At 52.9% G+C, this 71,191-nt stretch overlaps 1 protein-coding gene across 1 annotated transcript; it reads right to left on the minus strand.

Annotated features, from left to right (window-relative positions):
* Positions 1 to 14,684: 14,684 nt before the first annotated feature.
* WSCD1 (WSC domain containing 1) lies at positions 14,685 to 50,462 on the minus strand. Its single transcript, XM_032498464.1, is given in 10 exon segments — positions 14,685 to 15,773; positions 17,140 to 17,340; positions 19,910 to 20,074; positions 21,041 to 21,200; positions 31,200 to 31,321; positions 34,333 to 34,517; positions 34,868 to 34,982; positions 41,133 to 41,166; positions 41,168 to 41,838; positions 49,931 to 50,462. Coding segments are annotated over 9 exon segments (1,731 nt in total). The 5' UTR covers positions 41,564 to 41,838; positions 49,931 to 50,462; the 3' UTR covers positions 14,685 to 15,420.
* Between the last annotated feature and the right edge of the window lie 20,729 nt (positions 50,463 to 71,191).

Raw genomic sequence — 71,191 nt, forward strand, 5'->3', positions numbered from 1 at the left:
AAAATTTATTACAAAGTGATGAAGAGTTAAAACCAAAAATTCAGGCTACCACGAAGGAAGCCACAGGGGTAAAGAGGAGAGAACAGATAAATAAGAAGATAAGCAGGAAAAATAAACAGAAGTTGGGAGCAGATGGGCTGTAAGTGGAGAGAGAAGGGGAGAAATCTATGATCCTTCTAGGTTACCAAGTCCAGATTTTAGTCCCATGAAACAATGAAAACTACTACCAGAGACTGGGCATTCCCAAGCTCAGGACACTTCCTGAGGCATCTTAAAGATCTTCCAATGTAAAAATGTCACAGTAGCCCATAACTTACTCTGTTAAAAAGCAATAATATGTTCTTGTCTAAGAGTTATTCGGTCTCTTGATGGGAGTAGAGACCTCAAAGCAAACTGGAAGTAAGATGGCGGACAGCTAACTGGTACCAGCTCTGTGACTCCTGCCCCACACCAGCTGGCCCCTCCCCACCCTACTACCACCTGGCCCCTGCTCCTCGGGCCCCAGTTTTCTGATGCGAGTCTCATAGGTTCATCAGTGATTTTCTCCATGTGAAATCCAAGGCACTCTTGCCAGCTCTCCTCTTATTTTAATTCTCAACACCGTGAAACACTGTCAACCACCCCCTTCCTGAAATTTCTATTCCTTGGGATTCTGCTTTGTGATTCTCCTTGGCGTAGCCCTCCTACCTCCCTGAACATTTCTTCTCAGTGTCTTTTCCTGGCTCATTCGTGTTTTCAAGGAGGGAAGTGTTGGCGGAGGAGAGAAGAAAGAAGTATTTGGCAGTCAATGGTCCAAAACTCTTTTGCCTTGGAAACAGCTAGAGCCTTGTGCTGACAACGCCTGCTGTGATACGGAATTGGATGGACGGTGAGCTCATCTGGGGCCCACTGCTTCATTTGAACAGTGACCCCTCCCTCCTCCTCCCAACTCCTATAATAAATGCAGACATGAGCTCAGTCAGTTTTGGCCGCCTCAACATTTCTGCCTCCCTTCTGAGTTTCTGGGGTTAGGTAGGCCTTGTAGCTAAACCGTCTGAGTCTCCCCACATAGCCTAGCGGGGTCTGGCAAGTAGTAAATGCGCTCTTACTGATCGTACCAAGTTAATATTTACCACAGAGGCAGAGGGGAAGGGGCACAGCCTTGAGTTAAAAATAGGCTTCTATTGCCAAAAAAACCAGTCCCTGTACCCTGAAGAGCGGATCCAGACTCGGAGACAGAGTTTTGGGATCAGAAAAAAAGAGCAGCTCTATTGGTTTGGCAGGCAGAGGGGAGTCACAGCAGACTAAAGCCTCGGAGACTGTTCACCCCCCCTTGGGATTGGGGTCTTGAGGTTTTATAGAAAAACTAGATGGAACAGAAAGGAACGATTTGTGGGCACTTCATCTCGATAGGCTCCCTCTGGCGTCAGGGAAAACTCCTGAGGGTCAGCCCATTCTTCTGAGGTTATCAACCTGAGACTTTCTTCCAGGAACACAGCTTCTGGGTTAAAGGATAAGTTATTCTGGGTAAAGTTTGGGGGCTATTTCAGCAAAGCAGTTGAGCAAGTGAAGCAAGGAAAGAGAAAAACAAGATGTGTCAGAAGAATCAGCAAACAGCAGCGAACAAACAGCCTTAGCATCGGGGAAGCCATTTTGTTAGCTGGGTTTCTACTCGTGCACCTCTACTTCACAACAACCTTCTGCCTAACTTTCCACTGCGTCTCTCCTCCCTGCCCCTGTCTGCACTCCCACTAAAACTGCACCCTTATTAGGCTGTCTGAGCCTTAGCTCCATGACTTAGCTCTTCAGGATGGCCGTGCCCCTCCCCACCCTCTCCCACCTATTCATCACTCACACGTCAGCTCAAAGGCCACTTCCTCCAGGAAGCCTTCACTGATTTTTCAGCAGGAAGCGACTCTTTTGCCTCTGAGCTCCAGTAGCCTTCTTTCTGCACCTCTTTTGGAGCTCTTTTCTTTTTTTTCCCACTGTCCAAATGGGTAACTGTTAACTTCTGTCTGCTGCTAATGTATTTCCTTCCTTGATCGCCAGCTCCTTGTCATGGGGAATTTGTTTCAAGTTTTGCTTTTCCCCTGGTATTTAGCTAATGATATGAAGAGAGTAGGTCCTCAAAACATCGTTCAATAATAAACACGTGGGGGCGGGAGTGGCCATTGAGTGAGAAATCTGATATATTCTTGAAAACTCCTAGCTCAAGCTTGTCATTTTGGAAGAGAGAAGACTAAAATCAGTTTTTATTGAAGCTGTCGCCTCTTTGCAGAATTATCTTGTGGTCTCTTTCATTGGGCCAATTACGTTTATGAAGATGAATTACGACAGACGAGATCCCACTTGCCCGGATTACTGTGTGCTAACTATGTAATTAGCGGCTGGCGTCTAGGAGGGGAGTTTGTTGGATACTTCCATCAGGAAAAAAAAAACAAGCACATTATGATCCATAAAAAACAATGAGCAGTGATAATTTCATTTTTATTGGTCATTTAAAACATTCACTGATAATTCACCCCATGTTTAATAGGCATCTTTTTGGTTCCTTCGAAATATATACATAAAATTGTCACTCCTCTAAAAAAAAAAAAAACCCTCTTACATAACCATTTCACTTCCTTCCATCAGGAAACCTTAATGAAAGACTTTCAAAGACGGAAAGTGTGGAGTGCAGCGAGGGCTTCAAACCGGCGGTACAAGTCGTCCTGAATCAGCGGGTCTGTCCTGAGACTCCAGCCTGGGCCAAGCCCCAGACTAACAACAGCATTCTCCTCGACGCAAGGGAGTTTTCATGCTTGGGAGGGTTCATCCACTGTTCTGCATTTGAATTAGTACTGGATGAGCCCTTGTGACTTGTATCTCTTTCTTTCTATAATCGAGAGGGGTTTCTGGGTCCTTCCAGGAGACCTAGACTCCAGGGCTAGGCCCAAGGTAGGCGTGCAACAGGTGTTGTGTTAATATTAACTACATGAATGAACGCCCTTAGGCTGGCTTGCTGCCTGGCTGAAGGCTATTTGGATGGACAGATGGATGGATGGATGGATGGGTGGATTCTGTTGAATCGGGTGGGACTCCCCATAAGCCCTTCCTTGCAGAGACTGCGTATCCCACTCCCCCTGGCTCCTGGCTCTTACGGAAAGAGGACCAGATTCTTGAGCTCCTAGGAGGCAAGTTCTAGCCTCTGGACCCACCTCTCGAGTTCAGAAAGGATAATGCTTTCATGGGTTTCCAAAACGACCTTAGGAAATGACTTCCACCTTCCTAAGTGGAAATTCAGTCCTCCACAGGAAATGTGTTTTCTTTTCCTTCTTGTTCCTTTTGGCCGTGCAACTTCGTTTTCTGGCCCCTGTCAGATCGCACCCTTGGCCTCTAAGTTCCCTTTTCTGTCGTGGGCCAGGCCGGAGAACCATCCGGGATGAAAATGGAGTGTGAAAAGCCTACTGGAGGCCTCTCAGAAGTAGGAGCCCAGCTCAGCAGCCTTCAGGACATGCTGGTTTCTTTCCAGAAACAAGATCCACTGATTGACTTGCGCTTTGAAGTGCTGGGGGCCTGACAAACCTCCTCAGCGTATGTGTATGTGTGTGCGTGTGTGTGTGTGCGCGCGCACGTGTGACTGAATGTCTGTATGCTCCCGTGTCTCCAGAATTCTCCCTGTGTGGGGCAAGCGGGGAGAAGGGAGGGTGGGGAATGCTCCAAGGCTTGCCCGCCGCCTTCTGAGCATCAGGCAGGGCTGGGTGGCTGCCAGCAGGCAGCTGGGCCAGGCCACAGTCTGAGTGCTCCTGGCTGAACCCCAGGTGACTGTGGCCCATCCCTGAACTAAGCTTGTCTGCCGGATGCTCACCCAGCACCCACGGCTTTTCAGGGACCAACACACAGGTCATTCTTCCTACCTTCCTGCACCAGGGACCTCCATCTGCAGGCACCTGTGGCTCCCCACAAGCAAAGCCCCAGCTGCATCCTGGCGTCCGCTCTGCCGTACGGCCCTCCATCTGCCCTTCCTCTCATTCCCTGCATCCCACTCGGCTCTCTTGGGCTCTGCAAACATTTCCTGCCTGTACTGCTCTCTGACATTATGTAGCAGCCTTGGAACTAGTGCTTGTAGCTGGAGGATCATGAGAGGAGCTGTGAATGAGCCAGAGGTACCCACCCCTGCTGGCCTCAGGACAACTCTAAGCTCCTGTCCTCCTGGGCTCATCAGAGCACTGTCCTGGAACCCAAATAATGAGACATTCTTCTCTTTTCACTTAGGACTGTATTTGGAATGACATTCATTGGTGTGGCTTCTATAGTAAGTGTGTCAATGGAATTTTCCCAAGTGGCAGGGGGACCACCGTTGCGTGATGGAAAAAAATACTTATGATCACTGCGTTGATTCTAGGAAATGCCTTGCTTTCATCAATGGAGTGGATAATTTTTCTATATTTGTGTGATTTTTCCCCCTCATTACTCATTGGCTCATCGATGAGTTTGATTATTCATTCAACAAACATTTCATGAGCACCTAATGAAGCCAACGGATCAGAGTAATTAGCTTGGGAACTGGGCACCCTAGATTCAAATCCCAGCTCCCTCAATTCCTTATCTGTTAAATGGAGTAAATATAGTATCTGTGTCATGAGACTGTTCTGAGGGATTCAGTAAAATCATGTTTTACATCCTCCATAAATGTTAGCTACTATTACTGTCATTGATGTTGTCATTGTTACTTTTAGCCAAGTGTCAAGTGGGATGCTGGAGAAACAGATAAATAGCATGGCCCCTGCCCTAATAAAGCTCACAGTCCAGCAGCAAAGGCAGAGATGAAAAGCACCAATGACGCTTAGTGGCAGAAGGATGGATGTGGACCCTGGGGATTCTGGAGGAGAGACCTATTGACTCTGCCTGGGGGAGCAGATGGAAGGCTCCTTGGAGGAGGCAGGTCCATTCAAATTGGGCCTTGACAGGTATTTAAGAGGCTAATAGTCAGAGAGGGGAAAGAATGGCATTCCAGGGAAATGGGAGACCAGGATCGTGGGCAAAGGACAGCTAACCATCTTGAGTGGCTGAGCATCAACTGAAGATGACAGCAGTGAAGAGGATGGTTATACGGTCAGATTACAGAGGGCCTTGAATGCCAGGCCAAGGCGGGGCATTTGGGTTTTATTCTACCGGCCGCAGGAAATGATTTCAGGATCTTAAGCAAGGGAACAATGGGTTCTGATCGTTGCCAAGGGTACAACTTGCCATTATAAAAATAAATACGTTCACCCGAGACTCTGAGAAAATTGGCAGGAATAGGCAGCCAGATTTTCAGTGCTTTGCCTGTGTGAGTCTGCTTCCTGCCGCAGGCAAAGGGGCCAAGAAGAATGATGTCACGGGGGCTGTGGGATGCCGCATGTCCAAAGCAGGCAGCCAAATTGCACCTACCAGGGACCATGAAGCGGGGGAGGTAAGAAGAAAGCATTTAGCCCGACACCTAGCTTCCTCAAGTCCCCACGGTCCCCGTGGGCTCCTAGAGATCTGGGGAAATTAGAGATGAGACACGGAAGCACGGAAGGACCAAAACCAAAGCAAATTCGAGTCTGAATCCTCGTTCTACCACTTAACTAGCAGTGGGAACATGGAAACCAACTGCTGAAATTTTCTGAGGTTCAGTTTCCTCATCTGTAGAATGGGAATAAAGGTGACTATTTCACAGGATCATGGTGAGGATTCAGGGGGAGAATATGTGGGAAGTTTTAACGCCAGGTATGCAGGACTTGCTTTTCAAATGGTAGTTGTTAAAAGGGGCCTTGAGGACTTTGAACAAACTAGCAGACCTCCCCCCCCACCTCCCACCACCCCTTCCTCTGCCAGATCTTCCCAGTTAGACTCTGCGAGGCTGCAAAGTGCCCCAAGACTGGCTAGAGAGAAACAGGAACGAAAAGCACAGCTCCCCTGCCTTGGAGGGTTTATCGTCAGAGAAAACAATAGCATATCATGCATTTTTCACCACTTTTCTCCTAAGAGGGTAAAACACGCATCATATACCTTTTATTCCCCCCCAGGACCTTTCATGTTTTAGCCGTAAATGGTAAAACACATCAATGAGTTTCTCCATGAATATTTATCGAAATTGCACTTTGAATGCAAAGCCATTTGGAAAGTGAAACTCCAAGGAAAATGCATTTTGTGCAGCCATTGATCTTAAAATATTTACTATGAATATGCTCAGCCTGGAAATATTACAGATTGCTTTTTATTATTTGCTCTGGATGAAATCGCAGGGATTTGGCCCAGGTGGTTTTTACAAGCTGCACAGTCTTGGCAAGATGATCTTCTGGCCTGCATTCAGCTTGCGCTCTGTCTTTCTAGTCCTTGATTTGTCGGTTTCCAGAACCGTCCCAGAGATGTCTCTGGGATTTACAAATGGTGAGTGAAAGGGAATGAGAGGCACACCTGGAGCAGGTGAGCTTTGAAAGCAGATAATTAGAGAATCATGGACACTTGAGCTGGAAGGAGCATAGAGGTCACCTTGTCCAAAGCCCTCACTTATATGTGACGGTGCCCTCAAAGATTGGATGCCATTTCTCAGCCCACCAATTGGACTGGCAAAAAATGGAAAAGAGTGATCCTTCCCAAGGTCTGTGAAGATGCAGGAAAATAAGCATTTTCTGCATTGCTGGTGGAAATGTGAATTGTTACAGATTTTTTTTTGAGAGCAGGCCACCAATGTTGATTAAAATGATAACCACACTCACCCTGTGAATCAGCAATTTTACTTTTGGGAACCTGGCCTATAGCTCTAAAAGTGCCCGTATATAAGCGCGTAAGTAGGGGATGCTATTTGCAGCATCGTTTGCAGTGGCCCCGACTAGAAATAGCCTGGATATCCATCCAAAGGGAAATGTGTGCGTCGTGTTCCCTGAGTCTGTAGACTGGTGGTCTCTGAGTATTTCTGATTGCTCGTTTAACGACAGCATGCACCTCCAATAAAAATATGGATATTTATTTGCATGTATGAATATCTTAAGTGTAGGATAAACAAATACAAAACGAATTTTGAACAGATGAGATAAAATTAGAGATTAAAACCTTCAATATTTTTTCCTTGTGCCAGTGAGGCATATGCACCCTGTTTTAGAGATCTTTACTAGAGAATATTATGCAAAAATATGATAAAGGAATTAAACTGAATTTGGGGGAGCCATCACCTGTTTTTGCAAAAGTGTGATCATACAACGCAGATTGCTCTGCATTTTTATCTTCCACTGAATGATGCACTATATTCGTGGATATCGCTTTTTAGACAGAGACACACACACACGCACTTTTATACACTCACAGGAGTACAGAGAACAGTGTGAATGGGTTCCCACTCTTGGGACTATATCAGAGGCAGGACAGGAAAGTTGGAAAAGGAGAGAAATTGGGGGGAAAGATATAAAAGAGGCTAAAGCAAAATGGGAAAATATTCATGATAGAATGCTAAATAAAACGGTAGGTAAAATCTACGTTCTACATTAGTTCACATCGGTAAAAAGTAAATTAGCAACTGAGAAGGAACTAGGAAACAATATAAACAAATGAAAGGTTTGTTGAAGTGCACAACAGTTGTCTTGGCGTTCGGTTGTCATTTAACGTTGCTATTAACAGCTTCCATCTCGGGCTCGCTCTGGGATAGTTACTACTTGGTTCTCCTCTCGGGACAACGCCATCCTCCATTGGTCTCTCTGCAGAGACCTTGTGTGTGCTGGTGTCTGTGCTCCCTGGCCCCCATGCTCCTGTGCCTTCATTTCACACACGTAGCAGACAGGCTGGGGTGTCTCAGGACCAAATCCAAGTGACCGACAGAGATAATCCAGTCGCCCCAGCTCAGGTCAGGGGGTCCTCATGAAACTGTCCAGGAAGACAAGGTCATGAACTTAAACTCAGACGTCAGCTCCACCACCGTGCTTGAGTGGGAGAGAAAGGAACGGAGTCTTCCACAGATGAATGGATGGGTAGGAGCAGAGACAGTTCTGGAGCCCAAGTCCTGCAGATCCTGGGTCTGGTGATCTTTCCCTCCCTCGGACTTGTCTCATTCTCCATGTCCCAGGCTGGCGACCCTATGTAAGACTTGCTCAGTGATTTAGGGGGTTAGGACAGGCAAGAGGTGTCAGGGCATTTCCGTGGGAAAAAGGCAGAGTAATTCACAGAACAGAATGTGAATCTTTAAAAGAATGAGACTAAATGAGGGTGTCTCTGGGTTATTTCCATCTGTTGTTCTTCTGAAATCAAAAATCTGCCTAACACAGTTCATGCATGGAATCCACTGTCCTGTGTAGCCGTCAGATCTGAGGGTTTGCAGGCATCCTTTGCACCCAACCTTCTCTTCCTGGCCCCATGGCTTGGCCTGACCCTGAGCAGTAAAGCAAAGCTCAGGCCAGTGATGAGAGAGAGAGAGAGCAAGAGAGACAGAGGGTCCTTGGACGGGGGAGCTATGGTTGAGATAAGCTGTGCCCAGTGCTCTGAGGGGCAAGAGACCAAGCCACATCCACATCCTCAGTCAGAACTCAGTGGTGTCAGAGATGGTCCTACTGCCCTTGGCTACTGGGCCATTTGAAGGGAAAATTGAATTATAATCCTAACATCCTTTGTACATCTGGTAATTTGTCATAGCAATTAAATGCTAATAAGGCAAGGGAGATTAAATGGCTAGTTTCCTTAAAGATTACACTCCACCACCCAAGGTCAGGTGGAAATTATAAGTAATGTAGTGATGTAGTCAGATCACTCTGGCTGAATAAATGTCACGACGAAAGCAAGGAGTCGTTTCGTTGAGTTTTCTATATTTGAACATCTCATTAGAGTCTGTGTCATTCAAAGACGTATTGGGTGGCAGAAAGGTGACATTTAAGGTCTCTCATGGAAAGCCAAGCCCTTAATTATCTGGTGGAGGTTAATGTGGCTGTGGAACAGGGGACGCCTGGGCGGAACAGGGAATAATGGATTATGCGAAGAGCTGGTTTCATGGGTGAGCCCATGGATGGGCCATCCCACGAGGATGTCTGGCCAGAGTTTTCCTGCCTTGCTGGTTCCCTGCCAGTCTGAATGTGAGGACCAGGACAGTCCTCCTCAGTATCAAGAAGAGATGTCTGCAGCTGTAAGGGAGGAGACAGCAGGAAACGAGCCCTCACCCTCAACGGTGATGCAGGCAGGAGCCCAGCCAGCCTGCATGTCTGAGGAAGCATGGCTGGGGACGCTGAAGGCTGTGATGTGACTGTGCTGGGGACAGGCCCAGCAGAAGCAGAAGCAGGGTGGACTTCAGGGGGCTGACTCAATGGTAAAAGGTCCTCCACTGGAGCTGGTGGGCAGCTATGAAATGGCTCCCAAATGATCTCACCTTTTGGTATCCATGCCCCTATATCGCCCCCTCCCCTGGATGTGGGCTGAAACTACTGACTTGCCTCTAATAGATACGATACAGTCAAAGCGATGGGATGTGACTTTCAAGATTAGGTGACAAAAAACTGTGACTTCTGTCTTGTTCACACTCTCTTGATCTCTTCTCACTTTCTCCCTCTAATGAATCAAGCTGCCGGGTTGTGGGATGCCTGACAGAGAAGCTCACGTGGCATGGAACTAAGTGTGGCCTCTGGCCACCAGCCAGCCAGAAACTGAGGTCCTCAGTCCAACCAAAGCCTGCGGGGAGTGGAATCCTGCCAATGACGACGTGAGTGAGCTTGGAGGCGAGTCCCCTCCCAGCTGAACCTTCAGATGAGACTGCAGTCCAGCCCACTTCCTGGCTGTTTAAAGTTGTGGCTTTAAGCTGTGCCCAAGTTTGGGGATAATGTGTCACACGGTGATAGATAATGAATACAGTGCCCTTTAGACTCCACGAGGCTGCCAGGGTGGGGAGCTCCAGGCTCCTAGGAGGCAGACCCTCACCTAACCTAGAGAATGGGACTGGGAGACAAACTCACCTTTTCCTGCCTGAGCCAGGGTGTGGGAGCGGGTCCAGGGAGAGCATCCTCTGTCCTTTCCTCTCTCACCACCTGTCCAGACACACCCTCCCTCTTCTGTTGCTCTCAGGAGAGAATGGTGGTGTCATGGGCGTGTTCTCTGTGTTATACTTTGGGGCCTCAATAGAAAGAGGTTTTTTATTTAGAAGAACAATGTCTTGCTGAAGGTTTAATGATTAACTTTAGGGAAGTGAGCTGCAGAACTGAAGAGGCGAGAGCAGCTGCTGCTCCCCAACTGCCCCAAGGCAGACAAGAAGGGTGCCTGTTGGCAGTGGAGACCCCCATGGGGAGCAAAGATGGAAATGATGCCATTAGTCCGTCTTCCTGAACATCTCGGAAGGGCCTTTCTACACGAATCCTGCTAATCTGTCTCCTGTCCTTCTCCACAGGTCAGGAACAGAGGGCTGACTGAGAATGTGTGTCCTAGTCAGGACAAGTCTCCAGTGGAATTTGGGGGCTACCATATTTCTCCACCTTTTTTTTTTTAAACCTGTAGCACTGAATAGTTATAGCTCAACCCAGTCCCCAAGCATCTCAGTGAACAGCTGATGGAAAAATTCAACAAGTGTCTTCAGCAACTTACCCTCAGCTCACAAACAGGAAGAGCATGGTTATTTTCTTCCAGGAACATGTTGTTTTCCTGGGCAAATTTAAAAGCCAGGTGATTTGGGATTTTCACGCCTCCTTCTTCCTTCCACTAATCTTTCCTGTACCTCTTGCCTACCAGGTCCTGTGCCGGGGTTGAGGTTACAAAGACAAACACAAAATACAATACTGTTTCCGTCTCCACTGGTTGAAAAGCCAGTGGAACAAATATGTAGATACGGCTTTCCAAGGGAATGAGAAACGTTAGTAAGTCATCTATCAAGCTGAAAATAAAGAAGTATGGAAGGAATAAATAAAAATGCTTTTAAGAGGATTTTATTTTTCCTCGGGTGCTATCCATTTTGGAGAAGACCTGACAAAGCCTGGCTTCTCAAATGACCTGACTCTTGTCACTTGTAGTGGTCAGGATGGCCGGCACATGATTTAAAGGGGCAGCTGGAGCCCACAGCTACATGCACACATACACACACTGCTGGGCTCAGGTCCACCAAAGATGCTTCTCTATTAATATGTTGGAGAAGCAGGGCCTTTCTCTCGCCTAGGGTGTTTGTGACTTAGGATGAAAACTCTGGGCACTTATATTACAGCAATTATGGTCTCTCTCTAACCTCAGCCCTTTGGAACGGCCTGCTCCCTCTGAGTAGGTTTTCAAATACTGGGGATGCTTGATACATGGCCCTGAAAATTGAACTCGGGTGCCCACCCAAAAGTATTTTGGCAAAGAATCAGCAGTGAAGTGAATGGGGTCGCTTCCAAATGAGCTGAATGTGCACACTTGCCTCATTTCCAGCAAATTCTTGAAGAGTTATAGGGAGGCAGTACAGGGGCAATCAGGCGGTTTCGGGGAACAAGCCCACACTCCCGCCCCAGTTCCCCCACCCATTCTCATCGGCTGTCCTTGTAGGAAACTCGTCCCCCCACCCCCCTGACTCATTTTTCTCATTGGTAAAATACCTTTATTTTGCACTTTGGGCAAGTCAGTCTCAGAAACTAAAGTTTTTTTCCTCCCCCAAATGGATGGAAAACTAAGGCCAGAGAGGAAAAAAGCTTTGTCCAAGATCACAGCAGAGCAGGGCTGGGACCACAACCCAGCCCTTCGATCTGCAGACCCTACACCATTTCCTCTCCACTTCGACCTTGCTCAGGTCCACTCGCCCAGTACTGAGTGGTCATCGATGTGGGTTCAGAAGAATCAATTTCTCCCCGAACCTTAATGAACTCCGTTGGAGGCATAACACTTTAAACACCTCCAATGAATTTCCGGTCAAAAGAAAACAAACCTCAGCGCCAAGAGTTCTTGCAGCCGCAAGGATCAACCCCAGTGCCTCCATCTCCCCTCTTGGGGCCCCCTAAGGACTGAGCAGCTCCTGCTACTTTTAAGAGGAGGGGAAATGCATTCTGGTGTGCAAACATTATCACATATTCATGCACCGAAAATCTAATTTTAGCTGCAAGAGGCCTCATTATAAGATGCTCACATAATTAAGCAGCTTCCTTCCCAGGGTTTGGAAGCCTGTCTATTCTTCTCTCTCATTTATACATCACTGGGCCTATCAGAATGAGTTTTCATTTTTAAAAAAATTATATACTTTGGCTTTTCCAAATTGATCCACAATGGGGGTGAAATCCATGAAAACGAGATGTTTTAACACAGGTCTGGGTAACTTAACTCCACAAGCCTTGGTGTTAAAGTTGGAATCTGTAGACAGTCACGGCTTCCCTGTTCTGATCTGACTGGCTCCGGATGCGTTTGTCACACTTCTGTCCTAAACACAGAGCCTCTTATTCCTTGGCCAGCTGGGACAGTATCCTCTTTGCAGAGAAACTGAGGGCTATAGATGAGACCAAACTTGAAGAGAGACCAATGGACCTTCCCCAAAGGACAGACATAGCCCCTTCCTGTGCTTCTGAGGGGCTGACTCCCAGGGCAGGGAGGTGATGGCTGCTGAGGACCATCAGCATCCAGGGCCTTAGAGCTTCCTCCCTCACTCAGAATCTGGGAGCATCTGCCAAGGGCTGGCCACACGAGTTGACTCCACTCGATCCGGATACACCTGACCCCATCATCCCACTCACCTGCATGCCTGGCTAAGGTGCACAGTAAACTACAAGGCCATTGAGCAGGTGGCACTCCACCTGGAAAGAGAGGAGGTCTGTGTGTACCCCAGCAGCAGGGAACATACACACCAATCTACTGGGAGGAGCGGGCTGGTGCCGTTCTCCTGATCCTTGGGGTGGTGGGGGAAGCCCAGGAGGTCATACTCTGGCTGCGGTCCTGGCTGGTCCGCCAGCCACTCTTGTGGCCTCACAGCCCCCTTGGCATCTGAGCCTTCTCCTCAGAGATCTTCTGGGTGGTCAGGAGAGTGGGGGCCAGAGCCAGGGAGCCAGTCTCCAGAGGAGGCCAGCTTCCATCTTTCCCATCACTCAGAGCTGCTGTCTCCTTTGAGACTCTGCATTTGATTTGGGATGCAGGTATCCCCTGGCCCCCCTTCCAAGGCAGTGTGGAAACTCCTGGTGGGTCTCAAACGCTCTTACAACTTGGGAGGACCCGCCTCATGGGAGGGGGCCATCACAGACTTAACCGTGGAGCTATGCTACATCGATAATCGTTTATAAAGACCCCAGTGTTTCCAGCTTGGAGCTGAGTGGAGTGCAGCTCTGGGAAGATGGGAAACAGACTTGGCCTCAGTGTGGGTTTGGGGGAAACTCAGGGAGAACCTGGAGGCCACCAGAAAGAGATGCTCAAGGCCATTCACCAGTGAAATGGAAGGCTTAGGAGGCTTCCCTCTGAGGAAGGGCAGCTCTCCTGGCCCCTCCAGCCCACCTGCCCACTGGGGTGCCTCTCCCTCCCCATCACTGGCCAGGGAGCAGAGGACAAGACATCCCCACACTCGGCTCTCCCAGAACCCTCATGCAGTTTTCTCCTCTTGATGCAGCTTGACTCAGGTGGGGGGAAGTTCAGCCCAGCCAGCCCAGCCAGGGTGACCCCAGAGCTGGAGAAGTGGCAGGGGGGCTCAGGGGCTGCCCAAGTGCAAGACCACCCGCCTTCCTCCCCTTCACAGGTCAGTGCGCTCCTGGGCTCACCCCCACCCTCCAGACCTGAGCCCCCTGGTCTTCAGAGCCTCATTTCTGAGTCCAAGATGTAGTGAAGGGTGACCCAAGAAGGTGATCAGCACAGCACCCCTGCCTCTCCCAGACCGAGCACTAAGTGGCTGTAAGGACAGAGTCCCTTTCTGTGTTCCCTTTGTCCTCACCCACCCACTCCTGTGCTCCTGCTGCACAGACTCAGAGAGACACACACGCCCCACATCCATTCACCTGTTTTGCAAAACACCTGAGGGTCTTCCAAGCCTCTGAGCCTTTGCACATGCTGTTCTCCCTGCCTCAGTTACCCTTCCCCTCTGCTCTGCTGGAATCAGCTCTGCACATTCCTTAAGACCAGTTCAAAGCCACTGTGAAGCCTTCCCCGAAGACCCCAGGCTCACGGGATGACACCGTCTGAGCCCGCGCAGCACACACACGCCTCCGCTACTGGGCTTCTCACTCCCCTGTGTGACAGCCCCTCTCCCGTCCCTGCTGAGCGGGGTGGGGCCTTAAGATTCCATCTTCTCAGGAGGCCTGGAGGCCTGTACACAGCAGGCGCAGGGCCTGTGACTGGCCTTCCCCTTTTGTTGAGGGAATGGATGAATGAGTGGGAGAGATGTCAGCCCCACTGGAGCAGAGACAGAGGGTGTGACAAAAAGGCCCAGTGACAGGAAGTGGTGGGTGAATAACAGAGGGACAGAGCTCAGCTAAGGCCTTTCCCCCAGCGTCCTGTGGATGGGCCTTGCAGCCCCCCTTCCTCACAACCCTGGTGTTGTGGGTGGCCCTGTGGAAAGCAGGTGCCTGTCAAGATGGGTGGGGCAGCCGGTCGCAGTGACCCCGACTCATCCCTCCTGGGTCTCCCCATGCGCCCCCAACCTGCCTTCTGCTGGCATTGCTGGTCTCCAGCCCCTGGGGTCTCGGGCTCCCCTGGAGGTGCAGCCCCACCCCTGCCCCACTGTCTCCTCGCCCTCACACCCTGCTTCCGGGATATGACGCGAATCCCCAGCTTTATGGGGACAGTTGGAGAAAGAAGCCAGGCAACGAGGCACCAGTCCAAGGAGTGCTGATATTGGATGAGGTGGTGGGGGGTGCACAGAGCTTGCGGCTGGTCCTGAGGTTGGCGTGTGCGTGCGTGTGTGGCAGAGGGCTCCACTCTGCCTGTGGTGCAGACAGCCCATCCGCAGAGAAGAGAGAGAAAGGGCTGTAGAGCCGGCGGTGCCTGGGCCTCACACCACACACGGTGGGATGCAGACGCCATCAGGCTGCCTGGCCCGGCAGCCACAGTCTGTAAGTCCATCTCAGAGCACAAGTACCCGCCCAGCCCAGCATCCCGCAGTCAAGGACCCCAGCCAGCAAGCCTGCACCGGGCTGCAAACAGGAAGCCCAGGGCCTCCGACAGCCCAGGGTGCACCTGTGTGTCTGTGTGTTAGAGAGACAGACAGGCAGCCTCCGGAACACATCACCTGGCGTGTGCATCGACGTCTGACTGCGTCTGCGTGCGGGAGTGTCGGGCACACCCAGCGTGGTGGCTTTGGCGCATCATTACGGCACTGTGAGCAGGGAGTCTAAGAGGGTCTAGCTAGGAGTGTGTCCCCCTTTGCATCTGTCCTGTGACATCGGGTCTGCCTGGCCGGAACTCATGTCCGGGTCTCCCTGCGCGAGAGGGATGCAGCCCCCGGGCGTCTGAGCATCCCAGGGAGGCGCCAGGAACCGTCCGCGCATGCGCGCAGCCCCGTTGGGGCGGCTGGCTCCCCGCAGGGTGGGCAGAGCGGGCCGGGGCTTATCATCTGGGCACATACTCCTGGGGGAGCCCGGCCCAGTTGTGGTCACGCAGGGCCTGGTCCACCGTCCGGATGTAGCCGTTGATCAGGTCCTTCATCTCCGGGGTGAAGAGCTCGGGGTCGTGGGGGCGCCGGCCGCGCCGCCGGAAGCTGCCCTCCTTGTTGTTCTCCACGCAGAGCAGCCGCTCCTCGCTCACCGACACGTTGAGGAAGGCCACCATCTCCCGCAGCGTGGGCACCAGGCTGCGCCGCAGCTCCTCGTAGTGCACCACCAGCAGCCGCTTGCCGTACCTGAGCCAGTCCAGCACGTGCGAGGACCACCAGGACGCGTAGCTGTTGACGAAGTCCGGCCACTCTGGGGCGGGGAGACGGGGGCACCGCATCAGTCTCGTGCCTGCGGGGCGGCTGGCCTCCCGGGGGCTGGGATTCCCCACCGCCCACCGCCCAGGGCCAGCCTGTCCGAGCCCCGACGCAGGGAGACTCTCTTGGTGACCTCGTGCCAGGGAGAGTTACTAGCAGGCTGGGCTCTGAGGCGTCCTAAGCCCGCCTGGGAGGTGTGACCTTGGGTCTGCCTTTCCCCAGCAGTTTCCTTGGAAACACACCAAGTTAAGACAAATGTGGACTGTGAGTTCCCAGGGCTGGTTCCTTGTCTGGTGGACTGTGGCTTCCTTGAGCCTGGGGTCTCGGGCCTACTGGACGCAGTAGAGTTAAAGACCAATGGCTGGCATCTCTGCTGAGATGACCCTCGTCCACCTTTTCCTGTCTGGAGACTCTGCACGTCCAATCCTGGTGAGCCAGGCCAAGCTGGGCCTCCTGGTGAGGTGGAGATGCTGTGCGGGCTGGATTTCCTGTCCTGGGTCCTCCTACACAGCTATGTGAAGGGGGTGTCTAATTGCTGCTTCTCATGCCCTGTGGGTGGGACTGCCAGTTTAACCTGGGACCCTGCTGGGCGGTGGGGCATACAATGAAGCCATGAACAGGGGCAGCGGCCAACTTTGCAGATGAATCTACTCCATGAGATTTCTTTTCCAGCAAATTAAGAAATTATGTGGGTCTGGAGGGGGGCATGTAGGGAAGGGTGCAAATATCATGAATCACCCCAACAAAAACAGTTGCCACCTCAGACGCTGTGGGAAGCACTTGCTTTCTCTAATCTTCACAATGACCCTATGAGATTCGGACCACCCTTCTTTTTTAAGGTGAGAAAACCGAGGCTCAGAAGATAAGGTCTGCAGTTTGCCCTGGGTCACTGGGCTGGGAAGAGGGCCGGGAGGGATCAGAGCTCAGCATGCCTGCATCCTCAAGGGAAGTCAGCAAGAGAGGGCAAGGATAGCTGGGGGGGCAGGTCTAGGGGGAGGGCGATGGGGAAAGGGGAGGACACCAGCCAGCCTCAGCTGACCCGGAGTCACGCAGGGACAGAACAAGGCTGCCCGGCCTCAGGCCGCCACGTCTTATCATGCCATCCACACTGCTGGACACAGCTGTATTTCTGATGGCTTAATGTTACATCACTCACTACCCTGACTTGTGTCTCTTTAATTCATTGCCCAAAGGCTAGACTGCGCATGCTGTGAGGGCAGAGATCGCGGCCCCCTTTAGCCTGGGCCCCCAGTGTCTTGCCCAGGGCCTGGCACCCAGTAGGACTTCAGTAAGTGTCAGCAGACTGACTCCATGAATAAAGTTGCAGTGGGTCCCCCCGGCCCCTGGCCCCTTCTGCTCACCTTTGCTCTTCCAGTTACGATCAGCTGCGTAGCCCAGGTGCCCGGCGCATTTACGATTGAACTCAGCTACCAAGGACCTGTACGGGTTCCGGATCAGCAGGATGGCGGAGTCGAACATCTCAATCTCCCTCCTGCCGCTCTCGTGGGTCTTCACGCAGATGGTGCGCCGGCTCCGCCAGTGGTCCTTCTCGCCCTTAAACCCTGCCCAGGAGAAAGGAGATGGCCCTTGGGAGGAAGGCATCATGGGGCCCCCACTACCAAAGCAGCAGACAGGTCTGAATGCTAACCTGCACCCCCGAGAGAGAGCCGAGACTGGGGGCACAGCTGAGGGTGCTGGGGGTGCCTGTGAATGGCTGCTAGGGTCTGACCCTGCCCAAGAGACAGTGAGAGCAGGAGGCATCCAAGACTGGGGAAGGATGGTGTCTCCAAGAGCAAGGAGATAAGGCACTTCCTGTAGACTGCAGAAGTCAGGAGGCAGAGGTTTGACCGTGCCCCATCTCTGGATGCTGGAGATGCATGTGTCCCGGCAGCGTCATGGCACTCTCACCTGAGCATTGCAGACAACCCTGTGAACTGACTATGGCTGCAGGCGCAGCCAGATGAAGCGACTGAGGCTCACTGTGGGTATGTGACTTGCTCAGGATCACACAGCACCCCAGCAACAGAGCCAGGGCTCTCTCCACACTGCTTTATGTCCCTTTGAGGTCTGGCTTCTACCCAGCTCCCCACAGAAGGGGCAGGCTCCCTTTCAACAGACTCAAGGGCTGTCAGCAGCTGCAGCCCCACCCTCTGACTTTATGCCATGGTCCTATAGCAGGGCCTCAGCCTTACATCTCCGGAGACTCTCACTCATCCCTACAGAGTCACCCACTTATCAACAAAGATTATTGTGTTGGACTCTATGTCGGGGGTAAAGGGGTAGGACCCAGACCCTGTCTTTAAGCTTACAGTCTGGCGGGGGACTAGCCCACGCGTAATACAGCGCACAGGGGCTTAAGGGAACAAAGAATAAGGGCAACTAGTCAGGGGGTGGAGCGAGATGTCATAGAAGGCTCCTGGAAGGATACCCCTGAACCTAGTCCCCTGGCCACATCCCAACATAGCCCATGCCATCCAGCTCTGGGGTCATGCTCCATAAATGTGCGTAAGCTTGTCTTGTGCTCTTAGAAACATACATGAGTCCCCCCCACCCCCCAAACACACACCCCTTCATGAATGGCCGGGAAGCACCTGTATCTACAGTGAGCAGTGAGGGAGTCTCTGAAGCCTGGAAAATGCAAGTCTCTTTTGAATCCGGAAATCTGGGGTCGCCTGTTGAAACTCAACACCTGTTTCAAACTCATCTCTGCCACAGGCCAAACACGAAAAGTCTTTGCTTTGATTCATTCTGTTAAACAGCTGGGAAGTTCCGGGAAAGAATGCGTCAAACCATGGGCTGAGTAAACAGGAGATCAGGTCTTTGACACCCTGAGGCCCAGGGTGCCGTTTTTACTGCCTCAGCCTATTTCGACAGCCACCACTTTTCCTTGTAACTCACACCACACCCACCCGTGACAGGTTTGGCATTTTGGCACTGGAGCTGCCTTGCAAAGTTCACGTGTGTGTGTGTCATTGCTCTGTCAGTGCTCTGAGGTCAGTGGCTACATCTAACCAGTCCCTTGAGGCTCAAAGATACGCTGGGTATCTCTAAAGCCATTTTGAGGCAGTGTGACCCCAACCCTTCCACCTGGCTATCGAGCCAGCGGGCCATTTAGCCATTTGTAGACGAAGACAGCCAGCTGTCTGAATAAGGAAGGTGGTGGCCTCCTAAGTGGGCGTGGTGGGTAGTTGGAGCCTGTCCACAGTAGGTGGTGCCCAGGGGACTGGCCCAGAGCGGGCAGGACCACATGCTTCATCTGGCCACTTCACCTGTAGGTACCGTAACACTCAGGACTCCCAAGGATGATGAACTGGGTTATGTGGACACCCCTGGTTTTTTCCCAAGCAGACCAAGACGGCTGTGGGCGATTTCAGAACCCTCTGCCAACCACAGCAAGTCTCTGTTTTCTCTAGGATGTTACTGATGGTATGTCCTCTTTTCCTAAACCAAGCTCTAAGCTGAGAACCCAGGAGAAACTGTTGCAACAATCGTCAGCAGAGAAATATATTTCACCAAATATAGATCCCACTTGGCTTATCTGAGGTTCTGAGTCTTAAACAGTGCAGAGATTTGAGCCATTTTAAAGTTCATTTACTTGACATAATGAGGCGTCTTATTTCTACAAGAGAAAGATTAGAAATCATTAAACTCTTGAAGATTTTTGGACCTGTTTTTTAAAAGTAGTATTTTGATCAGCTACCCTTGCCTCAAGAAAAAAAAGGAATGAGCAGATAAAGTCAGTTTCCCATAATTACTGAGGGTTTGGAAAATTAAGGAAAATTTAAGAGATGTTTATAGAGAGGAACCTGAGCTACTGGGCGTTCCCTTTGAATGCAGCACAGATCTTGTGAGTTTTCCCTCCAGGTGTGGTCCTCGGGCTGGCCTCATCAGCATCACCTGGGGGCTGTCAGAAATGCCAGCTCCTAGGCCCCATCTCAGATCAACTGAATCATACTCTCTGCGGGTGCAAACCAGGAATCTGTTGAATTTAATAAGCCCTCAGGATGATTCTTAAGCCCATTCAAGTTTAGGAAGGACGGTTCAGGTGCTCCAAGGAGGAGCTGGGCGGGAGAGGCCACGGGTCTGGGCGCTGGGAGCTGCCTCCCTCCCTCCCCTGCAGCCTGTGCTCACCTTTGTTGTAGAGAGTTCCATCAAAGTAGTAGCTCCCTGTGTAGAAGCCAGTGGCATGCTCGATGAGGTGCCGCGCCCACGTGTTCCCGGCTCCCGGGAAACTCGACAGAGCCACGAACACTTTGGATTTGGTGGGCAGGAACCTCCGGTCGGTACACCGGGTGTCTGAAAGTCCAGAAGTCATCTCAGGGTTACCCGCCTCCACCATGGCTTGCAGACACACTATCAGACTCCCCTAAATGGGAAGTGTTGATCCAAGACTCCCACTTAATTGATGGGAAAACTGAGGTCCAAAGAGGGGAAGGTGTTTGCCACCTTGACCTTGGCGGCACAGGTCTGGGGCTGGCCAGAGAAAGCCCCAGTGATGGCAAGGCCTCTCAGGGTAGGAATTGGGTGGGAACTGGTGCCCTTTGGACCCCCAACCCCCACTGTGTCTCCAAAGGGGTCACAGCCAAACCCTTCTGGCACAGCACAGATGATGCCAGATTCTGCAGGGGAGGTGGGTGGGGATCGTGGCCGGACAGAACAATGCCACACAACAGGCAGAGCAGCAACGAAGCAGGGCTGGACTAATTTCAGGCCAGTAAGCTCTCTGTGCCTCCTCTTCCTCCCCCAGGGCTGCTGCAGGGAGCCCAGGAAATCACCAGGCGAATGCCCCCAAGACCCCAGGGCTTGTCCCACCCCACCTGCTCTCCTTATCTGCTCCTCTGACACTCGCACGACGAGGATGCTGGGGTCTGGGCACAGCCAGGGGCACTCACTGGTCTCCAGGGAGGTCCCTGTGGCCACTGGGCTGCCCTGCCACCCAACCCCACCACCTTGCCATTGCTATCTCTCAGGGCCTTGCCTCCCTGCTCTCCCTCAGACCACCTTCATCCCCAGAGAGACTCGGAAAAAGGTCAGGTGCTCTTCAAACTGAGCCCTGCATCCTGGGTCCATCCTCCAGGGATGGCAGAGGTCTCCCTGTTCCCATTAGCCCAAGAGGGGACCACCCACCAAGACCTCCCCCTGCCCCAGGCTATACACTTAGCCATGGTGGGCCTCTCCAAACCCCAAGGCCAAGTGTCACAACCAGCAGGAGACACAGGAGGAGGATCCTGCCCGCCTGCCCACCTCTGAAGCAGAACCCACCTTGCACGGGCGTCTGGTAGACCTCGCAGTACTTGGCCAGCCTCTGTGCCTCAGGCTCCTGGCCACACAGCGAGGCGTCCACAGCATCCCGCAGGTTGAACTGGGGGGTGGGGTAAGCACAGTAACACTCCCAGCCCCTGAGGATGGCCAGGGGGAACTCCTGCCATGGAAGGAAGAGAGAGGAAAGAGGAGCGTCTTGGGTGAATGCAGGGGCCAAGCTGGGGGAGCATGTGGGATGTCCTGCCAGCTGCCTGGGATGGACAGAGGTGTCGGTCCATCCTTCCAGCATTGGGCTCTGGGCCCTAACCCAGGGGGAACAAAGCTCAGTGAGAAGGGACCTCTGCCCTCCAGGAGCTCATCACTGGCCGGCGACAAATCAACCGTTACCCCACAGTATGAGCGGAGCTCCTATGGAGGGGCCAGTCCAGCGGGTGGACTGGGACTGGACTTTGGAGATGCCTAGGGGGTCAGGAAGGGGCCAGACACTGTAGTTGGGGAATCATCTGAACGAACGTGTGTGGGGGTCAGGATGGGATGGAGAAGCCCCCTAGGGCAGCTCCGCACTCAACATCTTTAACCAACAGACTGTGAGCACTGAGTGAGGTCTGGAATTCCCTCCCACCAGCCCTCCCTGGGAAGAGACCAGCCTAAACCCTGTTTCTGAGGTCCTGCTGTGGGATGGGGCACAGGGCTGGCGAGGGACCCCCACACAGCATCTCTCCAGGACGGGAGGGGTGGGCACCAGCAGATCTTGATTCCTTGGAGTTGCTCAGCCTGAGGGGGGCTTCCCGAAAACAGAGGGGCCCTGCCAGGGTTAGGAAAGGGCCACGCCAGCTCCTGGCAGTCTTTCACATGTTTTCTTGTTCCCTCTGGGGAGGCTGCACCCACCACACAGTGGAGAGAGCTGGGGCGCTGGCATCCGGAAAGCCTGGATGTGAATTCAGGTCAGGGCAGGGTCACTTTGAACCTCTCTGAATTTCACCGTGAAACAAAGGGGATAAAGCCCACCCTGCACATTCGTTGCGAAGACTAGCTGAGAAAGATCCAGATGGCCCCCGCTGGGCCCAGCATACAGTAGGCGCTTTCCCCAAGGAACTGGCCGTCCTCAGCCTGCTTATCCCTGTGGGCGTCAGCCGCGCTCGCTCAACGATTCCTCCACCTCCGCTCCCACACTTATGACTTGGGCCCCTACTATGTGCCAGGCGCTAGGCAGACACTTGGCCCCATTTCAGCTCTGCCTCTCCGTGCATCTTGCAAACAGGAGATGCGAGGTCCCCCCAGAGCACAGAGAGAGGAGAGGAGTCTCTTGAGTGCGTGTGAAGGAGGAAGGGAGGGAAGCAGTGGGTGGAGAAGACATCTCGTGGCTGAGGGAAACGCTGAACAAACCTTTTTATTTTTTGCCCACAGCAAAATCGCATAAATAAATAAATAAAAGAAAATCAATAGCGTTTTCTGAGTGTGGCTTGGCAGAGCCGAGGATCTCAGCCCTCAGAGAAGACAAGAGGTGGTGTCCCAGCCAAGGGAGGGTGGTGCAGAGCCTGGGGGCCAGGAGGGGTCCTAGGAGGGAGGGGGACGGAAGGCTGTCCCCAGGGAAGGGTTGTTCTCAAGCGCAGGCGGGATGCTCTCCCAGATGCCTCGCAGCTCCTATGAAGGCCTCTCCCTGCCTCCCTTGTCTTTCGCCAAGGCTCCGGGGCAGCTTCACCTCTGCCAGGAATTTCAGCAGGGTCCAGGCCCGTGCTCCCCTCTCAGGACTGAGCTGCCACGTGGGGACATTAGAGAGGATGCGTTCACTGCTCCTACAGTACATACCCCTACACACACACCCACACCCATACACTCCTACATACACACACACACATATACACATCTCTACACACACATACCCCAAATCTGCTTCCAGAACTCAGCGCTCCCTTTTGGATTAGAAAAACGCTATACAGTCCTTGGTTCCAGGAGCAAATCACTTCCTCTTTTGGAACCTCAGTTTCTCTATCTGTAAAATGGACATAGCCCTTAATTTGGCCTGTCTGCAAGAGTCAGAGGACCTCATTTCTCTCCCTCTGGTCCACTGACAGGGCCAGTGAGACCTGGACATCTCTCCTCATGCCTTTTCTGGATGAGGTTTGAGTTGGGGATTTCTCCCAGGAATGGGGAAAGGGGGGAGGTAGTCATTCTGGGTGTCCATGGGTTTGTGTCCAGAGGTACCAGGGAGAAGCACCGGGCAGCAGAGAAAGCACCAGGTTTACAATCCAACAGACCTGGACTCAAATCCTAGGACCACAGTTTAATATCTGTGTGACTTTGGGCCAGTAACTGACCACCCCTCCACCCCCTCCTTGCCGAGCCTCGGCCGTCTCATCTGTCGCGTGGGCACAGTAATATTCACACTGAAGAGTGCTGGGTGAATGAAGGGAGGATGATGCAGGGAAAGGGCCCAGCCCAGGCCCAGCACGTAGTAGAGTCTCCTACTCTCATCTCTGAAGGTCTCTCATTGTACGGGAGGTGGGCCCCAGACCACCTTCCTGACACTCAGAGGACCTGAGAGCTTGGCTCCTAAAATTCCTCACTTTGGCTCCCCCTCCAAGGCCCCCAAAGCTCAGGATCAAGCAACAGTGGGAAGCCCCTCCCTCAAGGAGAACGTGGGGCCCTTGGTCTTGATCAGACATGTAAAAAAAGAATTGCTTTGTGTACTCAGTAGCCACCATGAGGCCCTAACGCTGCAACCTGCACAGCCTGGCCCACAGCTGCCGTCATTGTCACTTATTTACCTGGCTTACAGTCTGCCTCGATCCAGGAGAACGTAAGCGGGGATTTTGGTGTGTCTGGTGGGCTTTGCTGCATTCTCAGTACTTAGAACAGTGTCTAGAACAGGGTGGATGCTTAATGAATGTTTGATGGGTGAACCAATGAATGAATGAATGAATGAATGAATACCCTTCCCAGATCCCAACTCCGCCCCCAGAGTTGTTGGCGATGGGCTTGGACATAAGCCTTCTGTTGGTCTTCTGCACCCCGGGCATGAATAAAGAGAAGAAAACCTGTCACATCTGAGCAAACCCCTCCCCGACAACAGGAACCCCAGGGGGCTGTGCTGTCCTGGGATTCCTGTTCAGACAAGAACATTTCATCAACAGAGTGAAAAAAAAGTGTGTTCAGGGCGGGTTGGTTCTGTCTCCCTCTCCGACGGTGAGGGTGCTGCTGAGGTTGACACCTCACAATCCTATCTCCCAGGGCTGGGTCCTGGCTGCCCCCGACCGTGACCTGAACCTTTTTGCTTCCTTGAGTGGATTAAACTGTCAAGTTTCCAGGTGTTTGTCGAGCGACGGGAGAGCCGCAGACAGTAATGTGGTTTTATTTACAACATAACCTCTTCAGCAACATCACTGGATTCTGAAAACACAGAACAATTTTCAGCCTCTAGGGGATTTCTAAGACATGATTTCCATAAAAATTAAATATTGATGAATCTTATCTCTCTGCCAACCTCCCTGTTCCCCGCACTTCCACCCTAAGCCCAAGTGAGAGGCAGAGAGAAGGGGAGAAAACGAACTGAAAAAGCAAAGCAGCAGAAGAAAGCGGGGACAGAGATGTGGGACCGTTTCAATTAAACAGACGCGGCGTTAGAGAGGGAGCTGGCGCAGCTGAGTCCGCAGGTGGGGTAGGGACAGGCGCATCCTAACCCCGCACTTCCTCGACAGCCTGAGCCTGGGTGTCCAGGATGCAGCCTCGGGCAGGGGCTGCGGGGTGGGCGGGCACAGTCTGGAGCCAGGTCATGATACGGCCAGGCCTGGGCCCGCTGGGTCCACGTGCAAAGGCTTGGGCATGGCCAAGGGGTCACGGAGTAGGTCCTGGTAGTAGAGCCTCGATTTTGTCATCCGTGAAGGGGGTATCGCTTAATGATGAAGCGCTCTGGAGTCAGCAGGTGTGAGTTTAAATTTAGATGGACTGAGTCTTGAATTCTCCAGATGTAAAGGGGATTCAAGGATGGAATGAAATACGGTCATCCCTTGTTATCTGCAGGGATCAGTCTCAGGACCTGCTGCGGATACTGGAACCCGCGAATCCGCAAGTCTGCGGTTCTGCATCCACAGATTAAACTAGCGGCAGAGGATGTAGCACTGCGGCACCGATTTATTGAAGAAGATCCGCGTGTAAGTGGACAAGCACAGTTCACACTCCTGTTGTTCAAGGGACAGCTGTATTATTAAGGTGACTTTCAGAGAGTAGATTCTCAGCAGCGTGGTTAGTTCGAGTCCGGGGAAGGCTAAATGCACGTGGTGGGGACAGAGGCACTGGCCTTCCCTCTGAATCCATTCTCCACACGAAGAGCTGACCCACCAACCCCCTTCCATGTGTCCAGCCTCAAAGGTGCTGCCTCAAGATGGTTTGGGGCAAATGTCAGAGTGTCTCCAGGGGCCCCTAGGGGATGTCCCCTTGGGCAATGGCTCTCTGCAGACCCCAGATAGCAGACAGAGCTGGTAACTCACAAACCCAGACCCTTACAGACCCAACCCTTGGCAGAGACGTGAAATTTCGTGCCACGTGGAGGGAAAGGGGCCACGCGGGATGGACCGCATCTGTTGGGATCCAAGCGGATTTGGCCAGAGCCGCCACCCAGCAGAGAACAAGCGGGCTCCACGTTGGTGAGTGCCTTTCCATCCCATAGGCAACTGGGTTAGCGCTGCCATGAAGGGGACAAAGGAAAACCCTCAGAAGAAAGGTCAGTGGGAAAACATCCAGGGACGACGATTCTGCACGAAGAACTTAGACACCCAAAATAGGCCAAACAAGGGCGAGCAGAATGGGTAACACCTCTCTCCCTCCAAAGCTTTTCTCAGTAGAACCACTAGACATTGCAGGGAGAACCAACCTCAGATCACAAGGCGTAATAGCTGGTGAGGCGTCACACGTTAGTAACCTATTTGCAGATGGTGTTAGATTTCAGGCATCCGCCCCACCCTGGGAACACGCACTCCCGCAAACGGTCTACCCACCTGCGCACAAAATGGGGCTTGGAAATGAATTACCCTGGACCCAGACTGGTACCAATGCAAATACCTAAGCTCATTCTCACCTTCTGTCCAAATGAGGGAGGTGACAGGATCATGAGTACTGAGAATGAGCAGGTTTTCTTCCTTCTCCAACGCAATTGCAGAAAATTAGACAAGATCATTTTACCGAGTTTAAAAACACATCACATTGGTCAAGTGCCTCTCACTGGCAGAGTCAGATCATTAAGGTGCTGATACTGCCCCAAATGTTCTGTCCCTGTCAAACTACACTCTGGGAGCTTCCCAAATCCATTTTAACCAACTAGCAAAAAAAAAAAAACAAAACCCCAAAACAGTAGAGATTTCTAATTGGAGCCGCAAATAAACCTCAGATAGTGCTCAAAATTGGGGCACAGCACGAGGAGGGTGCCCCCTTTTCCCACTTCCATGATCCACCTCTGGCATCTGCTGCTCCCAGCCCCCCTGCCCAGCCAGCCCTAATTAAGCCTGCAGCCCCCACCCCCAGATTTAGCTCTGCCCCATTTAACCTTCTGCTGTGAGCCTTTTCCGTCATAAAAGTCTTTGAAAACATTTTCAATGGCTGCATTATAGTCCACCGTATGGCCGTGGCATAATGTAACCGCTCCCACATCGCAGGACATTTGAGCTTGTCTTGCAGCCAAATTAGGAGGCGATGAAGCTGCCATGGGACGTCTCTGCAGCCTCAGTGCCGCTGGCCTTTCCGGAGAGAAAGTGCTTGGCACTTCGGTCAGAAAAGTACAGCCAGACATCCTCAAATTCACCTCTCTCCACGTCCAGGAGAGGACAGAGAAAACCGTTCCTGCCAACAGGTCCCTGACCTCCACAGGCCTGCATTGGCTGAAACACCATCTGATCTCACATTCACCAGATCTCAACGCTGGAGGCGAAATTCACTTCTTCTACTCACTAAACAGTTGGAAAAGACGATCACCAGGATGCAGATGTGTGAAGAACGTGGACCAGGCCTGGGCATGGCCGAGCCAACACCTCCAAGCTGGCCCTCTAGGAGAGTGGTTATCGATGGAGGGCCCTGCAGGGGACCCCGGCGATGTCTGGAGACAGTCACAGCTAAGTGGGGGGCTCTACTGGCACGCAGCGGGCAGAGCCCAGAGATGCCGCTAAGCATCCTACGATGTACCAACAGATTTCCAAACAACTACCCGACCTGCAATGTCGACAGTGGCAAGGGTGAGAAGTCCTGCCCTAGAGTGAGGTCAGGGTCCCAGGCCAAGCTTCCACTGGGACCACCCAAAAGGCTTGAGTCCAAGTCATACCAATAACCACAGGGCAGGACGAGGGAGAAGGGATGAAAGACATTGTGGGAACCAAAGGCTCACTCTGCTGGGTAGATGGTGGTTTTACTTGGAAGCATCCTTGCCCTTCCTGGAATCCCCCAATTCCAGAGCCAGGACACAGGTAGACTTCGGTCGCAGTTTTGCCAAGGCATCTCTGGGGATGGCCCTGAGGACTGCCGCCTCCCAAAGAGGTCCACAGAGACCACCCTCCACCCCAGAGCATCCTACCCACAGCCATGAAACCCCACCCCAGTCGTATCATCCCCGCCCCCCACCACACAGTCAGTAGCTCCCTCTTATCCACCGAAAAACATCTGGACTTTTGAGGCAGGCATCCAAGGCTCGTTGCAGTCCCCGCCCTACTTTCACAGGGCACCACAGAGCTCTGCACTCCCGACAAGCTGGCTGCCTCCCCGTCACCTCGCCCCTACTCAACCATTGCCCAGTTTTGGGATGCGCTCCTCACATCCCTCATCCTCCAGCTCTAACCCTTCCAAAAAGTTGCAGCCCTCCTCCCTCAGCCTCCCTCCAAGACTCCTTCATCCCTGCCAGGCACTGACCTTCCTCTGCCATGGGTCACAGTCACCCGGTTCCTGTCCTGGCCCCAGGAGTGAGCTCCACCTCATGGGGGGGGTGACACCCCCCGTAAGTGTCAGCGTATGTGTTTGGCCCCGTTCCACTGAGTGTGTCTTGCCAAGACCCGCTTTCAACCTGAAAGCTGGAAATAGTGACTCTGCTCCTCACAGCTGCAAAACTCTGTGGATCTAAACAATGAGACTCAAGGAAGCAGCCGCCATCCCAGCCCCATCCGACAATACAGGGGAGGCCAGGATAGGAGCCAGGCTGACAGCACAGATTCCTATGCCTGTAGGACAAAGGCCACTTGCTGAGAACCCTGGATGCCCTGGCATCCTTGTTCTGACCTGAACAGCTCGCAGCGTCACTGGCCAGAGCCGAACAAGTAATGGGTCCTTGAGGTGCATCTCGAGGGGAGACGTACAAAGCTCTAAGATGTACGGGGGCATAAGACACCAAGAGCAAGCAGGCACCTTTCCTCACATGCTCCAATGTGAGACTGCAGGAGCCTGGATTTGTGCCTGTAAATATGAAGAAAGGCTGGAAATAGGAGTTGAAGAGCTTAAAATCTTCAGGTTTTGTATCTGTAACCACAAGGCAGAATTCTCTGAGCCCCGATGGGCTCCGCCAGGGGAGGTGCCCCCCCCAACCCCCAGCCAAATACCGAGGAATCGACCAGGGATGCTGTTTTGAAGCCGTCCTCCCTTAAAGAGGAGTCACAGGAGTCCCTGGTTTCCCTCTTACTTGTAGCCAGCAGGGGCGTAAAATTAACTCCACCTTTGCCAAGGGCAGCCTGGCAAAGTTTACTCATATGACAAGGACATATAGCCTTTGACCCCAGCACCTCCTATAAGTTTTATCTGGCAGATCCGCCAAGACAAAACGACCCACCTACAAGGATAATCATTGCAGCCTTTGTAAAAGCAAAAGACTGGAAACAACCTAAATGCTTAACAGCAGGGGATTGGTTAAATAAATTATAGGACATCCGTGTAATGGAATAAAAGAGTGGGAAAGCGCTTTCTGTGCCAATCTGGAGCAACTTCCGAGATAGACTGTTGCCGGAAAGGCGTGAGGGGCAGGGTAGTGTGTGTGGCTCGTTACCATCTGTGGGGTTTGCAAAGGCATCATGACTCTGTAAAGGAATAACCGCTTGAATATTCATAGACTCTCTGAGAGTGGACTCGGGAGGTCTGGCCCATCAGCTGCGTCCAAGGAGGGACACCGAGTGGACGACACACAGGGGAGAAAGGAAGGCTTGCCTTTCGACACCCTTTGGGTATCTCTTTACTGTGTTCCGTGTGAGGCTATTATCCATTGAAAATAACTTAAAGGACCAAAGTCGCACTCCCTTTCCTCTTGTTTCTTCTGTCTCCTGTCTCCCCGTCAGCCACTCAGCCGGCTGTCCCCTTCCCCATCCCCGCTGATGTCACACAGAGAGGCAGCAGCATAAAAAGCACGGGTGTGTGGTGCCAAGAGTGGCATGGAAAGCCGGGGGCTCCGTGCCCGAGCGTGAGAGCTCTCACTCCCGCAAACCTGCATCGGCCCTGCTGCAGGAAGGGGCCCGACCATCCCCCCTCACGGAGCGCTGGGAGGACCAGAGCCCACCACGGGAGGGAAGGCAGCCGCTGCCCAGCGTCCAGCACGCAGGCGGACACCTCCACGTCATGGACCGAGGAGACTGGCCTTCAGCAGGTCCAGACCAGCTGAGTTCCTCTGATTGCAGCGGGAGGCTCTCCAGGGAGCCGCCCTGAACTGCAGGTGTAAAGGAAGCCCAGACAGGGCAGCTTGCTTCCCTGCATGTGTAAGCAGGTGTCCCAGCCCCAGCCGCCTCTACCGGGCTCTGCCCCAACTAGGGGGAGAGGGGAGGAAGGGGTCCTGGGGCCGGATGTCCGTGAATCAACAGTCTTCTCGGCTTCCAGCATTGTGTCTTGTAAGCCCTGACGCCCGAAACATCCTTGGCAGTGGCTTCGGAAGTGCTGGAGATGTAAAAGCCACTTCAAAGGCTGCGCTTGCAAGAGGAAAGCACGTATGAAAAAGGCTTTGTCTGCTCCCTCCTCCAAGGGAAGCATCTCTGGGAGGTCGAGAACACAGAACAGACGGAGGGCAGGGGCGGTGAGGCAGAGGGTGTGCTCCTTTGTGTCCAAACACACCTGCTTTCACTGAAGCCCACGTCCTGCACCCTTCAAACCACCAGCAGGCTACAGAGCTAGGCGGAGTTCAAATCCTGGCTCTCCCCATTCCTGGCTGTGTGATCTCAGGCAGAACCCTCAACTTCTCTCTGCCTGTTTCCTCACCTGCAAAATGCAGTCAAATCATAACACCTACCCCATACGATTGTCAACAGGATTAAGTGGGATTAACACCTGTGAAGTTGGACTAGAACCTGGCGTGGAATAAACGATCGGTACCTGTTAGCAGCTGTTGATAACCAAACCACCACCGCCACCACCATCATCACCGCCAAAGCCCTTCTCTCTCCTAGCCCCACTCTGTTATGCTGCCACTATCACAGTCCCATCAAGGCTACTGAACCCCAGCACGTAGCAGCAGCCCCAAACCCCAGCCTACTGCCACCCAGGGCCACTCCTAGGGCCATAGCATCCAGCCCAATCCGGAGACGGCAGGACTCCAGCCCCAGACCTCGATGTTCTTCCAGCAGCCTGCTGGTCCTGCCAGCCTCCCTTCACACCCTGCCTGGGTCCTGCCTGGGTCCTGCCTTTGACAAGCCCTGTCTGGCCCTGACCAACTTTTCCCACCCTAGAGCCGACAGGCGACGCAGGGACAATGGCCTTTGGTGCCCAGCCCGGCCTCCGCACAGTCACACTCCACTCCTCGGTCCAGGCTGAACCAAAGGTACATGTGTGACTTCAGCCCCCAGAGTCGATTCACAGCCCAATGCTGTCGCACAAAGAACAGAAAATCCATCAGCATGCCCCAAGTCCCCAGCCAGCATCTTCTTGCTTCCAAACCAAGTCAATTTAATATCTGACACTTGCGCCCAGAGCTCACATCGGGAAAGGCACGATTCTTTCAGCTTTACCACCTTCGCTGACAATTCCTGACCCAGCCTCGGATCACCGAGTTAGCGGGCTCCCTGCCGGCACCCTCTGAGACTCCGCTGCATCGCCTGCGGCGCTCCCACCCCGCCCTCCTCGCCTCCCACCCAGGCTGGAGAATGGACACCCCTCTCTGAGACCGCCACTCACACTGGAAGGTTAAAGGACATGGCTGTGATGTCGCAATCGCTCTTACTTTCTGGGAACAGAATCCTGAGCACGTCTCCACCGTCACGTTGGCCTGTACCAGGGAGTCGGGGAAGGCGTGCGTGACATTCTCCGGCAGCCGGAAGCAGCCCCGGTATGTGACGGTCCTCCCTGTGGGGAAGGAAATAGGGTTTTGGTTGAGAAACAGTGTCCGCCATTCTCCGCGCCTGTCCCGAGGGGAGACAGTGGCTTCAGGTCCTGAAATAGATGGAAATAGACTCGGGAGGGGGCGGATTTCCAATCAGCGAGAGCAAACTGCCTGGAGAGGCTGTGGTCAAGACAAGCTCCTGAGAGAAATCAGGCACCGGGCCCTTGGTCACCCAGGGGCACTGATGAGGGGCCACTTGGCTGGAACTGAGCTCATGCCTTGCTTCTCCCGTCAGCCCTCAGGGAACAGTGTCCATCCTCCTTTCCATCCCTTCCTTCCACGAATCCGGATTGTGTATCCATCATGTGCTGCACTAGGGGACCCGAGAGACCATGATATTCTGGAAAGTTCTGCCCAAGCATGCCAGAAAAGAGACGTAGATTCTAAAATCTGAAATCCCGCCACCATCCCTCTTGCTGTGCTGTAGAGTCACACCGCAACTTTGTGCTTTCTCTGATCTTGAACTCTCACCAATTTCTAGGAATACTCCTCACCCTTGTGGTACCAAGGAAGCCTCCTGCCAAACTGTTCTTCAACCTTTTGGTGGAAAAGTCCAGCCCTCTAGTTGGCTTCCTTGGTGCTAAACAAACCTTCTGGAATGTTCTGACACCAACTGCTCCTATCTCTTCCAGACTCATCCAAGTTTCTCTAGCTGGCATCCTGATTCACATCCCATTCTCTTTCTAACACATCTCCCGGGATTCTTGGCCTGCCACACGTCTGGGCCAGCAGCAGAAACCCTCTCGCCAGTCAGCACCACGGCAGAAGGGCTCTCTGCATGCAAAACTGCCAAGCAGGACCAACCTCTGGGTCTGGAAACCCATCCAATCGACCATGGCACCAGTGGTCTGGGTGTCAGGGAATGGACCTATTAGGGCACAGATAAAGGAAAGCAGCCTGGTGCTGGGAAAACAGTCCAGGCCGGGTATCCTAATGGCCCAGCACAGAGTATCTGTTCTGTTAAAGGTCTCATTAGTGAATCCATAAAGAGTGTGTTATCAGAGTCTCTACCCCTGTCCCCATTACCCCATGTGGAGCCCTTGTTCCCAAACACATCCTGTCTGAATGCAGGAAGCACTTAAGCAGCCTAGCTGCCCGGGTCTGAGCACCAAGACACTTTCCTCATCACCCTGACACTATAGACAGTGGCCAAGGTTGGTTTTGAAACTCACCCCTGCTTCTCGCAGCTGGGCTTCCGTTCTGCTTGGCAAACTCATTCATCCCTAGGAAAGCTCTCCCAGAAACCCCTCTGCAGTCTTAGCTTCTGACCTGACACCTCTTTCTCTGAGCTCTGCCCAGTTCTCAAACTAAGCCAACAGCTCTCCTGAAGCCCTGGTCCATGGCCAGAGGCAGCTGAGTTCATGAGTTGATGGACCTGGGTGCTGGGCTATCCCTCCATCATCTGCCATCCTACCCTTGCCAGTGGTGGGGAGAGTTCTCCCACATCCTGACTTCTTCCCAGCCTGGCCCCTCTCAGTCAGGAAGAGGGTGGTCCCCAATGTGTGCAAATGTACACAGCTGTATTATTCTATAAAGGGAGACTTTCATAATTACATAAAGTGGATCTGGGTCTTGTTATCTTGCAAGAGGACAAATCTGAGTTTCCCATGCACTGAGCTGGGCCCCCTCAGTTGTCATCTCAATTTGATAGCATGCTCAGCTGAAATTCTGGGAGGTTCCATTTTGCTGTCTGACACATCAGCTGACTCTCCCTCATGGTTGATTATTTCCTCCTGAGTTCTGTAATTGTGAATTACAAACTCATCTTCAGTGAGAATTTATCTGTGGGAACTCTTTATACCTGGGTTGGCGGCTGAGAGAGACTTTGTATTTGCCTCTATTAGTACTCCAGATGGCCCAGAGCCGATTTTCTCTTCCTTTCTTCCTTCCTTCCTTCCTTCCTTCCTTCCTTCCTTCCTTCCTTTTTCTTTCTTTCCTTCTTTCCTTCTTTCCTTCCTTCTTTCCTTCCTTCCTCGCTTTCTCTTCCTCTCTTTCTCTTTCTCTTTTTTTAAATGGAGATCCTGGGGCTTGAACCCAGGATTGAACTTAGTGCTCTATCACTGAGCTATTACCCTCCTCCCCAGAGCAGATTTTCATCTTGGCACTTTCAGAATTGGGCATGTAGCATAAATCTGAACCTCAACACTCATATAAATGCAGGCCTGCAATGATAAATTCTCAAGTTATAAATTCTTAGGAAATCTTTTTTCACCTGAAGTTCAGGTCAGAACAGACAAGTTTTTCTATCTCCCTGAACTGGTAGGTGGTATTTTGTTTAATTCTAAAATTTCACTGATTTATACTTCAGTGAAATTGGATTCATCTTTACGTAGAGGTTGCCATCCAACTTCCCAGCCTGACAGGCTCAAAGCCTCCTTTTCTGTCCTGCTTGGACACTGAAGCCTAAGCCGTGTGGCCAGCAAGACCAGCAGCTTCCCCCTGAGGAGACCCTGAGCTGTAGAGCATCCTGTCTGACCCTCATCTCTTCATTTACCGCTTCCTTCCTGGAGCCAGAGATTTCCTTACTTTCTTGTTAGTTTAGCTCTGCATTTAAAACAACATTTGTTCAACTTGACCCAGCATTTCTGGCTGCTTTATAGCTAGGAAACTTTCAGACTAGCTGGTCTGTCCCATTGCCAGAAATTATAGTCTGCCTCTGTACTTTACAAAATAGACTGGAACCCAGAGAGGGGAAGCAAGCTGCCAGAGGCCACACAGCGTGTCTAACACACACTGAGACCTAGACCCTGGGCCCCCGATCAGTTTCTCTCTCCTGCAGAGGACAAAGAAAGATGTGCCTCAGCTGTGAACTCAAGCAACCTTTAGTGGATCCTAACCCTCCTCCTGCCTTGCCACGAGCCTGCCCGGTGAATGTGATGAGAAAGGGAGGGCACAAGGTCTGTCCTGCGTAGGCTGGATAAGGGGATGCAGATGTGGGGACAGACAGAGCTCAGGGAGAGGCTGGCACACTCACGCTTCCTGGAGCTGGGCTGCAGCTCCTCCACGCGGTACACAGAGAGCCGGCCGGCACCCCCGCACACCGAGCGCTTCTCTCCTTTGCACTCATGGTTACACTCCTCTGGCCCGACACTCACTGCTGGGAGCCGGTTCCCGCAGTAGCACTCGGCCCCTGCCTCCAAGCCTGCGTAGACGTAGGACCTGCAGGAAGAGCGGGGCCTGGGGTGAGTCCCGACCTTGGCCCAGAGTGCTGAGGTCTGGATCAATGAATGGCAGCTGGGTCCGGGGCCAGGATAAGTCTGAATCCCTAGCAGAAGTAGAACCCCAGGTCTTCCAACACTGAGCCCAGGGCTCTTCCCATAAGCCCCTGCTGGATCATCAATAAACTTTCTTCTTTCCGGACAACTGGGATCTGACCCACTGAGCTCTAATGAAACTACGACAGCAAACTGTCAGCCCAAGAATCACCTCGGGGGATATCACTCCCACTTCCTGGGGCTGTATCTTCACCTTATTTCCAGTGGAGTCGATGTTCAGGGCCCCAGACTTACCGCTCAGCGCATGCGTCCTGGCAGTGGGAGATGGTCATCTTTCTCAAGTCAAAAAATACAGCCCCTTTCAGAGTTCTCTCCTGGCCATCGTCACTGAAGCATCCCACGTATGTGCCTGCCGGCAGGGAAACACAGCAGAGACTTAGAGGTCCCGGAGAGAGGGAGGGTCCAAATCGTGGGTCCACTCTCAGCACTGTCCCTCCTGGCTAAGGCACTTGTCGGAGGAGCCCTGGGGATGAGGCTGTGGTCTAACCATCCCTGTGGTGCTTCTGGACACTTTCACCTTGTTCTCTCCCCACCCCTTTTCTTAATGGCCCACTGTCCCCCAAGACACACAGCTAGGAGCCTGGCCTGAGCCAAAATTCCACTTTCTTCCACCAACCTCAATGCATCAAGTCTGCCTGGTTTAATTGCTTCCCTTGGACCCCCTCCTCTCCATCCCCTCCCTTTCTCGGCTCTGCCTCCACAAATGTCCCGATAGGCAGGTTCTGTCACCTCCTTGTGATCCAGAGGGGATAAATTCGTTATGGGAAGTCTGATCTTACCCAATCTAAAGATCTGGCAAACAAAGAGATTATTTTTTTCCAGAAAAAAATCTACCATCCCGGGAGGGAGGAAGCCCCCCCTCGCCGGAGGTGTATAAGCGGCATCTGTTAACATGTACGAGAGCTGTCCCACGTGGGAATCATTAGGACCAAGGGACCGCTGAGTGCTTGCCTGTTCAGGTATCTCTGGCTCATCCCTGGAAGGCGGCCTGGGGGACGAGATTCCACAAAGCAGTGGTGGTGCTGATGCAACTGTGCGCACACCAGTGGGATTCAGCAACGCCCCTGCCCTATCACCCCAAGAGAGGGAGGTGCCTCCCTGAGATGCCGGAGAAGCCTGGAGAACTCGAATACTAAGCAAGGGCGGTAGGTGTGTAAATGTCACACGCACCATGGCGTGTTAAAGGAACCGTGCATCGGGAGTTTGCAAACACGCCGTCACATGGTCCTGAGCTGTGAATGCACGCCCACGCTAGCTGTGCCGAGATCTGGATCCAGCACCCGTGATGAAGATGCTGCCCGTGTCCAGGGGAGCGTCTGTGCCCAGCCCCAGGGATCTCCAGTGGCCCCTGGGCAGCACACTGCCGCCTCCGGAGGTTAGGCTGTCTCTGGGAAGCAGCACACCCAAGGCGTCCCAACAGCCTGCCAGCTCTCAAACAGCTTTGCGGTGAGGAGTAATGATCTTGTCTGCAGGTCCAGGAGCTCCCTGATCCGGTGAGACTGGCTTTTTATTCCTGCCAAGAACCTGGCCCAAAGCAGCAGCTCAGGGCCAGCAGCTGGGCGGTTTGGAGGGGAGGGTCCTCCAGCTTTCATTCCTGGGCCCCAACCAGGAAGCGATGTTCCTGAGTGTGAACACCATGCATAAATCTGTCTCTGACCTTGACTAAATCGGTTCGACATTCTGTGCCTCGGTTGCCCCTACTGTCAAATGGATAAATGCACCCCTCCCCCTCCACCTGTCTCAGGTCACTTCTCCTGCCCATGTTGGAACGTGTCCCTGCTCCCTCCCTCACATCCATGCTCTGCTTCCTACCTGACCTTGACGGCTTAGAGCCCTGGCCACTCCAGCCCATTATGGCCTCTCCTGTCTCTGGATTCTTAGACTGAATGTCTGAAAAACTTGCTGACACCCAAATCCTTATCACTAACTATTGTTGTTGAAAATCTTTTATACCTGCGTGTCCTGTCTCAGCAACAGGATTTAAGGCTCATTAAGAGCCAGGACCACAACTTCAACTTAGCTGGTGACTCCCCAGGTCAGGCAAGATGTCAACAATCAACATCTACTTGCCAGAAGGGGGTCAGAGCTCCTAAAATGCTGGCATCCTTTGAAGATGCAAGAGCGGGAGCAGAGAGCCCAAGTGCAAGGAGGGGCTGGTCCTTGGCTACACCAATGTGCAATTCCCAGGGCCCCGAGTTGAGAAAGGCAAGGCAGAGGAAGATGGCTAAGATGGCGGGAGACTGGACTCTCCGTTATGCCAAGAACGGCCGAAGACCCGGAGACCTCAGGTTAGAGAACACCAGGGCTGCGGAGAGAGCAACAGTCACCTTCTCAACATCTGCCAGGGGATCTCGCCCCCTTCTAGGCAATGAACCTCTTGAGGTCACCTTCACTGGCGATGCCCATCAGCACACACGTGACCCACACCCAGTGGACCACACCCAGTGTCCCAGTGTCCACCCAGACACAGGCTCCATCCCTCATTGTGGGACCCCAGACACCCATGTCCCACAAGCTTCTCTCTCTTTATATAAGTCTCAGGACTATCGATACCAGAAAGCTTTCACTCAGGTTGGTGAGAATCAGTTGCTCCCCTCAGTTTGCCCACTTAGTGAAAGAAAACAAATATTTGAGAAATTTCTGATGTGTGTTGCTCAGCAAAGAGGAAATTCTATTACAGCTTTCAGGTAGACATCAGGAGCACAAGCTCAGGGGTTGTTAAACATGTATCACTGTTGATGGGAAATTAACCAGAAGGTTCTAAAGGTGCCTGGGCTCGAGACCCCTGAAGGCTGAGACTGGCACATAGCGTTTTGGGGGCTCCACCTCGAGCTGGCTGTGTGACCTGGCATGTGCAACCTCGCTTTCCCGAGCCTCCACTTCCCCATCTGTAAAATGGGGCTAGGGTCCCACGGAATTCATGGAGTGGTCGTGAGAATTCCATGAGGTCCCACGCCGGCAGTGTGTCTAATGCAGGCGTGGCATGGAGGACGGGGCTCAGTGGTAACTGTTTTTATTTTTACTATATCCTTATTAATAATCAACATTTCTAGATTACTTCCCTGAAATGCAAATCTTTCATCATGAAAATGGTGATGGCACGGCTGACATCATAAGGCTGTCTGAAGATTAAATTACGTGCGATAACAGACGTACATCTAGGCAGAACAGTGCCTGGCACATGACAGATGCTCAGATAAGTAACAACCATTATTATTCTGATCTGACACACTAACCCGGGGCCGAGGGTGACTATGGCTCCGTAAATATTAGCTGAATAATGAACGCATGAGTAAGAGAGAAAGAAATGGTTCCGAGCAGGCAGGCTCGCAAAACAAGCAGCAGCTCGCTGGCTACCAGCTGGCCATCGGGTGGAACTGACCGGTCTGGAGGGGACGCCCACGCCTGGCTGGCCCTGTCTCAGTTTGTAGCGAGGGCCTGAGCCGCAGATGCCTCCCTCTCTGTGAGGAGGCGGTGAGCCCTCTTTTCCTGGAAAAATAATGAATGGCTTTTCTAACTCCCTGACAGAGGTGAGAATGTGCAGAAAAGAAAGGACTTCCCAGGGATGTGCTGGGACACATTCCGAGGCGGATTTATTACTTTCGGCTGAAATGGAGGCGATGCATTATTGTCTGTGACTCCGCATCTGTTCATTTGCACATCAAAATGGACATGCCGTGAGGCTATTAACGATGGCTTTGGAGATATTGGAATGTCTTTGGAAATTACTATCAATAAAAAACAAACTGGCTATGGAGAAGTTACTATTTTTCCCCCAGTAAACTTACTGACATTTTATTCCATTATGGATGTTGTCCAAGGTATAATGAAATGCTCTGTGATTGATGGGGCCTCCTGCAGCTTCCGAGGCTCACAGGATCCCCTTGCAGGAGGATGGCGGGCTGCCCGGGCCGCAAAGAGACGCTGTCTTTGTCTGCAGCCCCAGCAGCTGTCCCAAGGGCCAGCCTGCGGGCTCCTCTCCACCAGGGAGGCCCACCTGGCTGTGCAGGGCCCACGGAAAGAGGGGAAGGGGGCTCCCAGAGGGTTTTCAGGTCACTGCCACCTCTCCCTGCTTTCTCTGAAGATCCCCAGCCACGTGACACCACGGCCTCTCCCAGAGTGCGAGTTCTTCCTCCAGTCCTGGGAGATGTTCAATATATCGAATGACCTATGGAGTGGGGGACAGTGACCCATCAGAACTGTCACCATTTTATATCAGAACTTGGTACTCCTGCGGGACCAGGCATTAACCCTTCACTGGCTAGGTCTGGGGATCACCAGAGAGGGTCAGCCAGAGTGCAGAATTCAGCTCGGGGGCTCAGGGCAGGAGCTGTTTCACTATTTTAACGAGAAAGAACACACTGGTGTTGAATGGGTGACTTATCTGTCCTGTTCACATCTCACCGTCATCTCTTCAGTTTTCATCATAGCTCCTTCCATAGATTCTGTAAGTGATGACTCAAGTAAAGGGGTGCCCACTGGTTTCTCTGGATGTACAGAATCTACATCTACAGCTAAAACCAGGTCACCCTGAGTCCTCACATCTGCTCGTCAGTCACCCCAAAGCCAGATTACAAAGAACCTGTCACCTCTAATGGTCCCAAAGCTCCTTGCACATGTCTCTAACACGCCTCAGGCACACTGTGTGGGAATCATCTGGGTGCACACCTGATTCTGCCACCAGACTGAGCTCCTCTAGTGCACAGTGAAGGCACACACAGAGACTCATCCGTGGGGCTTCAAAAGATGTGGATTGAGAGAAATAAAGAGAAAATCGCATCTCATTTGCCCATGGTCACAGAACCAATAATTGGCAATAGCAAGAGAGAAACCTAGGTCAGTTTTCAAAACTTGTGCTCTTTCCATGCCTTCTTTTCAAGAAATCCATGACAACTTTGGTCAGTCATTTACACTTTAGTCTAAACGAGTTCCACTGGCGTTGCCTGCATAGAGACCCAGCTTTTTGGTGTGCAGTTTACAGCGATCATACCTATGTGAAATGAGCTGTAGAACCAGCTCCTGAATTCTCTCTCATTCTTATATGGAAGCCTTGCTGAGGAATCCCATACTAGGTTTCTGACCTAGAGGATTTCAGATGAAACATCCTTCCATGGAAGTTTCTTTCTTGTTGAAGGCACAGTCCTCCAGTCTTCATTGTACTCGGCTTCCAGAGTTGTTCTCCTAAGGCTCTTGCCTCTTCTGCTCCTATATCCTGCCACTGAGGACTCTCAGCTCCAACCACACTTCTTACAGTCGAGAGAGCAGTTTCCCTGTTATTGGTGGTACAGAACCAAATGGGGTGGTGACAGGGATGTTGAGACACTGACTGAGATCAGTCACCACCCCATAGTGGCCATGACACTCCCTGGATGCTCAGCAGATCCAGGCTAGGTTACTGGGCCCTGCACAGTCTGGATAACTCTGTGTAAGGAGCCAGGTTCTCCCCATGACGGAGCCCCAGCAGTGTGACTCTGGCAATCCTGGTTAGTGCCCTGACCACATCTCCCAGGCCTTGCTGTCTCTAGGCTGCACCCTGAGACACACGCTCCACACTTGCTCCAAGTCCTCACCAGCTCCGTCATGTACCCTTTCCTGACCACCTTCTCTTCCTTGTCTCACCTCCCACTCCCTACCTGTGTTCCTGGGATCATATCCTAAACAAACCACGTCCATCTGAATCCTGGTTTCAGGGTTTGCTTCCAGGGAACCCCAACTAAGAGAATGACCTTGGGAGAATTTACTTAACATCTCCATGCCTCGGCTTCTTCACCTGTAAAACTGAGCTACAGTAATAACAGCACCTGTAAATACTGCACTGACATGCACGTGGTCACTGCTGTACCAGTTAGCTGTTGCTATTAAACAGTAATAGCTGCCGGTTCCTGAGTGCCAACGAACACACGAGGCCTTCCAGCCCAGTGGTCCTCAGCTTGGGCACGCATCAGAGCCACCTGGAGACCTCTGGCCCCTGCTCCAGAGCTGGGGACTTGGTAACTGTGAGAGGACCCGAGAATGTGCACTTGTAACGAGCTCCCAGGTGGTGCTAGGTGGCTGGTCTGGGTCCCCACTTTTTGAAACACCACTCTATATTACTGCATTGAATCTTCACCCCAACCTTGGGGAAGGAATCTCTATCTCCGTTTCCAAGGGACCCAGAGAAGTTCAGCAACATGTCCAAGGTCACCCAAGATGCTTGGGAATGAGCCAGGATCCAGCCGAGGTCCGTCTCAGCTCTAAGATGCTCGCACATCTCAGCCTCAAGCCACGCGCACGTCCAGCTGGCAAGTGAGCAAAACTCCAAAGGGCGACCCCTCCCAGGCCCTTCCTGTCTGCAGCAGAGCAGGGGGACGAAACAGTGAGCGAGGGCCATGGGCCTGCAGTGCCTACTTCTCAGGCTGCTGCCAGGGCTAGGGAGAGGGGACACCAGTCCTATGTCTCCAAACGGGGCTCCTAGGAGTAGCTCCCTTACATGCAAGGAGGCCCAGGGCTGAGCACCTACCTCGGCTGCTGGCGGCTGGCCTGGGGGCCTCAGGGGCCCAGGGCGGGCGGCCCCTGGGGGTCCCCCATGAAGTGATGGAACCAGCGGCGCCGCAGCTGGCGCAGCTCCGAGTTGCGGCTGCGGAGCCAGCGGGGGCCGGGCCGGGGCCGGGCCAGGGGGCCCTGCAGCACGTCCACGCCGAGTAGCAGCTCCGGGCTGACCCGAGGGTCGTGCAGGGCTCGGCTGTCCAGCAGGCCCACGCCCAGCGCCACGGCGGCCACAGGCAAGGCCTGCAGGGGGCCAGGCGCCCGGGGGCCTGGCGGCAGGAGGCCCACGCGGGCCCGCTGCAGAAGCAACAGGCTGCCAGTCATCAGGTAGGCGGCTGTGAGGAAGAAGAGCAGGAACTGCGTTCGGCGGAGAAACTTCTGGAGCCGGAAGAAAGGTTTGGCCATGCCCCTGGGCAGCGGGGCTCCCGGCTGGAGCCCGGGACGGCTCCTAGCACCCAGGCGGGAGGGAGGCCGGGGCCTCCAGAGGCGTCATCCCCGCATCCTGGCACCGGCCGGCACTCTCCTGGGACTACTGTTCCTCCTGCCCCGCTTCCAGCAGGTACTCAAATGGCATCATCACTCATCTCCACCCCTGGACCTGGCAGCTGCAGCTTTTGCCCAGGGGTCAAGAACCTCACCATCCCTGAGCTCTAGCGGCCCTCATCTCCTGGCTCAGAAATCTGGAAAAGAAGAGAAAAAGCACTTAGATGCAATAGGAGGGTCCACCACTCCCACTGCTCCAGGGTCAGGAGCCCTACACTCCTGTGCTCTGTTTAACAAAAGGGCCAGCTGTGTTGCTGGAGCACTGGACAGAGAGCTGCGTTCAAATCCCAGCTCTGCCACTGGACAGCTGTGTGACATCAGGTGGGTTACCTAACCTCTCTGGGCCTCAGTTTCCTCAGCTATAAAATGAGACTAACACTATCCTGGAGCAGGAGTGAAGATCCAATAATGACAGCAGTAAGGGGGAGGAACAACAGTGGCTTTGTACTGAATCCTAGCTATGTGTCAGGCACTGAGCTAAACACTTTCTGTATCATCCAGTTCAATCCTCACACCAATCCAGCAAGGTAGATACTCTGTTCTCCCCCTTTTACAGATGAGGAAACTGTGGCAAAAGGAGCCAAAGTTACATTTCCAAAGTCACACAGCTGGTGAGCAGAGGAGCCAAAGGTTGGCACAGTCTGCCTCCAGAGCCTGTACTCTGGACCCCTACACGGCCTAGCCTGTAATAAGACCCCTACCACCTACGAGGGCACCCAGCCCAGGGCCTGAGTCTACAGCAGGTGCTCAATACATGCGTGCCAACTGCTGACTCCCGGGGTGCATCAGGACTGCTAGCTGTCTTTTGGAAATGGTTCTGCAGGGATCGGTGGGTTTTAACACAGGAGAGGGCACAGGGGAGGGGGTGGCCTTGCATAGCCATCCAGGCTTCCTGAAGGTGGCAGGTCAGAACCAAAGGAACAGGAGACCACCTGGCCGTGCACCTGCCAAAGGAGGCGGGGCCCCCGGTGTGGCCAAGGTGGGGGCAGGGGAAGCTCTCGGAGCAGCCTTGCAGGGGCCCCTCTGCTCCCCAGGACTCAGCTCTCACACTGGGCTTTGGTTTCCACTGGTGGCGCCTCTGAAGTGCACTGTTGGGGGTTGGCAGAGGGGTCTGCAGCTGCCCTGAGCCGGGCAGCTGGGCAAGGACAGCCTTTAACACAAGGACAGGCTTGTCCCAGGGAGAAAGGCTCCGAGGAGCGTGACTAAGCCACTGCCTGTAACTACCGTGGCCCGGGACCCCCGCCAGGCCCGCACAGTTCCTCAATGGCTGCTCTGTGCCCTGGGGACAGCAGCCCTGGGTGTGAGAGGAAAGACAACGTTTGGGCTCTTGTGGCCTGGCATTCCAGGCTCAGTGTCGGGGGGCCAGACCAGCCTGACCCTCTCAGACGGAACGCCAAGAGCGGCCAGGTCCTGGGGCTTCCGGGCAGGATCTGGGAAGATGGGGTCAGCGGGTCCTTGAGGCTGGGGGTGGGGTGGCAGGCTTGGGCGTTAGCAAAGGAAGGTGGAATTAAACTCGGAGTCCTGGGAGCCATTTCAGATGGGTCTCCAGAGCTTTTATTTTCTCTCTAAGCCGCTGCGTGCCAGGCCCACCCCCGCCAGCCTCGTCAGATTTGTGAAACTGCAGAGAAAATCCTAAGAAATCCTGACTGATCTCCCTGCCTCTTGCTTTGGCCCCTCCAATCCATCCTCCACAGGGCTGCCAGGGTGATCCTCCTAACACGCAAATCTGATCATGGCGCTCCCCTGCTTAAAACCCCTTTCAATAGCTCCCTGTGGCTTTGGGGATAAAACTCCAAGCTCCTTAGCGTGACATACGAGGCCCCCTTCCTGATCCAGCCTGTCCAACTCATCTCTTGCCAGGCCCTTTCCTTCCGCTGCCCCATCCCATGTGCGCATGTGCGTACACGTACGTACCCCCCCCACACACACGCACGCACCCCACGGTCCAGCGGAGCTATCACAGCACATCTGCCCTGGTGCTTTTGGACACATTGCATTCGATGTATGTTCCTCCCTCTCCACCTGGCAAATCACCTGTGTATCCTCCAAGGCTCAGCCCAGGTGTCACTTCCTCCGAGAAGCTTTCCCTGACCATCATCCACCCCCATCCCGGCATTCACCATCCTGGGGCAATTTTAATTGTTCCTGTACTTGTCAGTCATCCTCACAGGACTGTGACTGACTCAAGGCTAGAGGCCATAATACCCTATTCATTTTGCTAACTCCAGCCCCCTGCGTGAGCCCCAGCAGCTTAAATGCTCAGCCACTCTGTTTTTGAATAAATTTTTTCTAATGAATGGGAAGATAAATTGACAGGCGAATCCTGATATCAGAAACCTGCTTCTGTAGGGGTCTTAGGGCCATGAAATCTCATATTGCACTTATCCAGAACCGCAGGGGCCTCTCCAGAACCATGGGAGACTCGGAGGGTATGTGAGCACAAAGGACCCAGCTGTCACCAGTTCGGGTCTCACAGACGCATGGAAGTTAACACGGTGCCCGAGCTTCATGTGTAATCCTTCCTGTGTTGTAATTCTAGGAAGAGAGGTTTCCAGATCTGTTTGCAAAAGGCCTCTGGTTACAAGACTGGGATTCTATCAGTGAAAAATCCTGTAAAACTAAAATAAGAGGGGAGCGAGGACTCCTGCTGTGGAAAGAAAGGTTCTGATGAGATGGAGCCAAAAGGCGGGCAATAGATCAACCGTTCAGAATTTTGAAGGCAAGACGTGGCCCAAATTCCACACACATTTTGTACACAGGGTCTGGGAACATGCTACAGGAGGGGAGGGTGCAGTGGGGTGCGGCATTATCAGGGCTGATCATTATGGATTTGAGTGATCACACCCAGGTTCCCCAAGACCCCCCAAGGTCCTCTTTAGAGTCTCCCCTTCCCAGAGGGGCCTCCCCTGGTCTGGGGAGGTGGGCACTGGGCATGGAGACAGGGGACAGCTACTTTCAGGCCAGAGCTCAGTGACCCTGACTTCCTATTAGGCAGGCTGCCACTCCGAACCTTTAAAATCACAGAGCTGACTCCCAGCCTAGAGCATCTGCTGTGGCCTGGGCAGGGTACCTGCACTACTCAAAGCATTAGGGACCTGTCCTTCGGCACACACTTCCGCCACAGTTCCCACCCATATTACACTTGCCACCTGTCCCCCATTCCTGCCATGCTGACCTCTCCCCCGGGGTACAGATCACACCTGATTCACCTCCACATCCCCAGATCCTAGCACACAGCCAGCACTGGCAGGGCCCGTAAGTGTTTGTTGAGTGGCTGAACCCAAAAGCAGCCTCGGGGTGGGCTGAGCCACGTGCAGCATCTGCACAAGGGCTCACAGCCACGCCACGAGGCAGCTGGCCAGCAGAACCGGACAACACCTGGGGGGATACCTAACCACTGTCCATCAGCTGAGCCCGCTGCACCCCCAAGCTGGGAGGCCCTCCGTTATAGCAAATCCACCTTGAGCAAGTCACTCCACAGGGCAGAGCCTCAGGCCCCTCATCTGTTAAATGGGGGCAGATCAGCATTGTTGTGGGATTGGATCAGAGCAAACCTGCTGTTACCTACAGACCGTGGCTCATGAAAGCAAAAGAGGCAAACACAGAAACGCTGGAGGAGAGGCTCGCGGCAGCTGTGCCGTGGGGGACGCCTGCCACCCTCACCTCCTCTTGGCCCCCAACCCCCTGGGGTGGGCCCAGTGTCCCAGTCTTCCTTGAGGCTGCTCCCATGCTAAGAGAGCTGTTAGCAACTGTTTGATTTTGCAGTGCCACCACTTCTGAAGCACTTGCAGCATTAATCAATAGGCTGCACTGGGCTGTGTGTTTCACTTGCACCATCTCGTTTACTCCACATCTCCCAGCGACGCAGATCCCCTGATTACCCCCACCTGGAGAACCCAAGTCTCTAATGCTCAGCTGGGCGGAACATCTTGGCCAAGGCCACCAGTGGCCACTGGGGTTCAGTCAGGTGACTCTACTGGCCCCACCATCCCTGGCCAGACAGGACAGGCAGTGGCAGGTGAGGGGAGAAAAATTCCAGCCACCCTAGAAGCGTCTCAGCCACTGTGACCACTGCAGTGAGGGCTGCAATCCTCTGGGGATCCAGAGTGGTGCTCTCTTAGCAGGGTGAGAGCCCTGAAGATGAGGAACAGGGACCAACGTGTTGATCCCCCGACCGGGAGATGCTAGACTCGTGGTCCAGCAGCCTGGAGCCCCAGCCTCCATGACCAGCGGCCAGGGTAGGAGGGATGTCTCAGCCTCGGGACCTCAGCAAAGCCACACCAGGGAGCCTCCAGCTGGGCTCAGGGCTCTCAATCACCCATCCCCTGTCTCTTCTCACCCTCCACCCCTGCCTCTGCCTGGCTCAGCCTCAGCACCTGACATCTGGACCCTGCCTCCTCTCAGAGACCCAGAGGCTGCCTGCTCCCAGCAGCCTAACAAAGAGATCTTTCTAACACCAAGAACTAGCAATGCTACAGCCTGCGATGGCTCCCCAGGACTCAGATGACCAAGTTCAAGTGCCTCAGCCTGGCATTTGGTGGCCCTTCCTAGTTCAGGCTCCCAGCAACTTCCTTTCAATATTCCTTCCAGAACTTTGTGCCCCAAACAGAGCACTGTCCCCTGGCCAGCAGTTGATGTTTCATGCCCAGCCCCCCAAGCACACACATACTCTTCCATTGGCCAGGGATGCCTGGGCCCCATCCTGATGTTCTGAAATGCTTTGTGACCACCAAGGCTCAACTCCAATACCACCCCTTCCACAAAGCCTTCCTGATTCCCAGAGCAGAGCTGCTCTACCGTGCTCAACAGGTGAGGCTAGATGCTCTGGGTAACTTGTCCTGCCTTGGGTCAGGGCTCCTAGCTACTCTGTCCCACCTCTCCTCCCAGCCTGTGAGCCCCTCACAGACATAGTCAGTGCCTCTGTCCACCTCTGGGTGGGGCACAGGGCAGACCCCAGAAATCTGTGCCCATTGGCCACCCTCCAGTGCTCAGGGCCATGCTGCCCTCACCCCAGGGTCCCACGCCTCCGGATCTTGGAAGCTCAGAAAAAGAGCAAAGGACCCACTAAACATACGTCTTCTGGGCCCTGGAGTGGGAAAAGGTCCAGGAAATGGGAAGAGGGTGGAGTCCCTGCCTTTGAGGAGGCAAATCTTTGGATCTGGACTTAAGAGAAAAGGTCCAAAATAAGAAGTGTTGCAAAAAGGTATAAAGGTTGAAACTCCAATGCAAACCCAATGCTGCAGTTCATATAAATAAAATAAATCTTTAGGTACCACATTAGAGACTACAAGGTACTTTCACACCCTCTCAAGTGCGCAGAATGAATCAACAGATCACCAAGTGAATGAGTGGTCTTCCCATAGACTTGTGAAGTCAAACTCATTACCATCTCCATCATGGAGATGCAGAATTTGGGACAGACAGAACTTAAGTTAACCTGATCAAAGACAAGCAGCTCTGGTTAGACTGAACTCAAGTTTTCGGACTCCAGGTTGGTGGCATCATCTATCGTATCATGTGGCCCTCATTTGTTCAACTCCAAGGATGGCAGTTCTTCCAGGCACCACGCTAGGGGCCGAGGATGCAAAGAGAGACAGAACACTACCACGGGGGCTGGCATGTCCCCTTTTAAGTTGGTTGATCTGGAGCCCAACCCACTCTTGCAACAGCAAGACACAGACTCTCCTAGGCTATCTCTGGGCCACCTCTTTAATAGAACCCAATTTTGTTCATGTGTTCATATGTTTCTCCCACTGAGTGGCAAACTCTTGAGGGCTGTCCAAGCCCTGCTGAATGATTTGGATAAATCTGGGCAAGTGGGTGGAGCACCCAGCCAAAGCCAGCCTTGCCCCACTCTGGCTCTAGGCCCACTGGGCCTGCATCACTGGGATGGGGGACTTATGCTGTGGGAGGCGGCCCAAGACACCTTGGGGCTTCTTGTCCTCAGAATCCTCCTGGCCCCCTCAGGAGTTTCTAGCAGCAAGAAAAGAGAACCAAAGTGGAGGGGAGAGGCCTGAACAGCTACTGAGAGGCACACGGTATTTTATGGCTTCCAAAATGAATCCAGTCCACCCTTGCAACTACTCTCATGTCCACACTGGGAGACAGAGTTCCTCCCTAATTATGTTCTCCAAAAGTGCCACCCTGCTGACAGCTTTCCAGGTGATATGTCAAATGCTGATTCTTAAAGCCACAATGAAGAGAGATCAGAAGCAGCAGCATGAAAACAAGACCACGAGGCCCAGGGAGATGGGAGCCAAGGCCACGTTGAAGCACTCACTCCCCAGCTGAGCAAGGCCTACCTCCAGCCCCACTCTGCCCCTGCTAGGGGGACGATCATCACTCACATCTTATGGAGAAAGACCCTGAAGGTCTAAACATAGATCTGTCCCAGAGTCCTTTGCCCAGACCTCAGCATAGCTTGAGGGAGAGTCTGGGGGACTGGTCTCACCCTGGCTGACCAGGGTCTGAGCCGGATGGGAGCACAAGCCAGGAGGGTCTGTAGAGAGAAACATGTCTCTTCAAGAGGCGCTGCTCAGATACGGCTCGTTTCTGGCCTGGAGGCTCAGGCTGTAGCAGCTGACCAACTGGTGGTCCACAGCCTTCACTTCTGCCTGGTTAGGCAAACAGGAGGGAAGGGGAGGGGGTCTGGCCTTTTGCCTAGTCCAGGCGTCTCTTTGCTTCCAGCCAGACAGGCTGTAGGCCACAGGACAGCACCCCATAGGGCTCCAATGCCCACTGAAATGAGAGATCTGTTCCCCCACAAAATAGACATCCCTCCGGAGGAGCTGGGGAAGTGTCCTGCTGAAGACAGGAGGATGCAGCTGTAGGAGAGGGCCAGGGGCTTCTCCCGGGGAAGATAAGGCTGCCACGGTCAGCCCACCAGCCTGGCTGCCTGCCAAGCTTCCTCTAGCCAGCGTGCAGGGGAGACCAACACTGCTGCTCCTCCCCCTAGAACCGCTGGACTCTGGTGGCCCACTGGAGCATCTTCTCCAAGGGACTTTCAAGGCCAGAGCTAAGTATGTGGGGCGGGTGTGGGGATGCAAGGGGAATCCTTGTGAGAAACCTTCCCTATGCCTTCTCTCCACCTCTTGCCACCGTCAGGTAGGGGCTGCTGCAGACAGAGCAGAGCTAGCCAGCTTTCTGCCTCCTGTATTCCATTCGCCGCCAGCCCTCACTTCCTGTGCCTGACAACCTAGGCAACTCAGAGGAGAAAAAGAAAAGGCCCCCAGCTCCCGACCCCAACCACGGTGTCCCAACATGGGATCGCCCAGGTACTCCAGAAACTGAACGACGCTGTTCCAGCGACAAGAGGGATGACAGCCTCTAATGTTGTTGGAAAAGTACAGTGGAGTTCTGAGTCTGTACATCTTGGGAGTAGTTGGGGACCAGGTGAGTGCTGGGAGGCGCTGGATCCCAGGGCAGGGCTGCGGGGGCTGGAACCCTTTACATCCAGACTTCCCACTGCTCAGAGAAGGGACAGGAGTCTTCCTCTCCGCCCCTGCCTCCCCACGGGCCAGCCAGCCCTGAGCAGGCACCATCCGCGGGTACAGATGCTCAGGAAAACAGACATCCGAGAGAGGTTATCCTGAGGCAGAGGACCCCCCCAAAAGGCTTCGCAGGAGAAAGGAAAAACGCAATTAGCAGCCTCCAGTCGCGAGTCTCAGTCTACACCTAGGAAGATGCAAAGCTCTACTTGGCGTAATTTTCCGGACAAAATACGTACATTTCGCCTTTGCCCGGGCCTCCGTTCAAGTTCACCAAGAAACGGAGAAAACCCTCCGCTGACCGGAAGCCTGGCGGTGGCGGAACGAGAGGGAGCTGCTGCTGGGTAAACGTCTCCTCTTAAGAGAGGCAGTGCGCACCCCAAATCCTGTCCTCGCCCCCTCCCCGGGCCCGGACCCGCGGCTCCCTCCGGGGAAACGGACGGTCTCTGAGGATTCCAGGAGGGGGACGCAGCTTGGAAAACTGCCTGGAGCACCCCCGCCCCATCCCGCTCGTGCCGGAGCGCTCACCCCCACCCCCGCCCCGCGCGCACACACTCCCGGGCCAAGCCGCCCCGGCCCCGCGAGATGCGCCCCGCGCCAGCGCGCCCCGGAGCCGGAACAGGTGCAGCCCCGTCGCGCTCCCGGCTGCGTCTACACAAACTTGTTGGCCCGCGGCTGGGGGGGAACCCTGCCCGCAGCCCGCGCGGGGGTCCCGCCTAGGGTACCCGGAGACGAGACTCACCCCAGGATCGCGGCCGGCTGGGGCGCCTGCTCCGGCGGCCACGCGCCCGCTTCCCCGGGGCGCCGAGCCCGCAGCCCCGCAGTGCCCGGAGCCCAGGCGCCCCTGGCGCCCGCACGCCCCCGGGCGGCCCCCGGCCAGCGGCCCGACGCGCCCCGGGCACTGGGCGCCGCTGGCGCCTGGCTCCCTGGGCTGCGGACGTCCCGGCTGAGCCGAGGCGGCGGAGCAGGCAGGCGCCGAGCGGGTGGCGGGCGGCGGGCGACGGGCGGCGGGCAAGCGGGCGCCCGGCTCTGCACATGCTCACTCGCGCGGCCCGGGGACAGCGGCCGGCCGCCGCCGGGTCCTAGAGGCACTCGTCTGCCCGCTGCCCCTGGGAGGGGTCGCGGTTGGTGGGGCGGGGGCCCACCCCAGCCCTGGTCCGCGAGGGCCCACCCTAGCCCTGGACCGCGGGACAAGCCCACCCGGCGCGGTCACACGCGCCACTGCCCAGCAAAGACGCTGACAACCATCCCCATATACGTGCAGGCACACACACACGCACACGCACACGCACACGCACACGCACACACACACACACACACACACACAGCCTCGCTGGCCGTAACACACACCAGGCGAATGCGTTCGCGCTTTCAGCAATACACGTCTACACAAACACATTGGGCACTGCCACACTGAGCAGCACGCGGCCACACTGGCTCAGACACAAACACGGAGACAGGCGCACATTGATACAAACACGCTGAATGGACTCTGACACCCACATCACACACACACACACACACACACACACACACACACACACACACGGCTCTTTCCCACTTACTATCAGAAACAACCTGGGACAGGCACACATATATACACTCCATAGCATTCCGATAGCAATACACAGAGGCGAACACACACTGGATCCCTGTCCCGTGCAGAGCTAGACGCTGACACCCACGTCCTTATGCGCGCGCGCACACACACGCATACACTGAGGCGGACCGGCGCTGATAGACACAGGTATACAACCACACTGCTATACGCAACCCCCTTCTTTAAATAAGGGCTGGATCCAAGCTTGAGAATTTCCCCTCTACTCCCCATCCCTGCTCCTCAGAAGTTCCCAAGCCGCGGTGCCACCCTGCCCTGCCAGGCGCATCTGTGGGCCCTATCCTCACCCAGGGCTGGCTGCTGAGATGCTCTGGAGGCTGAGGACCAGCAGAGGCTGCAGGAGCAGCTGGTGGTGGCATGGCTCTAACCTGGTCTTTCTGAAAGCGAGTTTCATGCCTCCAACTCCCACTAGGGGCAGAGCTGCTTGGCAAGGCTCAGAGAAGCCCGTTTTCAACAGGTGGAGGGCAGGCAGGGAGAGGATTAGCTTGGGGATCAGACGGAGCCCTGCTTTATGTAGCTCAGTCAAGTGGTACCCAGAGGGGAAAGGGACTTGTTTAAGTTCTCACAGTGAGTCAGCCAGAGTTAGAACAGTCAGCCCCCTCAGGATGAAGGTGGGGGCTTCCTTGGGGGGAACTGGGAGGTGGCACAGCCAATACAGGCTTCCAGAAAAGCCCCCATACATGTCCCTTTCGGATTGTGAATGTGTGTGTTGCTCTTATTACCAACAATAACCCACTGTACATGGTTGCAGTGCGTTTTGATTTGCAAAGCCCTCTCCAGGACAAATGATCCCTTGATGTACAGGCTTGTGGTGCCTTCTCGTCCTCCAAATGCTGCTTGCCTGGACGTCCCAGCTGAAGCATCCACCTCGCTGTCCAGTTCCCGGGCTGCATCACTGCCTTGTGTGTTTATTTCTTTATTGTCTGTCTTCACTCCCCAGATCTCAGAGCTAGAATTTCCACCCCCACCAAGCCAGGAAAATGTCTGTCTCAGAACTGTTTCCTTAGTGTCTAGCTGAATTCTTGACACATAGGTATACCCACTAAATATTTAGTAAATAAACAATTTTTTTTTAAACACAATGTGCCTAGCATGACTTTTTAAATGGAGGTACTGGGGATTGAACCCTGAGTGTGCTTTATCACTGAGCTATACCCACCCCCAATGGCATGACGTATTTTTATGAACCCAAGCAATTTCCCAAAGGTTGCCATGTTTCTTCCTAAGAACTCAGAGATGGCTTCCTCCTGCTCAGGTCACAGACAGATCTCTGTTTGCATCCAGTCATCTTACAAGTGTCCATCGGATTCTACTGGCCACCAGGGAGAGTGTGGATGACTCACTGCATGGCATCCACCTACCAGGAGCCCCTCCAATACTTCTGGGCACCTGCATCCAAGCATCCTCCTTCTTTGACCATGTAGCTCTTGGCTGCTGCTCCATCCATACCCTGGCAGGGGGACATGGGCTTGACCATCCCAGAGTAGCCTGTGGAGGTTGCCTTTGCTTCCTGGTGGAGCCCTGCATCGTTGGAGAGAGCATCATTCAGAGACGGAGAAAATCTTTGGCAACATATCAAAAGGGGGGAATGTAGTTTCTTCCTTCTTCCCTTGCTTTTTTCCCATGGCGCAGTGACTTATTGGTACCCAATCGTGCACTCAGACCTGAAGCTGGCTTCAGCACTTTGCTGGGCTGCCTACTTACTTGCTCTCTCCCGTGAGTACCACAGAGACTTTAATATGCCTTTGTGAAGGTGCCAGCAACACAGATGGTAATTGTGCCCCCTGCTGAGCTCTGCCCGCAGATACCAGAGCCGGGCAGGCGAGGGCAAGAATCCGTACCTGCCTGGGAAGGTAGGCCAGACTGGTCTGGTCTGGGAACAGCTGGACCTTCCAGGCACGGACCAGAGGTGCCCTGAAAGTTTCAGGAATTCAGAGGCAGCAGAGAGAGCCCTGGGCTTCGAATAGGCAGGAAGCCCGTGTTCCTTTTCTGGCTAGACCTGAAGAGGCTGTGTGGCCTCATGCAAAACTTAACTTCCTGCTTCCTGGTTTGCCTTTCTGTACAATGGTCAGGTTGTCTAATTGATATTGAAGGGTTTTTCTTTAAGAGAGGCAGGGGAATGAAATGAGAGTGCTCTGGAGTCAAGTCTGCTTCTTTTGTTGGGCAAATTAAATCATTTCTCCCAGATACAGTTTTTCAACCTGCAAAATGTGGAAAGTGTCTCCTTTCTAGCGCAGATTTCCTGGCACAGGGTATATATACATCCAATAATTGACAGCAAGGATGAGTCTTCCAGCTGGTGGTAGTTCTGATGACAACCCTAGCTGGCCCTGGTGTGGGGTCTGATGTGACAGGTGCTGGAAAAGGGGTTGTTGGATTCAGTTTAGAATTGCCTGACCCCACCATCCGTCCTACCTGCAGAGAGGCAGCGCCTGGGTGGGGCAAAAGAACAGAAAGCACTGAGGGTCTGCCAGCCAAGGGCAGGAGTACCTCGGGTTAGACACAGAGCTTAGGGGACCAGTCATCAGCTAGAAGGTGTAAGGATGCTCAGGCAGCAAGTAGGTGCTGGTGGAAGAAGGTGGCAGAGCCCTGCTCCGTTCCTCCCGCCTGCCCGCTGTGCACGTGTGTGCTTGGCAGAGGAAGCACCTCATCTTTGTTCACTTTTTATGAACTTCCCTGTAAGTCATTTATCAAACGCCTTGAACTTGCAAGTCGTCATTTCAGTTAAGCTGCTGGGGCACCTCAAGCATACGGCAGTGATTAAAGGGGAAATGGGTTCACTTCAATGAACTTCTTATTTTGGAATAATTTTCAATTTCCAGGAAAGTTGCAAAGGTAACAGACCATGCTCGTGGACCCCTCATTCCGTTTTCCCTGTGGTTAACATCCTATATTTCTAGGGTACCTTTGTCAAAGCTGAGAAACTCATATGGGCACACTGCTTTTGACAGAACTCCAAATTATATTTGTAATTCACCAGTTTTTCCATTAATGTCCTCTTTCTGTTCCAAGATGCACTCCAGGTTTCCACCTTGCATTTAGTTATCCCATCTCTCCAGTCTCTTCTGCCCTGTGACGGTTCTTTCTTTCCTTGCCTTTTGTGACCTTGACCATCTTCAGAAGTACTGGCCAGGTATCCTGTAGAGTGTCCAAGAGTCTCATTTCAAACTAGACGTCTCAGACTAGAAGAGTTTTTGGAGGTAGTGTCATCATGTGCCTATTGATGCCGTCTCTGTGAGTGAGCCTGTTGGCCAGGATCCAGTAAGAGACACCTGGTCAGCATCCGAAGGAAAGGAGAAGAGATGGAGAGGCCACCATGGAAGAAATTCCAACAGCGTAGGAGCTGGCAGATGGCTAGTGGCTGAAATGAAATTCTGGAGGGAACACGATGTCAAGTCCCGAATGTAACACTGGCCGACTCCCACGGGCACACCTGAGACTCAGGGTCTTCTCATTACCTGTGCCCCTCCTCATCCCAGGTGTCCCAGCAGCACAAGAAGGGTCACTGGGGAAGGAGAGCAGCTTTCCCGGAATCCCCACCTCCAGCCCCATCCTTCCTCTCACCCTGTGTGGAACCCCAGATTCAGCACTTACACATGTGGCCACCTCCTCTCACCTCAACCCAAAAGAAAACAGCTTACCAATGGCTATGGCACAAAGTCACCAATTGTTGGGAAACATTTTAAGAAAGAGGAACACAGTTAGTTCTTTCCAGTTCCTTTCCTTCCCCCTCCCCCTTGTCGGGATTTCTGTTGCAGCGCCTTAAACACAGCTGGGCTGCTCTGTGCCCGAAAGTGAAGTGGCCACCTTGAGACCACGAAGCGGCCAGCCAACGCTCTAAGCTGGGCAAAGCACAAAGACAGAAGCAGCCACCTCTGAACCAATGGAAGTCACCCTTCCCTCTGGACACATGTGAGCACCCGATGTCCAGCATAGACTCAGCCCAGTCTTAATAACCAAGTCTGCTAGCCAAGGGAGTGGAACTCCAAAAATCCTGCATGCTTTGAAGTTTCTGGGAGGTTGGATGTGTGGATGGGTGGAAAATGGGTGAAAGGGCTGGGTGACTGCTGATGGATGTAAGGAGTTGTGGGCAGGCAGGTGGCGGGTGGTGAGTGGATTCCATGTCTGAATTTAATCCCCCCACCCAATCACTGTTCCCACAGCTTGGTTGTCAAGATAAAAGCCAGGATGGGGAAACACAGGCGCCAAGTAGGAGGAAAAGGCACGTGTCTGCGTGTGAGGATGTGTGCGGGGGGTGTGGGACTATTCAGAGCTTTACTGCCCCAGAAAGTATTTATGTCGCCGCTCATCTGCCCCGGTTGAGCAGGCAGGAGACAGTGCTATTGCTTAGGGAGAATCCATGGCTTTCTGGGTTCTACGCTCAGCATTTTATGTTATGTTGCCTTATGTAATTCTCCTTATGCCCCAATGGAATATGAACTGTTTTAATCCCATTGTATAGATGAGAAAACTGAGGCTCAGAGGGGTTAAGTGACTGAACCCAAGTCACACAATTAGAAAATGGAAAAGCTGGATTGGAGCTCAGGTCTAGTTGACCTCAAAGGGCCTATCCCCTTGGGCTCTCGCTTGGTCACCCACATCCACCCCCCGTCCATACTCCCATCCCACCCCTGGGACACACAGGGACAGCCTCTGGCCTCCTTCCCCTGCACAGTCATCCCAAAGCCACCACACACGTCCTTGTCCTCCATCTCAGATTATAAAGGAATTCCATAGAAAGGACACTGCTGAGTTGTAACTAACAGAGGACATGGCCAATGTCATTACCAGAGCCCAGGGGATCATGGGAGTGGGGAGGGAGAGCCACCAGTCCCTTAGAGATCCTTGAGCTGGATCAAGGGATCCTCTGGGGAGAAGAAGAGAAAAGAGCTGCAGAGAGGAATTCCTAGCCCTGCCCTGCATGCACCTCAGTGCCAAAGGCCCCAGGCATGTGGGCTCACCCTCAGGAGAAAACTATTCTGTAACCAGACACACATGGGAGTGGAGGACAAAGTCACTGGGATAAATAAAGTGCTCCCCCATGCTTTTGTCTAGGTCCTTCTTGCTTTTATGTGTGTTCCCCAAGGAGAGCCAAGGGATGGAGGTGCTAAGAAGGAACGGAAATGCAATGGATCAAAAACCCCACCAGTCTCTGGAAGCGCATCAGAGCAGACTGACTCTGTCATTGTAATCACGTGACTGTGCGTACTTGAGCAATGCCCTTCACCTCTCGGACCCTCAGTTTGTTCATCTGAAAAATGGAGACAATTAGAATGAGAGGAGATAAGGTGTGGGGGTGGCCCTTAGTCCTGTGTTTCCCACCTTACATTCATGATACTTCTTACTTCTTTTCCTTTGGATGTGTTCTCACAATCTGCAGGTATAATTTCCTTGGGGGTACCTACTGGGTTAGTGTCTGCTTCTGACACTAGACTTTGAAACCCAAAGGCAGGGGTCGTGCTAAAGTTCATGAAGGATGCTTCCTCAGGACCTAGGACAGCGCCAGCCAGGGGGCAGGGCTCTGGAGAGCTGACTGCTTTGTCCACCCTGCAAGAATTGTGCATGAGGCAGGGGCATGCACATGGTGTCTGGGCAGATGCAGCGCTGGAGGATGGTGGGTGAGGCCTGGATGCTGGTGGACACCTGGGGACACAAAGAGTATCTGCCTAATTCTAGTGGGCCCTGCTGACCCTGCTTTCACCAGTTTGTGCAGCTTAGGAGAGCAAGGAGTTTGTTTTGGAGGAACAGGAGTAGAGATGGAGAAAAACAGTTCAAAGAAGAAATGTTGGATGGATGGAGGAGAAAGATACTCTAGGATGAGGAGGGAATGGTGCAAGTCAGCCAAGACCAGGGCTGCAAATATACCTGGAGCGCTCAAGGGAAAGTGAGAAATTCCCAGTGGTTGGCAAGCAAGTGAGGGCAGGAGGCTAGAAGTGAATTAGGAAAACCTGAGGGATTTGGCCCTTATCCTGGAAGGGGCTGGAGAGCCACGGAAGGTTTTCCACCCACGAATGGGAACAGTGATATGGGGAAGGGAGAGGGATGGTGGGTCCTGACCATCCTGACCATCATCCCCAGGGCTGCCTGTTACCATGGCAACCAATGGCGGGGTAGGGGGAGCATGGAGAGGGATCCTTCTGTTTCTGTGAGTTTGACCCTCAGTGTCTCCGGCTGAGCCTGAGACAAATAGCTGTGGCCACCTCCTTTCCTCAGGGTCCCCAGGTGAGGAAGCCATTTCAGCACCATCCCAGCAGCAAAGGCCTGGCCTGGGGCCCGGTGCCCCGCCTAGTCCCTCATCCTCATCCACCCGAGGGATGACAGGGCTCAGGTGTGTGTCGGGCTCTCTGACCACCTCCACCCAGTTCCAAACAAGCTCGGAGGAGCAGGGAAATGGGAAGTGACAGGGAGTGCCAGGAGTCACTGAGTCTCTGTCACCTCGATTTCCAGGCAGACGGAGCTGGTGCTGAGTGAACGCGGCACTTCAGAGACACCCCTGTCCCTGCAGGAGCCACCTCAGCCAAGCTGAGGTCTGGCCCCTCCCTCAGCCCGGCCTCCATCGCTCAGACCCTGGCCCCTTGTGTCCAGCCACAGCCCTGCCCTCGTCCCCAGAACCATCTTTTATAAAGACAGATCTGACTCTTCCACACCCAGCCCCAAGCTGGTGTGTTTATCTTCACCCATCATTAGAACCGTCTCCTCAAAAGAAACGACCTTCCTCGGTGTCTTATAAAGATAACCTTTGAAAGATTTGCTTACAATAACATCCAACAATTTAACAATTCTGAGGCCAGACTCCCAGGAATAATTAATTACTCCATCTGTGTTCAATGCCTTTGTCTTTTTAAAATTTTTACCAACAGATTGAGGGGTTTTGGGCTACCACGTCTTTCCCCAAACAGTTCTGCTTTTCGAAACAATCTGGACAGCATCCTGTTTGTTACATGCAGATTTTGGAAGGAATCTTCTCCACGCAAGAAACTGGGGGAAAATAATCTCATCTTACATGCAGGCATTTACAGTCTATCAAATGCAAATCTGGCCAAGTCCCTCTCCTTCTTAGGATCCTTCAAGGCTCTACAAGGTAGGAACTCCTTCACTAGTCGAGCCCTGATACAGCCAAACGTGCCACCCATACACTGCCAGCCTTTATGCCACACCTGACCCTCAGCCCCTGTATTAAATCATCTGACTCCCCCAGGCTGGGTTAGGCATCCCCAATCCCAACACAGACACATACATGCACAAACAAGAATCGTGCACATAAACATGCACACATGTGTGAACAGACACGTACACACATGTACAAACAATGCACACCTGCACACATGAACACACGTGTGCACTGCAACATGTCTGCACACACGAGTGCATGCATACACAGAGATGCACGTGTATACCAAACACACAAATGTTTTTTGGTGTGTGTTGGTTTTAATCATAACATGGATACTTCATTCTTTCCTTGGTGTCTTTGGGTCCTCCTGTACGGGACCATCCCTCCTCACTGTCAGCTCCTGGTCCTTTGGCAGCGGACAGTGCAGTGCCCAGTGAGAGATGAATGAACATGCTAAGTGGTTGGGATGCTAGGCCCTGGGACTGGCCCTGTCACTGCCCTTCTGTGGGGCCATGGATGGGTCCCTTCCCCTCCCTGGGGCTCAGTTCCCCACAAGGGCGATGGGAGTGGACAGCCTGGGGCAGGACCCATGTGGACCAGGTAGGGGAGCAAGCTCCATGCCTCAGGCTGGGGGGAGCTGGGAGACCGGTCTAGAATTCCCGCTGCTGCCAGCACAGCCGGCACTGCCACCCAACCCAGCTTATTTACGATGCTTTTAGCTCCAAGCGGACCCATTTCCGAAGTCCTCCCTGAGATATAAATTATCTTAAAGGGCTGATTTGTATCACTGTGGTTGGACAACGCTTAACCAGAAAGCACTCCAGCCTTTCAGCAATTTCAATCCAGGGAGAGCTATGGATTTTTTTTTATTCACCCTAATTGAGCACTTCAGAAAGGGGGGGGGTTGAAAACCTTCAATAGGTTTCATTTTTAGGGAAAGCAATTTTGACTTATTAGGCTCTGTTGGCTTCAGAAATATGCTCACTAATGACTTCTATTTAAATATTTTCCTCCAGCTGAGACTTTTTTTTTTAAATACTGTGTTAATGGATTTGACATCCCCTAAATGCGTATTTTCCCACCTCGGCCTCTGAACTTCCTTGGCTAGATCCTCTCAAACAGTTGAGAGGTCCCGAGCAGGCTGTGAAAAACCCTTTGTCAGAATTACCTTTGGAAATGATGATTTCCCCTTTCTCTTGTTCGCACCCACAGTGACCTGCTAGGCAGAAGCATAAACTTAGATGGAGTCACTGGTTCTTCAAATCTTTTGCTGGCACCCCGACCTTCACAGGATTCAATCCAAACCCTCTAGTCTTGCATGAAAGGCCCAAGCTGTCCCCACCTGACACCAGGATACCCATCCTGCTCCCTCTTTAACCCCAGGCAGGGAAATCCAGGCTGCCTTGGTGAGCATGTGACCGGGGGAGGTACACAGGGTCCGGCATCCAGAAAGACTGCGTCTGCTTTAAGGCTTTTCTGTCACCATCCTGAAAATCTTAATAATTTTTGAACAGGGAGCCCCCATATTCTCATTTTGCGCTGGGCCTTGTAAACAATGTAGCTGTTCATGCCCAGACTCACCATTCTCTCCCCCTCCTCTCTACCTATCTTTGTATGAGCTGTTTCCTCCACAGGAGGCTGATCTCAGCCTTCAGCTCAGCCCTTCCAATTCCTTGTCCGTGTGATAAACCCTGGGGAAGGGTGCACTGGGTAGGTGAGGCAGCGCTGCCCAGTGGCTGAATGAAGCCAGAGGCCAGGGAGCACATGTCGGCTCCACTACTTCTGGGTTACATGACCTCAGGCAAACAATTTAGCCTCTCCGAGCCTTAGTTTTCCCATCTGAAAAATGGGATCGCCATTGTCCCTACTTCCTAGGCTGCTGCAAGAACTAATTTAATCATGGAGCACTTAGAAGAGTGTATGGCACAGTGTTCATCACTGTTATCCATCCCTTAGCAGCTATGATTAAATCACGAGCCTCCAATGAAGTCTTCCGTGGCTGGCCTGACTCCTTCACCTAGTCCACATGACTACCACCAGTTGACTGCAATCTGTCATACCAGTTTACAAACACTTGTGTTTGCAAGCATCAGGAACTCATTCAAGCTAGCTCAGGCAAACAGACAGGCTGGTTGTAAGTATATGGGGATGTCTCACAGAATCCCAAGGGCAAGAATGTAGGTGAGCCTTAGGAAGGCTTGGAACATAAACTTGAAAACACAGGAAGTATCCACTTTCCCCATTTTACTTCTGCTTTTATCTTAGTGTTGGCCTCATCTCTCTCTCTCTCTCCCTCTCTATCTCTCTGCAGACCAGCATCTTCCTCAACTCAGCCATAAGGTAGGAAAGTATTATTACTGACAGCCTGTAACTCGCCCAGATGGTTCTAGCCACCAGAAAGCTGGACAGTTCTCAATTCACAGTTCTGCAGACAGAGCCCCAGTTGGCCCCTTTAGGGTCAGCTCATCAATGGAGCCCAAACTATTGGATGACTTTACACTCCAGAGTGTCTTCATCCCTCACACCTGTCTGTGTTTCCCTAAATGGCCATAAAGGACCCCTAAAGATCATGCGTTTCTCAGCTTTGCCTCCTCCAGTACCCCATCCAGTGCTGAAGCATAAATTGTTGTTGCATAAAGGAAGGCGAGAATGGTGGGGGACGGACTTGCATTTCCAACCCAGAATGCCATGAACTCTCACAGCTATTCTGTCCCCTGCAGGGACTTAGCAAAGGAGCCTGTCCTAGAACCAAAAGCTTCCCAGGCAGGCAATTCTTCCAAGGGGAGCTGGAGGGCCCGCCTCCCAGCCTCGCCCATTCAGGCGGAGCTTTGCCTGGTTCCCCAGGCGGGACCCGGAGCAACTCCTGTGGATGGCTCCCGCTCACATGTGAAACAAATCAGGGCCCGGTCTTCCTGAATATGCAGTGTGCAGCTTCAGGATTTAAGTTGATTTCTGCAGGAGGGGACCTGCTCACTCAACAGAATCCATACTCCCAGAAATTATTAAAGGAGCAAAATTAAATTCACGGGGGTTACAGGTCAAGGGAACACTGGAAACAAGGCAATCCCAGCAGAGCTTCAGCTAATTGCCGCAGTCGAAGATGCTGGAAGAGCAGAAATGCTGCTGAATTATTCACTTGGGTCCTAATATCAAAGCAGATAACAGATAATCTGCTCCACGGCGGGTAAGCCTGTGAGTTCTGGGCACAGTGGTCAGCAAATCTCAGCACCTAAGGTGTCTCCAGACCAGGCACCCCCCTGACCTTTTCTGACCCCTGCCTGGCGAGGATGCAAAGGAAAGAAAAAGAATGCATCCAGGCAGGAGTTCCCAGACTGAGCAAACCCAACACGCTGACTGTGAATTCACAGTTTTCATGGTGAAATGTATGTTCCTTCTACAAATCCAGCTTAATGCGCCCCTTCCTGGGTCCCTATCTTAAAGAATGGTATCCGAAGGGAGAGCCTTCTCCCCTCGCCTGGTTTCCACATGGAAGCCCTTTCCAGAAGTCCCTCCTGGTCTCTGTCTCTATGTCCTCTTGGGAGTGAGCTGGCCCCAGGGGGTGGCACTGTGCTGCTGCGCCCCCTGCAGGGGACGACCTGCCTTGGTCCAGCCAGCGGAGCGGAAGCCATGCCCTTCAGCCTGACCGCTGCAGTAGTGAGAGCTCTGGGGGCCTCCATCCTTATTCTTTGTTGGCTCCCCTTGTTCAAAACCCAGGTGGGGAATAGTGACGCCAAGTCTCAGAGGGGCTCAGAGGCCCTAGTGTTTGCTGCATGTATCAAGTCAATATACCACTCGGCCTGGGACACCACCTTCCCACACACCCCAGAACTGCTAAAACACATCACTCAACTGTAAAAACAAACAAACAACAAACAAACCAACCAACCCACTGGGCCTAATCCAAGCTTCCAGAAACCACCAAAGTCAAAATGCTCTGCCCACGTACAGAAGCCCCAGGCCACAGCAGGCTCTGGAGGCCCATATCCTTCCTCTGTATGTATTTGGCTTTCTGAATTCTTTTCTTTTTTTTTTTTTAATTCCCCATTGAGAGTTGCTGTTGCTCCCTCACCAGCATTTGTATTTGGTGTCGTATGTGTTCTGGATATTGGCTGCTATAATCAGAGGAGAACTTCTGCCCTTTGTAGTCAAAAGACTTAACCCCAAGAGTAAGTTTAAAGCCAAGCAGATCACCAAGCAGATGAGTCCGTGTATGAAAAGACGGAGAAAGGCCACACGTGCTCAGGGAAAACCCTTATTTTCATAGCTCTCATCCCAGCAGCCCTTCCCTATTTTATCTGTCTCCATGCCTGGCTTGCATGCATTAGACACTCAATAAATTAATAAATAATCACTAAATGAGTGAATGAATGAAAGGTAAGAACCATGTCAGTCTTATTTTCTGTTGCATCTGTAACTTCTGGCAGAGTGATTGACACAAAGATTTGTTGAATCAATGAACTAACAAAGCAATGCATAAACAAATCAATGAAGGGCAGGGTCGTGTCAGTTGTTGGGTTCACCACTGTATCCTTTTTTCCTAGCAAAGTGCCTGACACCTGGCAGGGACTCAGTGAAGTATCTGTTAAGTAAACAACGGATGTGAATGGATGAATGACTAGGAGTCTATGGTGCAGAGTGAGGGAGGTGAGAGTCCCGCCTGCCCAGGGGTGGTCTAACTCTAAAAGCAAGTCCAGAGGAGGTGAGCATTAATAGACGTCTGAAAATGCTGATGGAACTGGAGGTATGATAATCTGTCTTTAAATGTCTTTAAACATCTGCCAGGCTGTCATGGAAGGAGGAAGCAGGCAAACTCTGGGATCCCCAAGGAACCAACTGAGGAAGCTTTAAAAAAGGCAGATTTTGGCACAATTTAAAAATGAAAAGCACCTACGTACTCTGTGCACCAATCACATACAAGGTGCTCTGCAAGTTGTTGTTTAGCATGTGTTCGGTTACATTTCACACCTTCCGAAAGCAGGCATGGTTTCCCCACACTTAGACACAAGAGACAACGTGGCTTGCTCAAATTCACAGAGTTATAACAGGAAAAACCAGGATGCAAACTCAGGACCAGCTGATTCCATGGCCTGCGCTGCTTAGTGCTAAGCAAAAAAAAAAAAAAAAAGTGTAGGCTGCCTTGTAAGATAGTGAGTTCCCCATCACTGGAGGTGGTCAAGTAGAGGTTTGGTCACTCACTTGGTTAAGCCAAGAGAGACTACACAAAAGAGCTGGAAGGAACAGACTGAACTGGAGTCTCTCTGGTTCTCTGGCTGTGGGTTCGCACACTCTTGTATTGGGCTCACCCTAGGATCATAATGGGTTTGGAAACAGTGCTTGCAGTCTGCAAGCTTACTTTAAAGGAGATCTGCCTGTCCTCTAAGCCATATCTACGAGGCTTATAAAGCACACGTGACATTAAGTGTAAGGATGGCAAATAGATTTTACTTTATGTTTTAATTTGATTCAATTGGTAGTGGCTGCCTGGAGTGCCACTCAAATCTAAAGCTTTGTTTAGCCTCTGTGGGCACAGTGTTTTGATTGATCAGTGACGTCTGTCATGGGTAAGGGATGGTAGCCGGCAGACATTTGCCACCTATCTGCCATCCTCGCTCCAGGATGTGCATTTTAACTCTGGAGAGCCCACGTGGATAATATGGCGAAGCCACATTCATCTGGGAAGATACCAAGGTACAGTGTCTTAGAGCCAGAAAAGGGATTAATTTCCCACATGAAGATCTGCAGTCGTCCAGATTTCAATTCTCGTGGGGTTGTCCTTTAATTAGGAGGTTCTGCAAACACTTCAAAGCCAAGCGGTTCCCTGGCCATCCCAGCCCAGTGGCTGTCCCCGCCAGCTCCCCAGTTCCCTGCCAGCCACAGTTTCCCCTGAGCACCGTCTGGGTTTTGATCATGCAAATAGAAATGGATGCTTCCCACTGTGCAGTAAATAGCCTGTCTCCATGCTTAACCACATCTTTATCCCTGAAGCCAATTAGAGGAATGGCTACCTCCCCATGCAGAACTGGGAGAGCATCTCTGTTCCTTCCCTTTCTGGATGCTGGGGGGGGGGTGTGTGCTGTGCTCCCCCATCCCAATCTGTCTGGGCCTCCAGAACATCTGAGCTCCTTCCTTGGACGAGTGACTTAGGGAGGTCTGTGCCCTCCCTGCCTGTCCAGTGTGCGCACACCTTCCTGCAGGTGCTTCAGCGGTTAAAAAGGTGGGGTTGGAGCCTGATGAGTTGGGGGTTGGGTTCAAATCTTGATTCTCTTATGTACTTGCTATGTTACTTTGGGCAAGTCACTTAGCCTCTCTGAACTTTACAGTCCTCTTTCTAAAATGGGGATAATGTTATAAACTGCATGATGTTTTATCAGGTTTTCCCTCCCTTATTCATTCCACTGTCACTTATGGATGCCTACCACCATGGTTTACATTCAGATCTCATCAGCTCTGTCCTGTCTGGTTGTGCTTGGTGAGGTAGGAATTACTATTTTTAAAAACCAGAGAAGCTACTGTTCAAATTTATCAACTTCTCCATGAAGGGACATTAAGTCGTCTTGGAGCAGACTTTTACCTTCCTGGGACGAATCCCTGAAGGAGGTCCCTTAATAATGGAATAAGGACCAACATGGCACTTTCTATCCTCAAGAAGAATGAAGGAGCCTTTTTTGGAGTTTGACCAACGCTGCACCTGCCAGGAGTCCAGAGCTGGTGATTAAGAGGAAAGTGGGCGCATCAGCAGCCTCTTGGGAAAATTATCTCCAAAGGCCAACTTTTTCCTGACATCTGAAGCTCCATGAGACAGTTTGAGATGGTCCTGATTCAGTCTGTGAGCCGAACAGGACACCAAAGCTCCAGAGAAGTCACCTAGTAGGAAGGTCGTGACCTGGGCTCAACCTCAGAGCACGGGCCGTGGGTCTGTCTGGCCCGAAGCCCCTCTTTCTATGCTATTCTTCCCGGAGGATGTGCTCTGGGGAAAATCGTGGACCAGAAGAGTGGACACTAAGGAGATTATCCTCAGGGACTGAGGAAGAATCCCCGTAGCCTGCTGAGAACATAGACCTGCTCTGTTCAATACAGTAACTGTGAGATACACATGGCTATTGATTGAAATTAAATTAATTAAACTGAAATAAATTTGAATCTAATTCCTCAGAGTCACGATCAGCCACATTTCAAGGGCTCACTTGTCACATTAGACAGTGAGGAATTACAGACTGTTTTCATCATTGCAAAAAAGTTCCCTTGGAGGGTGCTGATCTAGAGAGGGTTTCTCAGCATGGTCACCGTGGACATTTGGGGCTGTAACTCTTGGTTGTAGAGGGCTGGCTTATACATTGTAGGATGTTTAGCAGCATCTTTGGCCTCTACCCACTAGATACCAGTATTATCCCCCAGTGTGACAGCCAGAATATCTCCAGGCCTTGCCAAATGTCACTTGGTAGTGGTGGTGGTGGTGGTGGTGGTGGTGGTGGGTTGGTGGTGGTGATGGCAAAATTGTCCCCCGTTGAGAACTACTAGACTAGACCACAGAGACCATCGTGGGCATCGCCTAGGGGGTGGGGACACCAAGATGCAACTGGGCTAGACCAGCTTTCTTCGGGCTGGGAAGGAAGCCGCACAGTACACAGCTGGCCCCGTCAGAATGGACTAGGCAGGTGTCCAGAGTTCTCGGACAATGAGAAGGATGGAAACAGAGAGAGCACTGGCAAGGAGGCCACAAGGGCCACCTGGGTCACACGGGTGAGGTCTACATCACTGCAGCTGCCTCCTCCAGGGCCTCCCAGCTTCCTGCTCCCTCCCTCACGATCAGCCCTACATGCTGGCTGCTAGAGTGAGGGATGAGCAGAAATAGCCTTGATTGTCATTCCCTTTTTTAAGTATACCCAGTAGTTTCCCATTGCTCCTAAAATCTAGACACTCTGGCCTAGCCCCCAGAGCCCTCATAGCCCATTTCCTCTGATCTTTTTCTTGTTCGTGACACTGTCCTCCAATTTCCCACAGGCCACATGGGTCTCTGCCCAAGCCGTGCCCTTTCACGCTTTTGTGAGGTGGCACCTGCTGTTTCCTGTGCCTGGACTGCCCTCTCTCCTTCTCTGCATCTTTCCATGTCAGGGGTCCCCAAGACCACCCACCTGCTCACTGAGTCAATGGAAGAACTCTCGGGACTCAGTACGCAGTTGTAAACCTCATGGCTACAGTTCATTAGCATGAAAAGACATACAGAAGCAACAAGGGAAGAGGACATCAGGTGGTCCAGCTTCTCTGCTCTCCTGCCCACAAGGGGCCGCACTGAGCATGCTCCCTTCTCCAGCAGTGGAAACGCAGCCACACGTGCATCATGTTTCTGCCCGGGCAGCCCGTTTGAGACTCAGAGTGTTGGGTGTTTATTAGGGGCGATCACCTGGGCTTTCTTAGTCTAGCAACTACCAAAATATCAGACTCCCAGAAGGAAAGTGAGGGTTCCAACGCACTATTTAACGAGTTGAGTCACAATCAAGCAGCCTTATCAATTAGGGAATATTTCAACAGCCAAGTTCCCTGACACTAGCCAAGGACCAACCTTGCAAGCAAGCTCTTCTAAAGATAGCAGCTTCAAGCTCGCTGTGTTCATTCTTTTCTGCAGACTTTTTTTCCGGATCAAAGGCCACATTCTTTGTAAATACTTTTTTGCCTCCCAAGTAAAGCTAGTTCGTGGTCTCTGGGTCTCCATGGCTTCCTCTGATTCCCTTGTGTCAAAAGAAAACATGAGGTTTCATAATTACCTGGGCATTTCCCCTCCAGACTGAGCACCTTGAAGGCAGGGCCAGCACAGGGCCCACCACCCATTAGGGACTTGTTAAGTGTTTGCTGAATAAATAGGCAACTAGAACCCATGAATGTGCAAGAGACCTGGGGTGTGGAGGATACAGACCAGAAAATACGTGGCCCCTGCCTTCAGGGGAGTGTGTGGGGACTGCCCAGGCCCAGCAGGTGAGCTCGGTCAGACAGAACTCCCAGCCATCCATCCTGGCCCACCATCCCACAGCCAGTCCTGGTGGTCCATTAGCCAGGAGAGCCCGCATCAGCTGAGCTCACATCCCTCCTCTGCTGCCAACAGAGGAGATCACACCTTTCGCAGGTGGCAGCTCATTGGCTGGGAGCACCAAGATCCCCATGGACATTGTGAAGAGCATCTTGGGGCACCCCTGTGGGCCAGACACGGGCTAGAGAATCACTGGCTAGAGAATAACGCTCAGCATCCATCCCTTTAAGATGCAGGCACAAGTAAGATGTGACCAGGCAGGGAAGGGGCAGAGGAGGGGCAGCTCTCAAAGCTCCAGGGCACTGTAGTTGGGAGATACAGCTCGTGGGCACCCCGTGGACTTGGAGTCTGGGTGCCCTGGGTTGGAATTCCAGCCCCACCATTTGCTGTGAGATCTGGCAGGTGTCTTAGCTTGCCTGAGCCTCGGTTGCCTCACCTGTAACATGGGGAGGACGTCTCCTTCTCAAGGCTATTGTGAGGATCAAATGAAACAAGGGACTTAAGGGTCTAGCTTAGTCCCCTCCCCAGTGCCCGACAGGGGAGTGGATTGTGACTGTCATCCTCGTGGTCGCTGTATGATTACTGTCAGTATGCAGGGTTCAGTTTGCTCCGCCCCTTCTGGGGTGGAGCAGAGGAGAGCCCTCCTTCGAGTCTCAGACCCTCCCCACCTTGGCCCATCCTGTGGGCAGTGGCTCCAGCTACTGCAAGGGTGTTTGGGCCCCAGAGTTCCCCCCACCCTGCCGACCGTTTTGCTCAGCCAGGCTCGCCTTGGGCCAACATCTCTAGCCAAAATGAAAAACAGCCACGGAGACTTTTGGGTAACCATGGCAACTGCCTTCTGAGTGGGATTGTTGTGACTTTATCAGAAAGTTCCCTTTTCCTTCAGCTTTCGGACACTCGAGAGTTCACTGAATTTTGAAGTGTGGTCTTACTCTATCCTGGAGCTAAGTTTTTTGCGGCAGAAACCCTTCCCCAATTCAGTAATGCAAGCCGGCAGGGGAGAGTCTAGAAACCTGCTCCAATGACAACTTTTTTTCCCCGAGTTGCCCACAATCACTATTTTTACCCCCAGTAAATATGATAATCGGGGCCAGGTGATCGTGGAGGCTTGTTCTCTTGCTGCAGATGATGACTTTTATCCCTGGGGTGAAATGCCTGGTGTGTCCCAGGCGCTGCACTAGGCTCTTTGTGCCCTCTCCCTAATATACACCCTGCCCAGCAGAGATTGATGGGACATTTGACAGATGAGACCCAAGGAAGGAAGGAGATGCTCCTGTGCCTCACCGTCAGTCCTTCATACTCATTCCACCTGGACCCGGCTGGCTGGCTCCATCTCAGGGATGCTGTGGGCCGCGCCTGATTCTCTCTGCCTCCGGAGAGCCCCCGTGAAGTGTGGAGACTTAGGGGAGGAGCTGCTGAGGGGAGAGTGGGGGCACCCTGGGGACAGAAGGGGCCTCAGGGGGTCAGGTGAGGGCAGGAGAGTGAGTTCACCTGGAGGTGATGTCCAGCGAGAAGAGAGCCTGGACCAGAAAGCTGAGGACCGCCACCTTCCAAGAGGCGCTTGCCCTCTGCTGACCTCCAAGGACAGGCTATTAAGACTCACAGCCCCGGTGCCCAGGCCGGACCCAAAGCAGACACCCAGTGAACACTTGCTTCGTCTGGGAGTGATGCCGTCTTGTTGAGCGGTGGGGAGGTGCATCGTTGCAGCTGCTCTGGCAAGGATGCCTTTTCCCCTGTTATCCCGCTGATGTATCTAAAATTAGCTGGTCGATACTGTAAATACTGTGGAAAGGTCAGGCCTCCTGCAGCCTGCAGTGACTTTGACCAAGTGAGAAAGCACAGCTGTTTAAAACGGTACAGCTGGCCCAGGGAGGCTCAGGGCTGGACGGTGTGACAGTCCTCCCTTCCCCAACCACCTGTGGCCGATGTCAGCTCGTCGGGCTCATTCTAGCCCGAGAACGGCCCGTGCGCGGTAGGCCTGGCCTCTGGCGCGCTCTGGCTGCACTGCATTCACCGGGAGGGTCGCTCAGCATCCTTCCTCGCTGCGCTCCCAGACTCTCCATCCACCCTCCAAACTGGCCCCTAGAGAAGCCGCCTAAAGAACACGCCAAGTATTATTACTGTTATTACCATTATTATTACTATTCTAGCATTTATTAAAACATTAATATCCCCCAAGCCCAGCACCAAGCACGTTACACATATTAGTTCACTTATTCTCAGCACGACCCCAGGACAGAGTTACTGTGGTCATCCCCATTTTACAGATGGGGAAACCAAGGCTCAGAGCAGTGGAACGCATTGCCTCGAGGCCACAGCGGCAACTAAGTAGCAGCCCCGGGTCTCCAGCCCAGATTTGTTTGCCTCTGGCATCCTCATTCTTGACCTCTACGCTGCGCTGAGCAGCCAGAGATGAATGAGGCATGGTTCCTTCAGGGAGCTCCGTGTCTTCAGGGAGACAAACAGGCACAGAGAGCGCTTATCAAACAAGGTGGGTGCAATGCAGAATGAATGAAGTGCTGTCAGAGAGGGTGCGTGTCACTGGCTGCGGAAGAGGATCCCGTGCCTTGCTGAGGACCTGGCCTTGGAGCTGGCTGCCAGAGGGTGAAGGGTAGGGAATGGCATTTCATGCAGAGGGAACAGCACATCGGGGCCTTGGGTAGACTGAGGAAGACAGAATTCTGACCTGGGTAGCAGAAGTAATAGGGATGAATCTGGGGCACCTGGTGTGACCAACACTCATCTTACACTGAATATTTCCCACACTGAGCCCCCGCTGCACCCCCAGGCAGCTTCTGCTGTGGCCAGGCTCATCTTCCTTAACGGCAGCTCCCTCTCTCCAGATGCTCAGCCCGGATATCTGGGGATCATCCTTGACTTCTCTCTTTCTTTTCCATCTACTAGCAGCAAATTCATCCCACTCGACTTCCAATCTATGTACAGTATCTGCTCTCTGACCTCCCTCTCTGCTCCTGCTGCTGCGCAGGCTCAGCCCCCCTTATCCCGCCCTTGAGTTGTTGCTGTCAGCTCTGAACTTGTCCTTGCTCGTGGAATCTATCTTCCACTGTAGTCAGAGTGACCCTTTTTCAAAGGAAGTCAGATCATGTGAGCCTTCTGCCCTAAACCCTCCAAGGGCTGCCATCAGAGTCAGTCAGAGGAAAGGACCCAGGTTTACAGTGAGAAGAGACCACAGGGCGACAGACTGCACCCCGCCTTGTGTCTCCCACCTCTCCTTCACACCCCTTGTCCTCTCCCCTCTGGCCACACTGGCTGCCAGCTATTCCTGGAAACTCCCATCTGTTACCACCGAGTCCCCGCATCTGCTGCCCCTCTCCCTGGCATCCATGTGAGCCCCCGTCTCACTCCCTGCAGGGACTCACTCAAGTCCCCTTCCGACCCAGGCCATCTCTGGCCACCCTCTCGGAAACTTCAAGCTTCCTCTCCCACAATATTTCAGATCCCCTTGCCCTGATTTAATTGTTCTTTTTAACACGATTCAATGCCACTCTTTAATGTCCTGGATATTTGACTTATCTGGAGAATTGCCTGTTTGCACCATGACCATGTAAACTGCATGAAAGGGGAGATTTGATGTGATTAGCCACTTGGGGCTAGTAGACAGGGAGAAAGAAGAAGGGTCTGGGGAAGAAGTGGGGAAATGAATTTGTGGTCAGAAATAGTGAGCCCCTAAAGGGGAGCCCTCCTGGGGAGAGGCGAGGCAGGGAGGGAGGGATGGTTGGAGTGGAGTGGATCCAGGCATGGAGAGGCTCTACCTCCTACGGCTTCATCCCCTTGGACATTAAGACCACCTAGGGTGCAGGCAGCAGACAAGGAGAGGAGAAGTGGGACTGGGGACCACAGCTGCCTAGGACACCCACGGCACTGGGCGGATGAGAGATGGATGTGGGTACTTCACTGGTGATGTGACCTTGAAGCAGGAACCCACTATAATCTGGTCACCTCTGACCACGATTCATGCCTCTTCACAGAGGCTCTCTGTCACCTCCGTGTCAAAGTCTAAACCTGCCAGTGGCATTGAAAGTCTCTCATCAGTTGCCTTGACCTGCCTCTCCAGGCTCAGCCTTTCCAATGTGAGATTTTGAAATGGACCCAGACTTTGAAGCCAGAGGAGCTAGGTCAGAGCCCTGGTTCTGCTATGGACTCACCTCTCTGAGCCTCAGTTTTCCCATCTGCAAAGTGGGAATAAAAAAGTCTGATTCATAAGATTCCTGTAGGAATTCAATGAAAG

Source organism: Camelus ferus, chromosome 16, assembly GCF_009834535.1.
Source record: "Camelus ferus isolate YT-003-E chromosome 16, BCGSAC_Cfer_1.0, whole genome shotgun sequence".
In the NCBI taxonomy this organism is placed as follows: Eukaryota; Metazoa; Chordata; class Mammalia; order Artiodactyla; family Camelidae; genus Camelus; species Camelus ferus.